This window comes from Vombatus ursinus, unplaced genomic scaffold, assembly GCF_900497805.2.
Source record: "Vombatus ursinus unplaced genomic scaffold, bare-nosed wombat genome assembly UNPS02014959.1, whole genome shotgun sequence".
NCBI classification, from domain to species: domain Eukaryota; kingdom Metazoa; phylum Chordata; class Mammalia; order Diprotodontia; family Vombatidae; genus Vombatus; species Vombatus ursinus.
The window spans coordinates 13,373,469-13,445,557 of record NW_020954737.1 but is presented as its reverse complement, the minus strand read 5'-3'; the positions used below and the strand labels follow the sequence as shown (position 1 = coordinate 13,445,557).

The following is a 72,089-nucleotide window of genomic DNA, read 5'->3' as shown; positions in this document are numbered from 1 at the left end:
AAAATCATATATATGAAAGGAAGGTAATGGGAGACCAGTCAAAGGTAAGGACTATATGGGGGAGGGGGGCAGGTCATGATCTCTTCCTCAAGTCTCACTGGCATCTCAGTTGGCAAGTCCATACTGTCCATAGCTCTCCACTTGGGGTACCCACAATTGACTAGGTCAGGGTCCGTGATTGACCATTTGAGGGAGTAAACACTACCATTTTTTAAAGTGTACAAACAAATCTGAAAACAATAAAAACCTCTGAAATAGGGGGTATGGGAGTTGCAAAGGGAAGTAAGCTGAGAGGGAGAATTAACATATTATACACTCTTATTGAAATATGGGATAAGTATACAGGCTATGGAAACCAAGGGGAAACTGAAAGTTCTGGTCCCTGGGAGAGTAATTGTATCAATGCCTGTAGCCTATACATAGATATGCATTGAGCATGGGTCAACATAGGGGAACACCCAAAGGAAATAATGCTACTTTGGGGTGTGCAAACTACACTGCTCGTGTGCACGATATAGCCCCTATTCAGATACAGATTCAATGTAAATATCTAACTGCTAAAATATCATAAGAATGGTCTTCCATGTCTCACTGACACTTGGGCATTTGGTATAGGAAGGCAAAACACTCTTGCCCAAAAATCTTCAATGGCTCCCTATTGCTTATGGAGTAAGGTTCAAACTCTTTTACTAGAGACACATGTACTACTCTACATTTTTAGTTTTATCTCATACTACTCTCCACATTATGAACTATATTCTAAATTGTCCTCCAAATAAACCCTCTGGCTTCACACCCTCATGTCTTTGTTCATAATTCCTCTTATGCCTGAAATCTCTTTCTCTCCTCCTCTTTGCTGGTTGAATTTCTATTTATCCTTTAATGTTTGTTTCCATTGTTACCTCCTCCATGAAGCCTTCCTTGATAGCCTGTTGATAATGAACTTTGTTTCTTCTGTTCTAGAGCCATTTAGTTTTGTCCCTCTCTCTTGTATTTAGCACGTATTGGAGGAGGCGAGGAGATTATCTTGTATGTGTCACCTCATTACTAACTACATATCCGTGAGAGATCAGGCCATGACTGTTCTCAGCTTTAAAGCTTCCAGCACCTGCCTCAGGTGTTCTGCACACCCTGGTTACTTAAATATCAAACTTTTTTTTTTTTTTGGTGAGGCAATGGCATTAAGTGACTTGCCCAGGGTCACACAGCTAGTAAGTGTTGTTCCTCTGAGGCCAGATTTGAACTCAGGTCCTCCTGAATCCAGGGCTGGTGCTCTATCCACTGCGCCACCTAGCTGCCCCCTAAATATCAAACTTTTAAAAAATCATATGGTTGGGTCCTCCATCAATGGGAAACTGTTACTGGGAGGAAACCATTTTGCTGAATGGAAATAAGGAATTATTTTATTTAATCAATTAATATGTGTTCTATAAAAGAAGTAAGCAGACAAGCAAATGCTCACTCCAAAGACCTGGGGAACAAAATAAAAACAGACAAGTTAAGGAGATTATAATTGGGCTCACCTCTAGCATCCAGAGACCAGTGCATGCACTAGAATGTTAATAAGCCGATACCTGAAGAATGAATGAGAAGGGGCTGACTCTTAAGGATCAGCTTAAGCTTGCTCACAATAAGTTCTGAGACAGTGAAAAAAATTGGTCACACCAAATTCTGGATAAGAAAATCATCACTTAGGGGCAGCTAGGTGGCACAGTAGATACAGCTCTGGCCTTGGAGTCAGGAAGACCTGAGTTCAAATCTGGCCTCAGATGCTTGACACTTACTAGCTATGTGATCCTGGGCAAGTCACTTAACTCCAATTGCCTCACCAAAAAAAAAAAAAAAAAGCAAAAACAAAAAAACTCCATTTAGGGGGCAGCTAGGTGGCACAGTGGATAGAGCACCAGCCCTGAAGTCAGGAGGACCTGAGTTCAAATCCGGTCTCAGACCCAACACTTGACACTTACTAGCTGTGTGACCCTGGGCAAGTCACTTAACCCCAATTGCCTAAAAAAAAAATCATCACTTCTAGCAAAAGGATGTAGGTTAAGAGACAGATGAAATGGAATGGAAATAGCATTAAACTAAGAGTTCAGTTCTGGTTCTTGTCCTGACTTTGACATAAATTCACTGTGAGATCTTGGAAAAGTCTCTTATCCTCATGGGTCCTCAATTTTCTATACCATAAAAGGAAGGGGATGGCAAAACTATAATCAATAGTTTCTTACCTGGGAAGAGCTTCTCAAAATATGATTGAGACAAGCGGAATAAAAAGCACCCTCAAGTCAACTTTTTAAGGCCAATTCTGCATTGTTAAAGGATTTAAAGAGGGCTATTAATGCCCTCTAAATTTGAGAATCCTAGACAAAGTCCTAATCACCCAACTCTTGTTTTGATTCTAGGAAATGATCAGGAGATGACCTAGAAGAAGAACCCTTCCATTTCTAAAAGTTTATGATTCTATCCATATGTGTGGAGATGGGCAGATGGGGAGATCAACAAAGTATTTACTCTATAGATAAATTTTCCATTATGTTTCACTACTATCGTTCTGCGTACGTGTGATGAGCCTTATCTCCACCTAACATAAAACCAGTCTAACTATCTTAGAGCTTCTAGATCAGAGGAAAGGAAGTTTGGGCATAGTCATGAGCTCCAAATTTTAGGAAAGCAGAATTTTTTCAATTTCAGAGACAAGATAGGAATTATCACATGATCAGAAATTCCATTTTCATAGTTAAGCAAAACAATATTCAAGCTTGAAAGGGAAGAAGAAACATTATGAAGAAGGAAGCCCCAGAGAGAAGAAGGAGTTTTAGTTTTTCTATAAAGGAGCTCAAGTCTCCAACGCCAGATGGAAGGAAATATGACTCTCATTGGATAGGAGGCACCCAAAGATGCAACGACTCTCTACAATCACCATTAATTGACATGATGGCAAAAAAGAAGAGGCGAATTTTTTTTTAATCCAAAGTATCTGCATAGAAATGAGATCAAATTACAAGAACATACATGCATAAGATGGAGGGGGAACATAAGCCAGGAAGGATTAAAAAATGATGACAGAGCCTAGAATGATACTGTCAGAAAAGTTAAAGTCCAGAATGGGTTGAGGCTTGCCCCCCCCCAAAAAAATGCTAATAAATAAATAAATAAATTTTAAAAACAACAACCACCAAAATATTTTAATTATGTTCAGAGCAAAAGGAAGAACAAGGAAGGGATATACCCAATGCAGAGGACAGATAAAAATAAGAGGAGGAGGAGGAGGAGGAGGAGGAGGAGGAGAACTAGAATTTATAAAGCACTTTAAGAATATTACCTCATTTTATTCTCACAACAACCTTAGGAGGTCCATTTTACGGATAAGACAACTGAAGCATTCAAAAGTTAAGTGACTTACCCAGGGTCACACAGCTAATAAGTGTCTAAGATCAAATTTGAACTCAGATCTTTCTGACTCAAGGTCTAGCAATCTCTATCCATTGTACCACCATCAGGCAGACAGAAAGTCAAATGACAATTCCTATTTTGCTTCGTTTCATCACCTAGGGAAAAAAATCTTCAAACTGGAAAGCATAGAAGCAACATCATAAAGAAGGAACTGAAGACCAAGAAATAAGAAAGAACAGTCAAATAAATGAGTCCATCTATATTCCCAGATAAAGTGTATTAGGATGCTACAAGCACTGGGAGAGCTGATTACAGAAGCACTGGTGGTAATCTCTGAGAAATTCTAGATGGGTGAATGCTATTCCAGTTTTCCAAGTGGAGAGAAAGAAATGGATTCCAGGAACTGCAAGCTGTAAGTTTTGAAGTCCAACACTCAGAGAGCTCATCAGTGCTGGAAGGGAACTTCAACGTCCTCATTTTACAGATAAGGAAACCAAGGCTCCTAAACGTTCAATGACTTGCTCCAAGTCACATAGCTAATGAGTAGAAAATCCAGGATTCAAACCCAAGCCCTCCAACTTTAGATTCATCATTCATCATGCTGTTCTAGGCTTTCTGTTTGAACGGATGAATTTTGTGCTCTTAAAAAAGGAAGAACCAACATTGGTTCACTGAGGATAAATTATATGAAACTAACCTAATTTACAGTATTGATAGGATGCACAGGGTATCCAAGTCCTATATAGGTCCTTTCTGCTAGGCTTTGATATTCCAGCACAGCGTTTAACACATTGTGTGTCCTCAAAGATTACTAAAGGATAGTTAACACCACTAAAGTGACAGAACAGACAGAAGTGAGAGACGGTGGAATATGCCACTTAAACTTGATGAATGAAACTTTCATTAAGGGAATACAATAAGTATGAACCAGGGCATGGTATTCAGTAAAATGACATTCTACCCATTATGCCTTTGCAGTGTATTATGATGCCCAACATCTATAAACAGTGGCCAGAAAGCCAGACTTGTAGTCAAGAAGATCTGAGGGTTCAAATTCTATGTCAGAAATTGAATTTGTGTGACTCTGGAACAAGTCACTTAAACACTCTTGTTCTCAGTTTCCTAATCTATAAAATAAGAGGGTTGGTGGGGCAGCGAGGTGGCACAATAGATAGAGCTCCGGTCTTGGAGTCAGGAGGACCTGAGTTCAAATCTGGCCTCAGATACTTGAAACTTACTAGCTGTGTGACCCTGGGCAAGTCATTTAATCCCAATTGCCTCACCAAAAATAAATAAATAAATAAATAAGAGAATTGGCTTCAATGGCCCTGTAAGGTCCCATTCAGTTTTACATCTACAATCCTGTGATTCCCTAAGTACTGGTTAATGTTCTCAACAAAACCCTGTAGTTCGAGAAGTGAGCTTTCCCAGAGTTTCTCCAACCATCTCCAGGCTGCAGTTGCCATGTGAGCCATGAGACACTCAATGGCTAAGGGAAGAAACACTACTCCCTCTCCCCAGAATACCTGCATCCCTGTCAAAATCAGGCCTTTTTCTGGGTGCAGAAAGAAAGGAATCCCTGAGTGTTTTCCCTCTCTGTACCTTCCTACCCAACTCCCTAGTTCCTTGCTCCCCATCCTTGCATATCACCTGCAGTCCTCCTCACCTTCCAACCCCCAGCATCCAGGAAGAATTAAGCAATGGCTCTAATTCAGTTTATTATCTGTGCACCTGCTCTCCTACTCCTGCCTTCTCCCCAATTCACATTGTCATCAGTTCTTTCAGATGTAAATGATGTGCAAGGCACTGTTCTCAGCCCATCTGCAGGATTGGGTACAAATGGTATCAGATAAGGGCTGGGACCATGAATTTTTTTAAGTTCCTTCATGGAAAGATCAGGGAATTCTTTCACCTAGGGCAAAAATAGTTGAAAAGAATAAAGGAAGCACAACTCAGACCAGGATGCGGAACCTGCAGCCTGGAGGCCACATGTGGCCCTCTAGGTCCTCAACTGTGGCCCTTTGACTGAAGCCAAACTTCACAGAACAAATTCCCTTAATAAAAGGATTTGTTCTATAAAACTTGGACTCAGTCAAAAGGTTGCACACAAGGACCTAGAAGGCCACATCTGACCTCAAGGTCACAGGTTCCTCACCCCTGGCCTAGATAGTACTCTAAACACAGTTGTTTTTCAGTCATTTTCAGTCACATCTGCCTCTTCGTGACCTCATTTGGGATTTTCTTAGCAAAGATACTAGAGTGGTATCTTTTCTTTTTCTCAAGTTTTCATGAAAAATACCCTTAATACATGTATAAATTGTTTTCTTCAAGTCTTTGAAGAGCTGAGAAAGTAGGCATATGTAATAATAATAATAATAATAATAATAATAACCACCAGTATTTCTACAGTGTTTTAAGGTTTAAAAAGAGAAGTGGGCTTTTGCAAATGATGTTTTATACAGACTACATCTTTAGAGTTAATCAACTAAAAATATAGAGAATGCAAATCTCAATATGTTTCAGTTCAGTTCAGTTGTTTTCAGTCATGTCTGACTCTTTGTGACCCCATTTGGGATGTTCTTGGCAAAGATACTGGAGTGGTTTGCCATTTCCATCTCCAGTTCATTTTACAGATGAGGAAACTGAGGCAAATAGCGTTTAGTGACTTACCCAGGGTCACCCAGCTAGTAAGTGTCTAAGGCCAGATTTGAACTCAGGTGTTGACTCCAGGCCCTGAACTCTATCCAGTGCATCACCTAGCTGGTCTCAATATGTTTATCAAAGCAAAAAGTTAATCCTAAAAATTCTCATCCAACAAAGTGTGTCTCATGCTACTGTTAAAATCTTAACCAATTCCTTTTTGCAACAACAGAAATAACTTGATTTGATGATCCTCTGATTGAATATCCAATGAGACATAAAATAGAAAGATGTATGCTTACCAAATGTGGAGGTTGTCCACCATATAACAACCCCCTAAGGCAGACACTGCAAGTAATATTATTTTTGGCTTACCTCTAAGGAAACTGAGGCTGAAAAAATTAAGCGATTGTAATTGAATTCAACAAAAGAAAAAAGGCCCTTTCTGACATCCCTGCTTAAGAGCACTTAATTGAAATCCAAAGTACTACATATAAGGGGAAATTTGTCTATACCAACTACAAACCAAGTCTTCTGTTCTCTAGATTAAATGATGTATGCCATACTCCCAATTTTGTCTTGCCATGACCTCTTCAACCACTCATATTTTCAACCATCATCTCCATGCAAATATCTTCAAAATCTGGTGCCAGCCTCACCCCTAAGTTCCAATTTCATTCTTCCTACTCTCCACAAAACATCTCTACCTGAAGCTCAAAATGGAAGTTATCATGTTCAACCCTCAACACCTACGCCTCCTCTTCCCTTCCCTATTTCCGTGGATGGCATCCTAATTCTCTCAACCACCCATGTCTGAAACCTTATGTTTCAATTAGGGTACTCTTTGACTCATTCTTTTCCCTCACTACCAATGTCCAGTCCTATCAGTTCTATCTCTACAATATCTCCTGCAACCACTTCCTCCTTGACCTTTCTCCTGCTGCCACCAGAGTTCAGCTCCTCTTTACCTTGTTTGTCTCCTAACTTGGTTCTTTGCCTTCATCCTTTCCCCCTCTCTAATTTGTTCCTCCCACTATCTCCAAAGATATCTCTCTAATGCACTTTTGGGCACTATCCTGCTCAAAAAGGTTCAGTGCCTCCCCATTGCCCAATGGATAATTTATGCACTCTAACTTCATCTTGCCTCCATGCATTTGCATATGCTGTCCCTTAAGCTTGGAATGGATTCTCTTGATACCTCTTATTTAAATCCTTTTCTTCTTTTAAGACCAAACTCAGGTGTCACATGCCTCTTCTTCAAACCTCCAACTAGCTATATCCCCTCTGTCATATTTTCCATGCAAATCTGATCCCTTTCACACTTACTTATTTTAACTTCTTGTGATTCAGTCATTTAGTTGTGTCTGACTCTTCACGACCCTGTGGACCATACTGTCCATGGGGTTTTCTTGGTGAAGATACTGGAATGGTTTGCCATTTTCTTCCTCAATGAATTAAAGTAAACAGAGGTTAAGTGACTTGCCCAAGGTCCCACAGCTAGTAAGTGTCTGAGGCCAGATTTTGAACTTAGGTCTTCCTGACTCCAGGCCCAGCACTCTATCCACTGAGCCACCAAGCTGCCTCCATTTTAAACATTCTAACTTATAATTACTTGTATACACATAACTTTCTCTATTGGAGTATAACCTCCTTGGGGCTGGGAACTTTGAAGTTATACATTATTGTATCCTCTACATCTAGCACAGTGAACCCTATAAGGGAAACAAAATAGAGATTAGCTGAATTGTTGAATTAAACCAGGTCTCTCTGCCACCTGACTTTTTGGGGGGTGTGGAAGGGAGGAGGAAAAGGCTGGCTTATGGGTTAGTGCTCATCTCCATGATAGAGAAGAGCAAGAGACATGTAGGTTTCCAGCCTCACTCCCTGTGCCTCTGGAAGAAAGAGTAAGCTGCTGCCAAGAACAAAATGAGAGCAAATGTCCCAGGTCCATATTGACATGTGTAGGCATTTCAAGCACATTCTGATCACCTCCTCTCTTTCCCAGTCTCCCTATTTGTGTTATAAAGAGACCATCTCTCCTCCAGTAGGCTTCACAATTCATACGGGATTTCACATCAACAGTACTTCCTGACAAGCATCACTTAGCCTACATTACCTCTACATAATAATCTCATATATCAAACTGGGAGAGTGTACAGAGCAGTTGCCATGAGGTATTCTGTTTAGACATTGAATATCATTATTAAAAGTCCCTTGGTCTCTTGGCCTGATATGCAAAAACTCTTGGGCTCCCTAGAGTACTTGCTGGAGAAAATACCCTATACAATGGACATTTGTTATATTCAGGGAGAGGATGCAAACACATGGAGGGGCGGGGGCGGAAGGACGATCGGAGTCGAAATTATACCAGCAGCTTTTTTCAGGACAGGAAGAGCTAGGCTGACACCCAGTGGCCTCCATGAGAAGCCCAGATCTCTCTGGCTGGCTCTGCACCATGGCAGACTCCTAAATGTAAAGAAAATATATGCAGTGACTCCTCTGCAGATTTCCAAATATCCCAGTGTTTGGCACCATGGGCTTCAGACGATTAGCTAGATTTTGTTTGTTTACTTATTGATTTGTTTGCTTCTCAGAGGTTTGAGGGTATACTTATTTTAATTTTTTTTAATCATGAAATTGTGTGTCTGCCACTACTATCAAATGTAGAAATTTTAAAAAACAAAATGCAAAGGATGTTCAAAAGAGGTTCATTTGCTTACCGAGGCCAGACTATCTAAAGAAACTCTGACAGACACACCCTTTCCTCTTTTTTTAGAGTCCCAGGGAAAGACATTCTACCTCCTCCTTCCATAGCTAAATTACTCTAGATTACCGTAGATTACTCCTAATGCCTAACCTGAAGGAACTGTACACTAATGGAGACCCAGGAATAGATCATAAGATCCCAGCTAAACAGGTGGAAGGGACTTCAAAGGTCATCCCCTCCATTTCATAGATGAGGAAACTGAGGTCCAGAGAAAGTGTTAACTTGCCCAAGGTCACACAGGTAGTAAATAGTAGAGATGGCATTTAAAAGTAAGTCCTTCGATTCTAAATTGTACTCTTTCCACTGTACCCCACTGGCTTTCAGGGCTACGGGGCACATGAAAATGTAAGTAGCCTAAGAAAAGAAGGAAACTCTCCGCTAGGACCCAGATTTGCCCACACAGGGCTATGCATGTGAAGCTCCAGTGTGGTTATGATCTATCTCCCTTGTCTAAATTTAATCCCATACATTCTTGATTTGTCCTAGACATTTCCAAACCATGCTGTCTACCCTATTGCCATCCTCCTCCCCATCCCACCCGAATGAAGACCCACCCTCTTCCCCTGGACTCTAAGCTCTGACAGGTGAGCTTTTACCTTATCTTGAACCCAGAACCAGGTTCCTCCAGCCATTTCCAAACCAAATCACCATGTATATAGCCCACACCTTTTCAACACTACTTCTCCCTTCTGTGTTGTCTTTCCCTATTATTAAAATGTAAGCTCCTCCAGACCAGGGACTATCTACTTGTTTTTGTATCCCCAGTACTTAGCACAGTGTCTAGCACATAATTTTTTTTTTAATGTCTTTTCATTCATTCTTAAGTAACAGGAAGAACTGTATTATTTTCATTTACATATTCACTTAGGTCATAGGCTAATGGGATCATAGTTTTTAGGATTGGACGAGATCTTAGAGATCATCTCGTCTAATCCATTCATTTTACAGATGAGGAAACTGAGGCTCTGAGAAGTTAAATGATTTGTCCAAAGTCATCTTTGGACTTTTCTTTTCCAAGTAAGTAATGCCAGCTTCTATCATGTTTCTTTGTAAGTTCATTTGTTCATTTTTTTCTAAACCTACCTTGAGGTTAATATGTTCATCATACCAAGATGAACAGGTCACAGGTCCTTCCCTACAGGAGATGAGATAGGTATTCAAATAACTGTACTACCAGGTACAAGGTGATCGGTGTCATAGGAGAGATATGAGCAGAGTTACACACATTTAGAGAAGGAAATGAATTCTTCAGACAAAAAAGATCAGGGATAACTTCTTGGTGGAAGAAGGAAGCATTTATTAAGTGCCTATTATATGCCATGCACTATACTAAGTGATTTGCAAATATTATCTTATTTTATCCTCACAACAATCCTAGAAGGTAGGCATTATTATTATTCCCTTTCTACAGTTGAGAAAACTAAAGCAGACAACATTTAAGTGGCTTTTCCAAGGTCACACAGATAGTAAGCATCTGAGGTTGGCTTTGAACTGAGGTCTACCTAACCTTAGGCCCAGTGCTCTACCTGCTTTGCCACGTAGCTGCCTCTGGAGATGAGATTTGATCTGGACCTTCAAGGATGAGTATAACTTTCACAATGAAAAACAAGGGAGAGTATAGGGAATGTCATGAGGAATGACACAGAGCTGGGCATGTTGAAGGAACCGTAAGTAATCTGTAGTAGAATAATGAGAGAGAAGCCTGGGAAGGTAAGTTGGGACAGAGCAGGAAGAGCCTTGAATGTCAGAGTCAAGAGTTTATATTTGTTTATTAACAAAGCAAAGTCATTGAAGGTTTTTTGAGCACAAAGTCAACTTGATTGGAACTCTGTTTTACCAAGAATAATAAGCAATGATGTGTAGGGTGGATTGGAAGAGGACAAGAATGCAGTTAAATAATAATAATAATAATTATTATTATTATTATTATTATTAATTAGTTGGTCAGCAAATAAGTACTTGTTAAGTGGCTCCTGTGTTCAAATCTGTGCTCTACTACTTAGTAAGTCATTTAATTTGGATCAGGTCACTTGACCTGTCTGGGTTTCCTCATTTGTAAAATGAAGTTACATTAGGTTAATTAGATTAGATTTAGTTAGATTAGCACTGTGCTAAACTCTGGGAATAAAAGAAACACAAAAGACAGTCCCTGCTCTCAAGGTGATCACAATGCAATGCAATGCTTCATATAGTGCCTTAAGGTTGGCAAAGCACTTTGCATATATTATCTCATTTTGATTAGGGAGACTAATTGGAAAGCTATTGCAATATTCCAGGCAAAGGGAGAGGAGAGCTCAATTCAGTGGTGTTAATAGGAGGGAAACAGTTTGAAAGTATTGATTTTGTGCACAAAAGAGATAGTAAGTTCAGACTTATATATGTTGAGACTGAAATAAAAGTTGAATATCTAGGTAAAACTACCCAGCAGTCAGTAGGAAATATAGGATTAGAGTTCCAGAAAGGGGTCTGATTAGATATAGATTTGGGGTACAGTCACGTAGGAATGATAGCTAAATCCTTAGGAGTACACAATATCACCATGGGAAAGAGAATTAGAGAAAGGGGAAATGGGGCCTGAGGAGAAAAACCTTTTGAATGTCCATATTTAAGAAATGGGAGGACAAAGAATATCTAACACAGGAAAAGTCAAATAGGTAGGAGAGGATTCCAAGAGTTGTGTGCTGGAGCCCATCAGATTGGATCAGTGAGAGCTGGTTGTTAAATTTTCAGTGTGAGCATTTATACCTCAGAAACTGACAAACATTACAAATCCAAGGCTTGATTTATTGTTTTGTTGACTGTCTAGACTTAAGAAAGTAATGGAAAAGAAGTAGATTAAACTTAAAAGTGTGTCCTGCATATTTTTTTTTTCTATAGCTCTGGTTGTTAAAGATTTATCAGCATATCCCTGATGAGGAACCATGAGAAAGTAGTGTTACAGAGTCAAGGGAACAGAGAATTTTAAGAAGGAAAGAGTTATCAAAAATGTCAAATGTTACAGAGAAATCAAGGAGGACAAAGAACAAGAAAAAGGTATTGGATTTAACGCTTAGAAGGGCTTTGTGACCATTAAAAAAACATTTTCAATAAAGTGGTGGTATTGGGCATCAAATTGCAAGTGGTTAAGGAATGAGCAAATGGTAAAGATTTGGAAATGGCAAATTTAATAGGTTCATGGCTGCCATCAGATACCACTGGAACCCTGGATCTAGAGTAAGAGTATCCAGGTTTAAATTTATACTTCAGTCTCCTGTATCTTGAAAAACTTTTTCTCAAACCTACTATGTCTCTAAACTACTATTCTGTCACCTTCTTCTGCTAGTAAATAAAAGGTTCTGAACTTGAATCTAGATCTCTCAATTCCAAAAATCTCTAAAGAGTAGGTTCAAATCTGTGCTCTGCTACTTAGTAACCCATTCAATTTGGGTCAGGTCACTTGACCTCTCTGGGTTTCCTCATTTGTAAAATGAGGAGGTTAGATTAGGTAAATTTGTTTGTTTGTTTGTTTTTTAAGGCAATTGGGGTTAAGTGACTTGCCCAGGGTCACACAGCTAGTAAATGTCATGTGTTTGGTCTGAGACTGTATATTGAACCCAGGTCCCCCTGACTTCAGGGCCAGTGCTCTATCCATTGCGCCACTTTGCTGTACCAGATTAGGAAAATTTTAAGATCCCTTTTAGCTATAAATCTATGATCTTGCAAAGATTATCACTAAGATAATTTTACAAATGAGGAAACTAAGGCCCAAGCAGATGAACTAACGACTAAAGTCACATTTTTAGTAAATAGCAGATCCCAGATTTGAACCTACTTTTTTGAGAAATTTGATGATGAAGGGAAAGAGGGTGATAAAGGTAGCATAAGACAGTAGGAAGAGTGATGGGAAGTTTTTCAGGGTTGGGGTGAAGTGAGGTCATTTGTAGCCCAAGGGAAAGGATCCAATGGAGAGAGAAATATTGAAGATGAAAAGAGGGGAGATTATTGATGGATTATGATTCAAAGAAAGGTAGGAGAGGATGGGATTAAGAATGCAAATACAGCATGTAAAACCTATATCAAATTGCTTTCCATCTCAGAGTGGAGAAGGGGAGAGAGGGAGAGAATTTGGAACACAAAATTTTAAAAAACTAACATTAAAAATTGTCTTTACCTGTAATTGGAAGGGAATAATATATTATTCATTAAAAAAAAAACACAGATGCAGGGATTTAGTAAAAACTTAAGTAATTAGCAGTCTTCTCCTTTAAGATTCACTTGCCATCTTAAAATGGCAAACCACAAGCTGTCCAACCAAACACCTATTATGACTCCCAAAATGAGACTGTCAGGAAGGCTCCCCACTATTCCCTCGTCACCTCACTTGCTCTATAAAATTTGCACTCCCACAGGATCACAAATCAAATTACCAGTACAATTTAAGAAGCAGCACAATATGGAAGGATAAATAGTACTCAAAAAGGAAAAAAGAACAGTTTCCCAACAAATCCCAGGTCTGCCACTTACTAGCTATGTGACCTTGGATAAATCATTTAACCTATCTGAGCTGCAGTTTCCTCATCTACAAAATAAGGATGTTAGACTATATAACCTCTAAGGTCATGTCAAAATCTAAATCTATGATCCTCAGATAATAAACCTCAGGATTTCTTCTTCTGTAAAATGAAGATGATAACACTCAATCCATTTCACAAGGCTGTTATGAGGAAGGTACTTCGTAAAACTTAGGAGAGGCAGCATATAATAGAAGCTAGAGAACCAGCCCTAATACCAGCCTGGAGAGGAAATAGGAAGGACATAAATGTGATCAAAGGGCCCCGACCCGCAAAGGGAGCTTCAAGACCAAAACCTTTCTCATCCTTGCTCAGGTGACTCATTTGTTCATCCAATGCCTGATCTACAGGGATGTTGCTGAAAGAAGAAAGCATTCTGTGAAGGAAGGAGCATGTTATAAAGGGAAGAATAATCACTTTAGAATGAGAAGATATGGGTTTGACTGGGGACAGTGGTGAATGGATAGAGCATCAATCTTGGAGTCAGAAGGACCTAAGTTCAAATCCAGACACTTGACACTTACTAGCTCTGTGACCCTGGGCAAGTCATTTAAGCCCAATTGCCTCATTAAAAAAAAAAAAAGATATGGGTTTAATTTCTTGCTCTGCCACTTACTAGCTGTGTGACTTTGAGCAAATTATTTAATCTCTCTGGGTCTCTGTTTCCCAATAGATAAAATGAGGAGTCTGGACTGGATGACCTCTGAGATCTCTTCCAGCTCTAAATCTATGGTCCTGTGTTACAGAATAGTGTATAATCAAAACATACAAACATTCCAAAATGAACACGCATATACACATATACACATATATGTGTGTATATGTATATATAAATGTTTGATCATAAATACATCTGTAAGGAGACTTCTGATGCCTGCGCTGAGAACAAGCGCTTCACATGGGGGCTACCTTTTTTAAAAATAAAAACCCGAAGATCCATATCGTGAGGGCTGCAACCTCATTACTCCTAAGTGTTCAAAGTGTCCAACTCCAGTTTGTGTAAAAGCCTCTCTGGGCAAGAGCAGCAGCTCCCTAATGGCTTACCCTGCGCTTTCTCCCTTCTGCATTGTTTGGGAGAAAAAAGGTTACTCTGTCAATCGGTCCTATTCTTGGTCAGCTGAGTAAGAGAACTGCTGTCAGAAGAGAGAAAGAACAAAGAAGAGACGGGAGCTGGGAGGGCTCATGACTGCCACCAGCAGATGAAAGAGAGAAATCTCCATTGCTAGGGAAAAAATCCTTTTTCTCCAGACTACCCAAACTGATCTGCCCCAGTGGCCTGCAATTACCCAGGGCAAAGTTTGTAAGTTGCAGGTCTCAGTGAACCCTCTGCTTTCCCTAAGCCATTTTGGCTTCTCCTAAAACCAGTCTAAGTTATTGCTCTGTTCATGGAAATGGAGAGTAAAATTTTTAACTCAAATAACGTTGGCAAAGGAAGAGGACAAGGTACAACTAAAAGCACAATGCTAGATGTCCGTCACACGGCCTCATGAACCAGGCTGACTGGTTTGTACTCCTCTAGACGAAACAGGAAGAAACTTGGAAGTCCTAAGGGGCTAAACTTCCCAGATAGATGGGGAGAGGGACAGGTGGCTTGCAAAGAGAAAGAGAGAAATAAATATTTCACTAGATGGTCTCATTGGTTCCCATGGATTCAATTATCATCTCCTTGCAGATGACTATCATGTCTACTTATCCATCCCTCACCTCTCTGCTGACCTCCAATCTGACATCTCCAACTGACTATTGGACATCTCAAACCGGGTGTTCTGTAAACTTTTAAACTCAACATGTCCAAAACTGAACTCATCCTCTTTACCGGCCCCCCCCCAAACCCTCCTCTCTTCCTAATCTCCCTATTACTGTTAAGAGCACCACCATCCTCCCAGGCACCCAATCTGACAACTAGGAGTCATCTTCAATTCCTTACTCTTCCTCACACCCCATATCCAATCTGTTGCCAAACCCTGCCAATTTTACCTTTTAAACATCTCTGGTATATGTCCCCTTCTCTCTTCTGACCCTGGTGCAGGCCCTCATCACTTCATGCTTGAATTAATGCAATAGTCTGCTGGTTGGTTTCCCTTTCACAAGTCTCTCCCTACTCCAATTCATCCTCCATTCAGGTATGAATGAGGCAGCTAGAAATAGCTTAGAGTCTGGCCTCTGACATTTCATAACTCTATAACCTTGGTCAAGTCATTTAACAACCTCTGTCTGCCTCAGTTTCCTCAACTATAAAATATGGAAAATAACAGCACCTACTTTCTAAGGTTGTTGTGAGGATCAAATGAGATAATATTTGTAAAGTGCTTAACACAGTGCTATACAAATGCTAATTCTCATTAACTGTTAACCATTCAGCTATCAAAGTGAGGCTCCTTAAGCATATATCTTACCAAGTCACCTCTCCTACTCAATCAACTCCAGTGTCTCCCTATAACCTCTAGGATCAAAACCCTTCACAACCTGCTCCCCCTGCCTTTCCAGTCTTCGTACAGCTTATACTCCTCCTCCCCCTTGTACTCTGCAATAAAGTATCATTGGTCTCTTACTCTTCCTTGAAGAAGATACTCCACCTCCCATCTCCAAGCATTCTCTCTGCCTCTTTCCCATGCCTGGAAAGCTCTCTCTCCATCATCTCTACCTCCAAGATAAAATCTCACATTCCAGAAAGCCTTTCCCAAATCTTCCTTAATTCTAGTGCCTAACTGTTGATTATCTCCAATTTATCCTGAATATACCTTCTTTATACATACATATCTCATTTTATTATATTTTGTTTTATTACACTTTGCAAATATTGCATTTTTTACAAATTGAAGGTTTGTGGCCACCCTGCATAAAGCAAGTCTATCAGCACCATTTTTTCCAACAGCATGTGCTCACATTGTGTTTCTGTGTCACATTTTGGCAATTCTCACAATATTTCTAACTTTTTCATTATTATTATATCTGTTATAGTGACTTTTGATGCTCCTATTGTTATTGTTTTGGAACACTACGAACCACACCCATATAATAGAAAACTTAACTGATAAAAGTTGTGTGTGTTCTGACTGCTCCAATGGATAGGTCATCCAGGTCTTTTTTTCTTTCTTTCCCCAGGCCTCTGTATTCCCTGAGACACAATAATGTTGAAATTGTGCAAGTTAATAACCCTGCAATGGTCTCTGAGTGCTCAAGTGAAAGGAAGAGTTAATGAAGCAACCTTCCTTGTTGTCTTATTTTAAGAAATTTCACACAGCCACTCCAGCCTCCAACAACTACCACCCAGATCAGTCAGCAGCCATCACCATCAAGGCAAAACCCTCCACCAGTAAAAAGATTACAACTTACTGATAGCTCAGGTGATGGTTAGTATTTTTTAGCAATAAAATATTCTTAATTCAGGTATATACATTGTTTTTTATATATAATACTATTGCACACTTGATAGACTACAATAGAGTGTAAATATAACTTTTACATGCACCGGAAAACCAAAAAATTCATGTGACATGCTTTATTGTAATATTTGCATTTTTGCAGTGGTCTGGAACCCAATATCTCCAAAGTAGGCTGGTAGTTGTTTACATGTTGTCTCCCCCATTATACTGTGAGCTCTTTGAGAGTAGGGATGGTCTTTCACCTTGCTTTGGATTCTGAGCGCTTAACACTGTGCCTGGAAAAGAGCAGGTGCTTAATATTGACTGATCATAGAATTTTAAAGCTGAAAGGGATTTTCAAGATTCCAAGGATGATTCTACAAATGAACAAACAGAAACCATAGAACATAAGTGTCACCCAGTTAAATAATGACAGAACCAGAATTCAAACAACTTCTTCCCCTCTTTATCTACTCTCCTCCCTTCTTTTGTTTTAATCTTTTTTTATAATTAATTTGTTTTTAGTTTTCAACATTCACTTCCATAAGATTTTGAGTTTTAAATTTTCTCCCCTTCTCTCTCCTCCATCCTCCCCAGGATGGTGTACAATCTGATAGAGACTCTACTTATATATTCATATTGTGCGGTACAGCTACTCTAACACAATTAAATTCAGAGACTTTTCAAGGTGGAAGCAAAAAGTTACTCTTTATCACAATCTCCCGAGAAGAGGCTTCTACTCCTCCAGTACACTACCAGCAGGAGAGAGTCGAAGTACAAAGGACAAAGTAAGGTTATATATCTTAACGCAAACAAGAAACTCCCACCCCCTACTATCCCTTACTCCCATTGGCTGGGAGGCAGGCTTACATTCTAGGTGCGGAAAATCTTTCCCAAAGAACAAGGAAACGGGATAGCCAATCCAAACATACAGGTCCTTATTTAGTATACCTAATGCTGATGTGGCAGTGGCAATCAGCAGAGGGTTTAGGGCCAAATTAAACTTATGGCCTGTTGGTTCTCTCAGAGCTTATCTCTAGTTTCAAGACAGTCTTTTCATCACCACCCTGAGAAGTCTTCACAGAGGTTATATCTCATTCGATATTAAATACATGTTCACCTTAGTCACGATGTAAAGAAGAATTAGAACTAATGGCATGTCCTCCCTTTTCTTTCAGGGTCAAAACCTGTTTTCTCAGCACCCACACCTGCAATTCTGGGTCTAGGCCCTCTGTCAAAATTGTTCTCTGGAAGGTCCCTAGTGGCCTTACCAAATCTAATGTCTTTTTTTTCTCTTCATTCTCCTCCTTAAGCATATGATACTATTAACGCTCATCTTTTTTAAAATTTTCTCTCTCTTTGGCCTATGTGACACCATAACTTTCCTGGGATAAGGGGCCAGTGACTTAGATGTACCAGAGGAATGCAGGGAAACGGTCCACGTTACCATGGAGCTCAGCAAAGCTCCAGGATCAGTGCTTTAGGCCTGACAATAGCTTCCAAGCCAAGTGGGGAAATGAAAGAAACCCTAACCTAACTACTGAATAGCCTTCAGAAGTTCCTACTTAAGGAAAGTGTTTATTTTAAAAATCAATTGATAAACATTTCTTAATTTATCCTAGGTATTGGTGATGGGGTTGGGATCTGGGCCCCAGAAAGGAAAAACCCTGGACTTTCCCACACTGCCAAATCAGGCTATAACCCCATCAACTGGCCTTTCATTGTGGCTACACCCTCCCTATGGCCCCTGGCCATTTCCCACACTTAATCCTAGCTAGGCTCCATTGGCCAGGTCCCAGGAGTTCTGTTCACCCCAGCTTACTGGCCACTTCCATCCAGATCTCCTTAGACCCCTCCTCCAGTCACCCCAAACTACTTGGCCACTCCTAGATCCCTCCCACAGTCTTTCTGTATATAAGGTCCATCTTGCCTCCATTAAGATGCTGGGATTCATATAATCTAGCTGATTGGGTTGGAATCTGAGCCCCAGAAAGGAAAAACCCTGGACTTTCCTACATGGCCAAATCTCTGGCATTCCCCTGAGGCTATAGTCCCATCAACTGGTGCCTCCCTATGGCCCCAGACCACTTCCCACTCTTGGTCCCACCTAGGCTCCATTTCCCACCCTTGGGAATTCTATTACCTCATGGACTACTTGGCCACTCTCCCACATTCTTTCTGTATATAAGGTCCATCTTGTCTCCATTAAGATGCTCAGATCTTTACAATCTAGCCAATAGCCCATAGATGCTCAGACTCCCTAAGAGTCTAGCTAATATAGCGAATCTTCAATAAACTTTGTTTTTGGCTGCAAGAAGGCTTGGGTCGAATTCTTTCAGGCAGGACCCGCATGTCATGATTTTGGGATTCCAGGACCCCTAACCTCTAGACCTCATCGTTGGGAAGACAAAACTAAAACAGTCCTCCTCTTAAGGACATCATGTTCTAGGAGAAGAGGGGAAGAATAATTTGTTTACTATATCAAAGAAAATACAAAAAGTATACAAGGTAAATTCAGGTAGGGAGCAGAAAGATTTCATAACAGGTTGTAATATTTGAACTAAGTCTTACAGGAAGCCAAGGTCTTTAGAAGGCAGAAGTGAGGATGAAGTGCATTCCAGACAGTGGCAGGCGTGCAGAGAAGGGAGAGCCTTAAGGCAGGGAGTCCAATTGGGAGGTTAGTGCAATAGTCCAAGTAAGAATTCATAAGGTCCCTAGAGGCTGTGCCATTGGAGAGAAGAGATAAATACAGGAGATGTTGTGAAGGTAGAATTATAAAATTTATCAGCTCATTGATATGGATAGTGAGTGAGACTGAGGTGTTAAGAATGATTCTGAGATTGCAAAACAAGGTGACCAGAAAGATGGTAGTGCCTTGGACAAAAATAGAAATGTTAGAAAAAGGAGTGAATGGGGTGGGGGGTGCAGGGGATAGAGAATAATGAAGGAGTCTTTTCTATGCTAGCTGACTGTAGCTGTAGACTTAATTTTTAAAAACTTGAACTATTCCTTAAGCATAAACAGTGTCACAAAAGAAAGATAAATGCATCTGAGGAAGAAGCCTCAACAGCTTCAGCAGATGAGAGCAGTCCAATCAAACAAGCCCAGCTGAAAATGGTCATAACTGAGCACAGATGCCCAGAAGCAGATTCAGATGCAATGGAGCAGTAGTGAATTGTATATCCCCAGCAGTGATTAACAAGTTGCTAATCAATGAAACCATGAGAAGTATTCCAACCAGGACACAACCTGAGTTGTTCATAGGAACAGGAGTTGTTCTATGATAGCTCTCTCCTATGTTTGCAGTTTGGGATTCTGTATAAGTTGCATCCCTTTGCACACACATATGGGGGAATTTTAAAATCCCTTATTTGCCTTTCTGTTCTTTTAATTAAATGCTTTTTGCTTTGAATTAATGTGTCATGCAGCTTAATCTGGTATAAGGAAATATTCTGCTGGGAGCTCAGAGTGGTGGTTTGTAATGAACAGTTACTCCCAAGAGCACCATGAACCAAGGTGGTATAACTGAGTAAAATCCCTTGTGAAGAAAGCCCTAGACTACATTGGTTTTCCTCCAACTTCTATTATTTCTTCTCTAGCCATTTTGCTGCCTTCTTTTCCTTCCCCTGACCTAAAATCATAGGCATTTCTCTAAGACTTAGTATCCAACTATATCACAGTTGCCAACTCCAGATTATAAACCCTCCAAAGTTCTCATGTAGTGGCCTAATGCCAAGACCAATACATTGTCTTAATAAGGTATTTAATAAAGTTGTTTTTTTTAATTTCCTATACTTAACACTGCCTTATCTTTATCAGTTCTTTTCACTAAGTCAAAAGACTTAGTGTCCAAACTTTTGCATTTCTCTCTCTATTCTTATTTCCCTTTGATAGGTCATCCACTCTCACAATTTCAGCTATTACTTCTATCTAATGATCTTGAAATCTCCACTTACTCTGGGCCTGTCTCTTCAGGTCCAGTTCAGTATTTCCAATTGCCTTCTGGACAATTCCATTTAAATGTCAAAGTAGTGCTTAATTCTTCTGTCAACAGCCTCATTATTCTTCTGCTTACTCATGCTCAAAACCACCCATAACTTCTCCCTTTAAAATATCTCTTGTTACCATCCTTTCCTTTCCATTTTTAGGAATTCATACTTTTATCAATTCATACTTGTGATGGGGCTGGGATCTGAACCCCTAAAAGGAAAAGACCATGTCTTTGGGATCTGGACCCCAAAAGGGAAAAAGCCCTGGACTTTCCCACGTGGCCAAATCTCTAGGGTTTGCCCAAGGCTATAAACCTATCAACTGGCCTTTCCTTATTTCCTAACCCCAATCTCCCAAATTTTCTGTTACCCTTAACCTAGCCTAGCCCTCCATTGTCTTGCCTCCTTATGCCCCAGTCACTTCCCACCCTTAATCCTATCTAGCCTCCATTCTCTCTTGGCCATGTGGTCCAGCTCCCTGGTATTCTGTTGCCTCACAGTCACCTTGGCTTACTGACCACTCCCATCCAAAGCCACCCTAGACCCCTCCTCCAGTCACCCAGACTTCTTGGCCACTTCTAGATCCCTCCCGCAGTCTTTCGGTATATAAGGTCCATCTGGCCTCCACTAAGGGGCTCAGATTCTTAAGATCTGGCCCACTTGCCTTAGCTATACAAATGCTTAGATTCCTTAAGAGTCTGGCCAGTATGGCAGATTCTTTAAATCTCACCCACCAGCCTCGTTGTTCTAATAAACCTTGGCTTTGGCTGAAAGAAGGCTTGGGTCGAATTCATTTGGGCAGGACCCACATGTCATGATTTTGGGGTCCCAGCACTCCTAAACCTCTAAACCTCAAAACTTTATTGCTACAAGATGTTTCAAATTGACCTCCCTTCCTTCATTCTCTCTACTTCCAATCCCATCTCTTCTATAAAGACTTGTCTTCTTGCTTTAAAATCAATTCCTACAGCATTTAAGGTCTATGCCAGTGGTATCAAACTCAAATAGAAACAGGGACCACTAAACAATACATGAGGATCCCTGTGGGATGCATATTGACTTAGAACAACACATGTTAACATTATCTATATTCTATTGTATTTTTACTTATTTTGGTAAATATTTTGTAGTTATATTTTAATCTGGTTCAGTCCTTAAGTAGTGTTACCAGCTGCAAATGTGGCTCTTGGGCACTTTGACATCTCTGGTCTATGCCATACAATTTAGCACATATGCAACCTTACATTGTTTGCTAATTGTGTCATAAATGTTAGTCTTGTCTCCTTGGCTGAATTGTAAATTCCCTTGAAGACCTGTTTTTTATTCCTTGTGTATTCCCTAGTACAGTGATGGAGAGAAAGGCTTTTCTTCAGAGGCAAGTCCAGAGCTTGGTTAATTGGAGAATGTACTCCAAACCCTGGAGAGTGTTTGTTTTGCCTGAATGGCCAAGCAAAGATCAGTGTAGTCCTTTTTCTTAGGAGGGTGGAATAACACAAGAGATAATCCATAATAATGAGTGAAACACCCCTTTCTGCAGCTGAATTAGAGTCTTTTTATCCTTTATAACTTGCTGCCTTCTTGATTTACCAAAAAGTCAGACTCTATCTTGAATGCTTAGGAACCCACAGGTTCCCCAATAGGACTAGGAGCAGCTTTATTAAGGAATCTTCTCCACAACAGTGGACAGATAGTTTATAGGAGGCTATGGTAGTAATCAGGCAAGTTAAAGAGCTTAGGACTGAAGGAATATATCTTAAAGAAAGACACACATTAGACCCTAAAGAGAGAATATAAGTCCCAAATATGAAAGATTCGATAGCCCATCTAAAGAATATTTCATATGGGTATAAGGAACAGATGGATATATTTAAATATATATGAGTATGTGTATATAGATTTTTTTTCAATTATCAAGCATTATTTTTTTCTTACTCCTACCACCTCCTGATCCCCACCAATGGAAAAAATGAAAAACAAAAACAAAACCTTTGTAACAAAAAAGTATAATTAAGTAAAATCAATCCCCATGTTGAACCATGTCCAAAAATATGTGTCTTGTTCTGCATATCAGTCTATTACTTCTCTGTCAGGTGATGGTTAGCATGACTTCTCATAGTTACTCTAGTATAAATAGTTCTCCTAGTTCTGCTCACTCCACTCCACATCAATCCATCCAAGTCTTCCCAAGTTTGTCTGAAATTATAGATGGATATCCTTCAAAAGCCTAGGGACAGCCAGCATATCTTACCCTCAGAGGAACAAATGAAAAAGCATTTATCAAGTATAAGTACTTAAGGTGCATTGAGAAAGTGAGCTAAGAGCTGGGAATTCAAATGTAAGCAAACAAGACAATCTCTACCCTCTAGGACCCTACATTTAAAAGGCAGATGGTAAATATAAGGAAATGGTGAGCTGAGAGGAGTGTTTTAGACTACAAAGTCCACAGAAATGGTGATTTGAATCAGCAAATGACTTATATGTTCTTTTTAAGGATGGTAATGTTCAAATTACTGTTCTTAGTGCTAGAGTTGGAAGGGGATGAGGATTGGGATAAGGCATAAATGGGGGGAGGGTGAGGGGTGCATGATGACATGGCAGTGAGATAGCTGAGAATGGGTCTGAGACCTGAAAGAGATAAAGTGGAAGTTTACCTCTCAAGGCCCAAGGTCACTGGGGTTGGAGCTTGAGTTCTAATAGGGAGGTTGTGACTGTGATGAGGTCCAGAGGTTTAAAGGTACTAGGACCCCAAAATCACAACACCTGGGTCTTGCCCGAATGAATTCGACTCAAGCCTTCTTTCAGCCAGAGACAAGGTTTATTAAAGATCTGCCATATCGGCCAGACTCTTAAGGACACTGAACATTTGTGAGCTATTAGCTAAATTCTTTTTTTAATTAATTTAATTTCTTGATTTAATTTATTTAATTATTATTTAATTAATTTATTTATCAACAATCACTTCATATGCTTTTGAGTTTAAAATTTTTCTCCCCCTTCCTCCCCACCACCTTCCCCAAGATGGCACACAATCTGATATAGGCTATATATATACATTTCTATTAAGCATATTTTCACATTAGTGATGTTGAAAGTAAGAATTAGAACCAGTAGGAGGAACCACCAGAAAGAGGAAACAAAACTCAACAGAAGAAAAAAAATAGCAAATAGTATTGTGTGGGGTGTTTGTGACCCCCAAAATAATCAAATCAGAGACTTTTTCTTAAGAAAGGCAAAAAGGAGTTTTATTGCTTTCTCATGAGAAAGGACACACCCAGCATTCGCTCAAGATGGCTCCAGCCAGGGTGTGCTTCAGAGTGTCTTATAAAGAAGAATATATAGACCCTATCCGCAATGTCCCCGCCCTTCCCCTCAACCCATTGACTGGGTATATTAGGGGCACAATCTAGTTGCGGAATTCTAACTTCTACTGAAGGAAGTTCGAAACAAGTTAGAGGGGAGTGGTCTCTTTGCACAACCAGAACATCCAGTTTAGCCACGTGGAACATCGGGTTTAGCCAGAATGTGCTGCAAGGCATCTGGGTGCAGTCTCCCAACAGTCATAAGTATGAAAAGTAACTGAGGTTGGGGTTAGTTCATTCCCCTGAGGGGGCTTCACCCTATATTATCCCATTCACTCCCTTATCTTGTTTACATATTTATGTAAACCAATAAACCAAGAAATCAATTAATCAATAACCTAATCTCCCCCTGTCCTGTTTTCTTATTAATTCTGTGGGAACCAAACTGTTAGCATTCTTCACAGTATGCTTCAATCTGCTTTCAAACTCCATAGTTCTTTCTTCGGATGTGGATAGTATTTTCCATCACAAGGCCTTTGGAGATGTCTCAGATCCTTATATTGCTGGGAAGGGTTAAGTTTATCAATATTAGTCATCTCACAATGTGGCTGTTACTATGTACAATGTTCTCCTGGTTCTGCTCACTTCACTCAGCATCAGACCATACAAGTCTTTCCAGGTTTTTGTGAAGTCAGCCTGCTCATCATTTCTTATAGCACAATAGTATTCCATTACATTCATATACCACAACTTGTTCAGCCATTCCCCAATTGATGGGCATTCTCTCAATTTCCAATTCTTTGCCACCACAAAAAGAGCTGCTATAAATATTTTTGTACATGTGGGTCCTTTTCCCATTTGTATGATCTCTTTGTAATATAGCCCTAGAAGTGCTACTGCTGGGTCAAAGGGTATGCACATTTTGATAGCCCTTTGGGCATAGTTCCAAATTGCTCTCCAAAATGGTTGGATCATTTTACAACTCCACCAATAATACATTAATATTCCAATTTTCCCACATCTTCTCCAACATTTATCATTTTCTTGTTTTGTCATCTTGACCAATCTGATAGGTGTGATGTGGTACCTCAGAGTTGTTTTGATTTGCATTTCTCTAATTAATAGTAATTTAGAGCACTTTTTCATATGACTACAGATGGCTTTAATTTCTTCATCTGAGAACTGCCTGTTCATATCCTTTGACCATTTATCAATTGGGGAATGACTTGTATTTTTATAAATTTGACTTAATTCTCTATATATTTTAGAAATGAGGCCCTTATCAGAGAGACTGGTTGTAAAAATTCTTTCCCAATTTTCTACCTTCCTTCTAATCTTAGTTGCATTGGTTTCATTTGTGCAAAAACTTTTCAGTTTAATGTAATCAAAGTTATCCATTTTGCTTTTCGTAATGTTCTCTGTCTCTTGTTTGGTCATGAATTCTTCTGTTTTCTGTAAATCTGATAGGTAAACTATTCCTTGCTCTCCCAGTTTGCTTACAGTATCAGCTTTTATATCTAAATCATGAACCCATTTTGACTTTATTTTGGTATATGGTGTGAGATTCTGATCAATGCCTAGTTTCTGCCATACTCTTTTCCAGTTTTCCCAGTAATTTCTTTCAAAGAGTGGGTTCTTATCCCAGAAGTGGGGGTCTTTGGGTTTATCAAATAATAGATTACTATAGTCATTGACTACTGTGTCTTGCATACTTAACCTATTCCACTGATCCACCACTCTATTTTTTAACCAGTACCAAGCAGTTTTGATGATTGCTGCTTTATAATACAATTTAAAATCTGGAATGGCTAGGCCACCTTCTGCATTTCTTTTCATTAGTTCCCTTGATATTCTGAACCTTTTGTTCTTCCAAATGAATCTTGTTATTATTTTTTCTAACTCAATAAAGTAATTTTTTGGAAGTTTGGTTGGTGTGGCACTGAATAAGTAAATTAGCTTAGGTAGAATGTCATTTTTATTATATTAGCTCAGCCTACCCATGAGCAACTGATGTTTTTCCAATTATTTAGATCTGACTTTATTTGTGTGAAAAGTGTTTTGTAATTGTGTTCATATAGTTCCTAGGTTTATTTCGGGAGGTAGACTCCTAAATATTTTATAATGTCTTCAGTAAGTTTAAGTGGAATTTCTCTTTCTATCTCTTGCTGTTGGGCTTTGTTGGTAATATATATATATTGGCTAAGTTCTTAAGGAATCTGAGCACCTTAATAGAGACAAGATGAATCTTATATACAGAAAGACTGTGGGAAGGATCTAAGAGTAGTTTGGAGTGACTTGAGGAGGGGCTTAATGAGGATCTGGACGGGAGTGGCCAGTAAGCTAGGGTAAACAGAATGCCAAGGACCTGGACCATGTGGCCAAGGGAAAATGGAGTCTAGATAGGATTATAGCCTCAGAGAAATGCCAGAGTCCTCCTTGTTCAAATGGCAGAATTCAAGGAGAATCCCTTAGACAAATGTGACCCAAATTCTTTTTTGGGGTAAGGGGCAAAGGTCTTAGCTTGGGCCCATACCTCATCATTCCCCCCACAAATAAATGGGACCTAAATTCTTTTGGGGTAAAGAGTGAAGGTCTTGGCTTCTAAAACTGCTTCCTGCTGGCAAGGGGCATAGAGCTGTCCCTGCCTCTCTGGGTCCCATTCAAGGGGTCAGACTTCAGGTCCAGTGGGCTAGAAAACCTTGGACTCAGTTGAAGGTTGCCTGAGCAATCATCTGGAAGTTGATGGCTAGGACCCTGGAGGAGAGAAACCTGGCAAGGAGGTTAACAATGGCTGGGGTGGCATGAGTAATTTACCCAGGTATTCCCTGATCCCAAACAATTAGCTCAACTTTCTCCCACACTTCTGAGGGAACATGGGGAGGTCTGGTGCACAGAAGGAAAAGGGAGGTATAACTAGAGAAGATTGGCTCCCCAACTTCACCACCAGGTCCCTTCCAACAAAGGGGCAGGGCAAGAGGGAAACATAAGAAAGGAATATTCAAACAACAGATCCTCAAATAGGCAGGGGAGGGGGTATGTCTAGAGACATCCTTAGTTTTCCCTTCAATGCCCATGACCAGACAGGTTGAGGGGTAGGTAGGGCCAGAGTAATCAGTTAAAACAGAGAAAGTAGCCATGATAAAGTGGGTAACCTTACCTTTGGTTTCGATTTTGCCCAGGGCTCGGTGAGAGAGATGGAAAAAAGTGGGAGTGCTCCCAAGTCCCAGGCTCCTCTGTCCTTCCCAGTCTTAAGAAAACTGGAGAACAGGGTACTGGGGGGCGACTCCACCACTTTTCCAACCTCAGGGACAATCCTTCTTCCAATGTCCCTTCTGGTCACATCTTGAGCTCAGTCCCAGAGGTGTCGGTCTCAGGGGCTCCTTCTGGGGAGGGGGGTGCCCTGGAGAGGAATTCCTTAAACCAGTGACCCTCCTGGTGGCATCAAAAGCAGGTTTCCCCACTGCCAGAGTTGCCAGGAGCACGCTTGGGTCTTTTCCTGGCCATGGCAGGAGACAAGAATTGAGCACGTTCTCTGTCTCTAGCCCTTTCCCTTCTTTTTCTTTCCTCTGCTGCTACTAAGTCTCTGTTGTTAAAAACTCCAAAAGTCATCTCCAGTAATTGGGCCTGAGGTGTTTGGGGTCCCATTGCCAATTTCTGCAGTTTCCTCCTATTATCTGGGGCAGACTGATTAATGAAATACATACTAAGGATTGTTGCCCCTTCTATAGAGTCAGGATCTAAATTTGTATACTTTTTAATAGTTTCTAGTAGCCTGTCTTGGAAAAGGGCAGGGTTTTCCTTTTTTTTCCCTGAGTAATTTTCTTTATTTTTTGGAAATTTACTTGCTTTTGAAATGCAGTTCTTAGGCCTTCTCACCAGCAAATTACCATATAGTCTCTCTTTCCCCTATCCTCACTCTTCTGATAATCCCATCCTGGGTCAGTAGCTGTTCCTGAGGGGTATTATGTGGGGTTGTTGCTATAGGCCCCAGATTTTTGGGGTTGTTCCCAGATTCTCCTCTTCTCCTCAGTGGTACAACAGGTGGAGGAGGAGATATACAACTCTCCCCAAGAAAGCTCAAATTGTAGGGACATGTTCCTAATTGTCCCATTAGCAGAGGCAGGAGCTTCCCTTAGGGGAAAAAGCCCTGAAAGTGCTGTGGGAACAGGGGCTAGGGAGGAAGGGAGATGGGAAGTCCCATCTTGTAAGCAAGGGACTGGGGAATGTCGGCTGCAAGAGGAAAAATCATCTGGCACTGGAAGAGGGGAAAGGGTCAGGGGAGGAGATACCACAGAGATTGGGGCTCAGGCCAGGATCTGGGTGGTCCTGGCCTCAGGGTGAAGGACTTGGGGAGGAGGTGCCAAGGCAAGGCCCTTGTCCAAAGCCTGAGTAGGGGTCGCCTCCAGAGTAGGGGCCTGGGGAGAAAATGCAGGGTGGGAGATATGGAAGAGGAAGGAAATGAGGTGGGGTGGCTGGAGGAAAAGGGGAGGAATACCAAGGAAAAGAGGGGGTGGGCAAGGAGGAAGGGGCATTGGAAACTGGGGGAGCCAAGGGAAAATGGTGAGAGGCAGGAGGGCCAAAGGAGAATAGGGAGGGGGTAGGAACTGGGGAGGTGCTATAGCCCTGGGGGTCATTAAAAAAAAGGTCATCCAAAAAGTTTAGTTGATCCCCATTCCCCATTTGTGGGGCAGCCCTAGCTATGAGCATCCTACAATCTTTTCTGAGAATGGGGTCATGAGAAAGTTCAACAAAAGTTATTATGTAAGGAATCTCCACCCATTTTCCTTCCCTGCTACAATATTATTCTAACTTTGAAAGAGTATGTTGCTGTAATGTCCCAAAAACAGGCCATGCCTTGCAATTTTCCAGGTGATACTGAGGCCAAACAGTGTTGCAAAAGAACACCAGCCTTTTCTTTTTAAGTTCTTCAGAGAAACTAAGTTTTTCCCAATTTTGTAAAAGACAGCCCAAAGGTGAATCATCAGGAATTGAAGAGGATTGACCCTTTGCAGGCATGGGGGCTGGAAGTCCCTCTCTCCTTAAAGGAGGATTTGGGAATAAGCCTTGGGAAACAAGCAAAAAAACCAAAAGCCCAAAAAGAGTACCTGAAGTTTTCCCAATTCCCCAGCATCAAGACAGTTGAGAGAATTGGGCCTACGCTTCCAGATATGGAGTCTGAAGGTGTGCCCAGGTCCGTGGTCTTGAACAGAACTGATGTGGTCTAGAGGTTAGGGGTCCTGGAATCTCAAAATCACAACACCCAGGTCCTGCCTAAAAGAATTCGACCCAAGCCTTCTTGCAGCCAAAAACAAGGTTTATTGAAGATTCACCGTATTAGCTAGACTCTTAGGGAATCTGAGCATCTATGGCCTATTGGCTAGATTCTAAGAATCAGAGCATCTTAATGGAGACAAGATGGACCTTATATACAGAAAGACTGTGGGAGGGATCTAGGAGTGGCCAAGTAGTTTGGGGTGACGGGAGGATGGGCCTAAGGAGGTCTGGATGGAAGTGGGTAGTTAACTGGGGTAAAAAGGACTCCTGGGACCTGGACCTAGTGGCCAAGGGAGAATGGAGTTTAGCTGGGATTAAGGGTGGGAAATGGCCTGGGGCCATAGGGAGGTAAGACAGTGGAGGGGATATTGGGTGTAGCCACAATGAAAGGCCAGTTGAGGGGATTATAGCCTCAGGGAATCCCCAGAGATTTGGTCATATGGGAAAGTCCAGGGTTTTTCCTATCTGGGGCCCAGATTCCAACCCCATCAGAACCACTGGACCCAGAGACCGGGAACATCAGGCTCTCATAACTGTCTGACCTAATGGGACCTGAGAGGTCACACCCAAAAAGCACTTCCAAGCCAAGCCTTCCTAGTTTCTTGGAAATCCATCAACTGCAGGGCAAGAAAGGGCTGAGAGGGAGACAGGAGGCTTACTTACCTTCCAGTGTTAACTGGTGAAGAGCTTGGGATTAGGCAATTCTTCCCAGTGCAGGGAACCATATGATGAGGTCTAGATGTTTAAGGGTACTGGGACCCCAAAATCATGACACCCAGGTCCTGCCAGAGTGAATTTGACCCAAGCCTTCTTTCAGCCAGAGATAAAGTTTATTAAAGATCTGCCATATTGGCCAGACTCTTAAGGAAACTGAACATTTGTGAGCTATTGGCTGGGTTCTTAAGGAATCTGAGCACCCTAATGGAGACAAGATGAATCTTATATACAGAAAGACTGTAAGAGGGATCTAGGAGTATTTTGGGGTGACTGGAGGAGGAGCCTAACGAGGATCTGAATGGGCGTGGCCAGTAAGCTGGGGTAAACACACAACCCAGTTGCTGCCAAAGGTGTCTGGCCCTTCCCAGCCTACTTGAATACTCAATAATCCTTTTAACGGCCCTTTCACTGTGGCTTTTCCTACCACTTAACTCCTTTCGTTGTCTGCACTTGGCCCACCCCAGGCTACTTACCACTCCTTAAGCCTATCAAAATCTTTTCACTGACCCTTTTTCCCTTTTTCTCTACAAAAGCATCATTCTCACCTCCATTAAGCTGAAGATTCTTTAGGAATCTAACTCACCTCTATTGGCATTACAATAAACCTCACTACTTTTGACTGAAAGAAAGCTTGAGTGTTTGAATTGCTTCCAGGCAAACTCTCCCTGTACTCTTACATTTTGGGATTCCCAGCAACCTCAAACCAAATCATTAACCAGAGAGAAAATCATGCCTAAAAAGGAGACTCTGGGAGAGTGGCACTGCCACATAAGGGTACAGGCTAGCCAAGAGGGAATAGCTCTGCTAGCCAACCAAGCACCTTTGACCCCAAATACTGTTGCATTATGTAATCATGAAAAGGTGACTAAACCTTCCAGGGCCTCCATTTCTTCATCAATAAAATGGAGATAATAATGCCTGTATGTTATAGAGCAATTGGGCAATAAGGGCCCAGTCTTGACAACAGACAGAGCCCCTCCCAAGACTGGGCTTTCATTGGCCAATCACCTGTTACATGTAATACCTACAGCAGAGGACTGAGGATAACCCCATAGCCTCATTTTCACAGGGTTGTTATTTGGCTCAAATGCAATATTGCCTGCAAAGTACCTTGAAAACATCAAAGCACTAGATAAATGTCAGTTATTAGAGGTCTCCTGGCCTTGTGGATAGAGAGCCAGAACCGAAGTCAAGAAGAGCTGGGTCTGAGTCCTACCTCTGACACAGATGGCTGTAGGACCTTAGATATATCACTTAACCTCTTAATTCCACCAGGCAGCTTTCTAAGCCTAGAAGTGGCAGGAAATGCTATCTTTTCCCTTTGTTAACTATTTATCATTTATCCTATATATAGCTTACTTAATATACATTTATTTGCCTGTTGTCTACTCCATTAGACTGTAAACTCCTTGAGGGCAGAGACTGTCTTTTGTCTCTTTTTGTATCCCCAGTGCTTAGCACAGTACCTGGCACATAGTAGGTGTTTAATTAATGTTTATCAATTGATTGATAGAGAATTGATTGGTTGAGTTCCTTTCCTGGGAGCTCAATACACAGATGAAATCACAGGCCCAGTAAAAATAATAATAATAATAGTCACCAGCAGATATAATTGAGTGTGGAAAAATAAGCCCTCCACCCTAACCCTTCTTTTGGGCCCATAACATAATGGGAAACAGTCAAGAAGTTGAAAGAAATGAATACTTTCTATCCCTTTTTTCTTTCTGTTTCTGTTGGACTTCTATGGGATATGGCCTATGGAAACATTCTTAATGTGTTTGTTGCAGGTAGGTGCTTGTTTATCCCTTTTCTTAGTGACCTGTGGAGCAAGAAAGGAGGGGAGGAACCAGAGTCACACAGTGAGAAACAGGCATGTGGAGAAAGAAGGAATAAAGTCAAGCAGAGAGATTTGACAAAGTTGAAATCAGAATGCATACAGCATGAATAAGAACTTTGGGGAGAATGAATAGAGAATGAAGCTTTGCAAACAGTCAATCCAAGAAAACTGGGTTGTGATTTTCTTTTTCCTTTTAAAAGAGGGTCAAGGAAGCAAGCCTCAGAAATTTCATACTCCTCACCACCACCACCACCACCACCACCCCCCACACACACACTCAAAAATCTATTACAGATAGGAAAAATTTTCATAATTCACCACAAGGTGGTGCCAAATCTTTATTAACAACACAATATTTAATAGCCAAACAACAGTTTCAATACTGAATGAGATGGAGGAGATACCAAAAATAAGTTGGGGGAAAAAAAAAGAATTAATAGAAACCTCTTATTCCAGACCTGTGCCTCAAACTTTAGTGTCATCAATGACAAGGCCATAGAGCCATTTTTTACCATTTTTTACCATTTTTTACCTAGTTACTCCAAGAAGTTGGTTTGCTCCAGCTAGTCCAAAAAAATGTTCGATAAAATTAACTTTCCATATTGGAAGGATTCTCTACCTTGAGTGCCTTGAGGATATTCACTAGTGCAGAGGAATGCTTAATTTTGTCTTTTAAAATGCTTCCCACTGGACAGATAATTTCCTGGTTGAAATGCAATGTGCTGAAAGGTCACCAAGGGCAAGGCCTGTATGGCATTAAGGGATGCTCTTCAAGGAAAGTAATAGGAATGTCTCAACCATTCCAAATTGTTCCTTGATATATATTCCTTGCCACTTTTTTCAAAAGGTCCGTGATTTTACCAGTATGAGTCTTCCCTTCACTAATGAAGATCCCAACCCTCTATGTTTTAACCGACAGTTGCATGTGTTGCTATAAGCAAAAGAATTTATAACTTGGTGACCAATCTTCTAGGAATGAGCTATTCAGAACTTGGCTAGTCTCATTCCTTGAGAAACAGTTCTACGATACATCACTAGGCTGTGGGTTTCAAAGTCTCATCAACTTAATAGAGGCTGCCAAAGCTTACTTTCAATTGCCACTCAATTGTTTCAAAAAACTTGGTTCATCTTCATGCTGCACTGAGACATTAGAGTAGAATTCCAATATCCATAGGCCAACCTTTTAAATTATTTGGGAAAGCTTAAACCCACAATTCCCTTGCTGTAGATTTAGGCATCTGGTGCTGATGACCATTTACTACTGAATATAAATCCCACTAGGCTAAGCATTATGCTGAATACACACACATAAGTACTGGCCCTTTACACTTTATACCCTATTACAGTTCCCTTCTTCATAAGACCCAAACTGAAATTAAATCCAGTAATGGAGACAAGAAAAATGCCAAGAATTCAATTGAGTATTGCCGTGATTGTTTTGAAACCTAGGCTTCAACGATATCTTCAAAGCAAACTATTAGCCAGAAGACACTGAATGACTTGGAAACCAAAATAAGGGCAAAGTGCCAAGTCATTGATTCAGCCGTTGTTTCAAGCACATAATTCTAACTTGTTCATCTATCCATTCAATAAACATTTATTGAGTACCCACTATGTGCAAGGCCTTGGGGGTACAAAGAGGAATAAACCTTGTTCTCTGTCCTCTGGAAACATAAGTTAGCAGGAGGATATTTTCAAAGCATAAGTAATCATACTATAAAATAAATCCCAATAGATATATAGGAGAAAGGCAAAGTGCCATCACAGTTGCAAAAAGGAGACACCATAGAAAACAGCACAGACCAGCCCGACTCCTCAAAGATTCTATACCCCAAACCCTACTTTTATTCCTACTGATTCCAGACAGAAAAGAGAAGCATAAAACACAGCCCCTCATTCCCAGGGTCACCACTACAACTAAATGGGAATCAAGGAGAAACTCTGGGGTAGACCAAAGCAGTTTCTCATCTTTCCTTTCCTCTTTCAGAATGCCAAGAGAGATCATTATCACTCTAAAACTATAACGCCTATTTCAGAAGCACCCTCCTGACATGAATGCCCTTGGACATTTGGGGGATTTATCATGTTTCTGCCTCATTGTCTTAATCCAGATACTGTAGAAACTTGAGTACCTGACACTCCTCTAAGGGGAGTCACTAGATCCTCTTATAAGCACTTTGCTTTACAAGGCTCAAAACATGAAGAGATGTCTTTGCATTTCTTTATAATGTTCTTATTGGTTGTCCTTCACTGCTCTGCTGCAGCTCCCATTAGCTCCTAAAAGGTGGTACCATTGTCTCATCACTAGCACTGTCCTCTCTACTCTCTACATCCTGCTACTCAGCTCTCATTCATCAAGTCTTCATTCCCAGCTCCTGTCACTGCCCCCCATGTTTTGTTGGAGTTTTCCTTCAGTAGGTGACGCTCATCACCTTCTGCTTTCTGTTCATTAGTTCTTACTCTGCTCAGGGTTCTCCACAATTTGGCTCTCCTCCAGCAGGTGGTTCTTGCCCTCTTTCTCAAAGGACAAGCTCTAACCTGATCTGTATGGGGACAAGTTTCCTAAATTTCTTTTTTTAAGATAAAAATAAAATACATTTCCATTATTCTTGCATTATTCTCCCAATCCCCAAAACTCATGTGGTTCTTATAGGACTATGGGAACCCATCTGTCTTTCCATAAGAGAAACCTCTGTCTCCAATCCAGTGGAAGCTTATGATAAGTCAGTGTCATTTGTATCCTCTCTCACTCAGTAATGGAGTTGTTCACCTCGTACGTGCACACGTACTTCCTGATGGGTTTCAGTTTTCAGGAGATTTGGAGTCAAGGGACCTGAGTTCAAAACCTAGCTTTGCCATTCACTTACTACCTCTATCATCTTGGAAAAGTCACTTCACTACCCTGATCCTCATTATTAGTAGGATGTGCCAAATTCATGCAAAATTACATATATGTATGTGTGTGTGTATATACACACATATACATATATATACACATACATATCAGTATATATATATATATATTGTCAATCAATATCACATTGTCAGTTTACTAGAAAAGCACTAGAAAATGTGTGAATATCTATGTTGGAAATGCATACAATTACTACATCATGCAAAAATTTGTCCAGAATTTTATAGAACAGATGCACATTTATAGAGGCAAGACAAACCCTCTTATGGACAAATGTAAAGACACTATCAAGAAACAATTCCCAAGATTACAAATAGTAAGCAAACATTTGAAATGTTCACCTTTATCAATAGTTTTATAAATGCAAAGTAAAATAAGTATGAGAAACCACTTATATACATTAAACTAGCAAACCAGGGGTCAGGAAGAGGATCAAAGTTAATGCTCAGAGGAGTTAGAACAGAAATGGAATCAGAGGACTCCTAATTTAGGCTCACATCCTGACTCTGCCCTCTACTACCTGTGTGACCTTGGGCAAACCCCTTCACCTCTGTAAGTAAGGGTGTTGTGCCAGATGAATTCTAAGCTCCCTTGCAGCTCTAAATCTGAGACTATGATTCTATAATGCATTGTGCATTGAAAAATAGGGCCATCTCTCCGGGAAATAATCTGCATATACCCAACAAGAACCATAAGATAGATCATACCATCAACACGCTATTCTCAGTTTTGGAAAAATAGCATAACGAAGCAATTAAAAAGAAAAAAATCATTTCTGCAAAAATCTGAATGGATGTAGATAATAGGGGGAAACTAGAAAACACCTCAGCATCCATTTGGCCAGATAGTTTAGCTTTCTATGGACTTCAGTACATCAATGTCATGGAAGGTTCTGTTACCATAAAGGATGATAATGTGAAGAACATGTAGAAATATGAAAAAATACATAGAAAAACATAGAAAATTGAGAAAGTAAAACTATGCTAATTGCATACACTGATTACAACTATATAAAATGTTCGTATACATATATGCATATGATTTAATAATAAGTATAAAAGACTATAAAGGGAATTATTGATAAATTACCATTGATACCTATATATATTTGAATGTATTTAATTTATTGATTAAACACTAAAATAAAAATTTTTTAATTGTTGGAGAAAAATGTAGTAAACCTATAAACTATAGGGGGCAGTCATGTCACATCAGTTCCAAACTGAGTCAGATTACGACCTTTCTACAACTCAGCAGAGAAGTCTTCTAAAGCTGTGTGAGGCTTAGAGAGGTAGTGATTTGCACGTGGTCATACAACTAATAATAATTCAAGTCTTCCCAACTACAATTCCAGTACCTTTATCTTCCACACAATGCTATCTTTCTCATCTTTGTCAATAGAGAAAATAGGAAAACAAAACAAACAAAAAACAAAACACCGCAGGAGTCATTGATTCTTAGCTAAAACAACCAAACTTTATTGTTTTCTTATGTAATTCACTGTTTTAATTTTTTATTATGAAAAACTGTGAGTTCTGTTTTACAATACAAAAATAACACTGGGTCTGATTAACAGGTTCTGAAGGAAATACATCTTTAAAGAGTTTGTTTAAATTATTCCCAAAACAAGTACAGACAAGAATCGATTCAGGAAATACCATCAGTTTTAAGAAAAACAAAACAGGAGAATGATGATTCAGTTGGAGCATTATAAGCTTGGCCTCGGTTTGGTTTTTATTAAAAGAAACTACAGAAGATAGAAAGTGCTACCTGCCACTGTTCCTTCATTAACTTATCATAGTTCACTAAAAATACTTTCTTATAGAATAAAATAATGGACTTCAAATTTTGATGTCGTCCTCAACTCCTCACTCTCATTCACCCCACATATGCAATCAGTTGCCAAATCTCATCTGTAACACCTCACACATACACATTCCCTCCTCCCTACTGACACCATCACCACCCTAATTTAGACCCTCCACGAGTCTCTGTTGGATTATTCCAAGTCTTTCCCCACTCCAATCCATCTTCCATGCAGTCACCAAAGTGATTTTCCTAAAGTACAGATCTTGACAATGTCACCACCCTACTCAATAAACTCCAGTGGCTCCCTATTACTTTTGGGATCAGTTATAAAGTCCTTAGCTTGGCATTTAAATTTCTTCACAACTGCCACTCCCCACCCCCCACCCCAGTCTTCTTACACGTTTCTGCCCTCTGGGCACTCTGAAATCTAGTCACCCTAGCCTGTTCACTGCTCCAAAGATGCAACATTTCATCTCCTATCCCGATTCATCATCTCCTATGCCCATCCACGCTTTTGCAATGGCTATCCCTCATGCCTGGAATACATTTCCTGCACATCTCTGCCTCTTGGAATCCCTGCAATACTCAGCTCAAGTTCCACCTTCTATAGGAAGTCTTTTCTGATCCCCCAGCTTCTAGTGCCCTCTCTCCCAAAATTACCAAGTATTTATTTTGTATGTATGTGTGTTTATATGTTTATATATGAAATTATATAAATCTTTATTGCATATATGTATGCATATATACATATGCATATACCTATGTAACCTCATGTAAAGATGTGGTCTGGAATTGAACAGGGTATGAAACAAAAATATCCTTCTTGCTTCTGGTCAATCACAAGTGCTGACTCACACTGGGGCATGTTAGGGATGAGGAGACCCCAGGCAGCTCTGTCCATGACTGAGCACTGCTGGAACTCCAGGATTCAGCCAAATGTCATTCATTAGAGTCTCTAGGGAATGAATCCTTCTCTCTGAAATCTACAGTGGACAACCTCCATATGTGGTAAGCATACATCTCTCTATTTTATGTTTCATTGGATATTCATCAGAGCATCATCAAATTAAAGTTATTTCTGTTGTTGCAAAAAGGAATTTTAAAAGATTTTAACAGTAGCATGAGAGACATTTTGTTGGATGAGAATTTTGGGGATTAACTTTTTGCTTTGATAAACACATTGAGGCCAGCTAGGTGATGCACTGGATAGATTGCAGGGCCTGGAGTCAAGACCTAATTTCAAATCTGGTCTTAGACACTTACTAGCTGGGTGACCCTGGGTAAGTCACTAAACCCTGTTTGCCTTAGTTTCCTCATCTGTAAAATGAGCTGGAGAAGGAAATGGCAAACCATTCAAGTATCTTTGCCCAGAAAACCCCAAATAGGGTCACAAAGAGTCAAACATGACTGAAAAACAACTGAACTGAACTGAAACGTATTGAGATTTGCATTCTCTATATTTTTAATTGATTAACTCTAAAGATGTAGTCAGTATAAAATATCATTTGCAAAAGCCTGCTTCTCTTTTTCTCAAGTTTTCATGAAAAATGTCCTTAATATGTGTATAAATTATTTTCTTCAAGTCTTTGAAGAGCTGAGAAAGTAGGCATATGTATTAATAATAATAATAACCAGCATTTCTACAGTGTTTTAAGGTTTGCAAAGCATTTCATAAATATCATATCATTCAGATTCTCACAGTAACCCTGGAAGATAGGTGCTATTCTTATCCTCATTTTACAGATGGGGAAACTAAGGCAGACAGAGAATAAATGACTTGCCCAGGGTCACATGGCTATTAAGTATGAGACCAGATTTAAACTCGGGTCTTTCTGACTCCAAGGCTCTATCCTAGCTGAAGTTTTCCTAATATCTTCTTCTTTCCCCATCCCTTTCCAATGCCAAATTTACATGTTAAGTAATATGATTTTCCCTGTCTGGAATCATAGAATGTCATGGCTCAAAATGACCTTAAACATTATCTAGTCCAGCTCCCAAGATTTGCAAATAAGGAAGATGAGGCCCAAAGAATTCCAGTAGTTCTGGTTCCAGAGACACACAATGAGCAAGTAGCAGAACTAGACCCAAAACTTAGGTCTTCTGCTTCCTAGTGCAGTGATCTTTCTTGTACCTGTCAGATTTGTTATAAGGATATTGTGAGGTTAGCATAAATTGATTTAAAAGCTATAAATTGCTGTGCGCATTTAAGATAATAAATCAATTCAACAAGTATTGAGTATCTTAAAGGTTGCATGGTTGAGTATTGGAAAGGTTGAGGAAACAAGACTGGGGTCTAATCCTCTGCCTCTTACTAGCTGTGTGATCTGTAAGGGATAACAAGTCACTTAATCTCTCTGAGCCTTAGACAACTCTCTAAAACCCTAAAATATATATTGCAATCTGCTTTGATGAAAGGCACTCCCACACCCAGGAAATCACAGATTAACAGCTCAAAATAATAGAAGGGATGCTACAAAGCCACCTATCATCATTAAATAAACTATGAGCATAATAACTAACTGCCATATAAATTCAGAGGATGGCAAGCACTCCAGAATGGCATGGTCAAATAAAGCTTTAAGAAAGAGATAAGCATTAATCAGGGCCTTGAAGAATGGGTAGGGTTTGGGGAGTAAGTGGATGAAGGTAGTATGAGCAAAATGGGAAAGCACACGGGTGTGTGCATGTGTGTGTGCATGTGTGTGTGTGTGTGTGTGTGTACTGAGGGGAGAGGGGATTATAGAGTGAATAAGTATTGCAGAAGCTAAGAAATTTGATGTGAGTAACCAATGACAGGTTGGAGGTAGAGAACAAGAGAGCCTTAGATCCAAGGCTAAGAAGTTTGCACTGTATCCTGTTGACAGTAGATAGTGATTGAGGGGTTTTGAGCAGGGAAAAAAATCAAAGTTGTACTTTAGGAAGGTTCATTTAGCAGTTCGCAAATCAGTTCTTCCAAATCTTTTCTTCTTTCCTCAAACTTCCAACTCTTCTCCTCCTTCTTCCATCTCTCCACAAATGGCCTTGTCTCCAAATCTACTAAAACTGTGGTGATTTGATTGTGAGCATCTTCAAGTCCCCTCCGTGACATTAAACCTCTCCCTTTCCACACCTGTTCTTTTCTTCTTCCCTTTGTTCTCAAAAAATAAGGTGGCGTTTTTCTTTATAAAGACTAACTGCCCCTCCCCCCACTTATGCCCTTATTCTTCTTATCCCATCATTGTGTCTTTGATGCCTTGCAGAATGCACTGTGCACAGTAGACCCTTAATAAATGTTTTTTGCTTATTTTCCATTTGTTTGTTTGTTTTACACAGCACAGGCATCTCAGCAATGCGATGATTTCAAAAATACAAATGGAGTTCACTTTAAATTTTCTGCACCTAATACATTTTTTCAACAAATACTCCCCATTCATTCCCAAAAACAGTAATATCAATAGTAGTACTTTTAAATAGCAAGATAATTCACAGTATTTTCGCCATTCCTCTTGGGCAGAGTGGTTCAGAGCCTGAGTTTTCATTCAGAGCAATACCAGCTGAACTGTAATAAATTATATTAAAATAAATACGATTAAGCTTAAAATGAATTGAATTGATCTGGGGGCAACAAGCCAACAGCATTAGGGGGAGAGAAATATGAGAGGCCTGTAAGGAAGCTATTGCAATGCTCCTAAGGAGCAAATGTCCCATCCCTGAAACCTCAACAGGGGTTCCCCGGAGTTGAGGACCAACGCATGTCCTTCTGCCCTCTCAAACCCAATGCCAGAAAACTCAAAGAGCTTTACCTTCCCCCTTTTCTGTCCTTCATTTGTCACAGGGACTGAGCTCTATAATGGTTCATACAGGAAGCTGAGGGAAACTTTGTAGGGATAGATACAGAATTAACTACGTACCCCAAAAGAGGTGCGTGGGAGTGAATTTCACACCACGCTCAGTCATGCACCTTAGCAGGAACTTAGGCTGGCAGTACAGAAAGAGGGTGATGGTGAGGGTCCTGTGAAGTGAATGGTTTCTGCCATAATCCCAGCACGTACCACCATGTCTGGCACTTAATAAGTACTTAATAAGTGTTTATTGATTGACTGACTGATTGATTGATTGTACTCAAGATCACACAACAGCATGGGAGGCTGCCAAAATTCAGGGAACCCAAAGATCACCAATTGTTTGGGGGTATTTCCCTTGCTTGAGTAAGCACTTGTCAGTGCAGTTAAACCACAACACCTGCGCTGGGGTTAACAAGTAGAGTGCTAAACTCACAGAGGTTGGCCATCATTTCCTAATGTAGAAATGCGCTGTTCCAGGACACAGCAGAAATTAACTGATTGAGCTAGCTGGAAGAGGGCCTTCAGGGTCCTCTAGACCAATTCAAACTTGAATAAGAAACCTGTCTACAGGGGGCAGCTAGGTAGCATAGTGGATAGAGCTCTAGTCTTGGAGTCTGGAGGACCTGAGTTCAAATCCAACCACACACACATAACACTAATTGTGTGACCCTGAGCAAGTCACTTAACCCCATTGTCTCATTCAAAAAAAAAAAAAAAAAGAATCCTGTCTACGACATATCCTCTTACATGTTACTGCTCTGGGGGAGGGAGTTCCCACACCAAGGAAATCATAATTGCTCAAGGTAACAGAGGGGATGTCAAAAGGCCTATCACTATACTGTGGTGTGTTAAGCCATCTAGAGTCAACTGTTAAATTGTTGTTGTTGTTGTTACGTCATTTCAGTTGTGTCTGACTCATCCTGACCCCATTTGGAGTTTTCTTGGCAAATATACTGGAGTGGTTTGCCATTTCCTTCTCCAGCTCATTTTACAGATGAGGAAACTGAGGCAAACAGAATTAAATGACTTGCCCAGGGTCACAAAGACAGTAAATATCTGAGGTCAGATTTGAACTCATAAGGATGAGTCTACCTGATTCCAAGCGCTTTGCTTTATCCAATTCACCACCTAGCGGCCCATTAAGTTTTTCACATGCACATTTATACCTCAGAAATCAAGCTACAAATCTGGGCTCAATCTATTATTTTGTTGATTGTCCATAGGTTCCCAAAGTGGATGATACTGCTTCCAGGGACACTGGAAAAATCCAGAGGGGCAGTAGTAGAGGGGAATGGTGGAACCATAAGGAAAAAAGAGGAGAAAATTTTGAAAAACCATTCATACATGTTTAATCTGTTGTGCAACAGAGTTAAAGTTGTAGTGATTACATTATTTTCCAAATAAATACACAAAACACAAGCTATAACTGATCAGTGGTCAAGTCTGCCAATGGGTCTTAACAGGCAAATATTGGCAGGTGAGCATGCCGTACATGCATCAGCAAGAATATGTGCATGTAATGACTTGTTTATAAAATGATACTGTATGGTTACATGACCCAACATTGAGTCATCAAAATTTCAATGCAGGAAAAAAAACCCACAAATTTACAATAAATTATTAAATTTAACATGTGTCATTTTTTTAAATTATATTTTTGAAATGATGGAAATTTCAAAAAACCATTAAAGGGTTAAAAATTTTTGGGTTTTTTTTTAAAGGGGGCAGTAGGCCAAATAAGTTTGGAAACCTCTGTTAAGAAAGTGTTAATAATTTCTATTAAATTTAAAAGTGGAGGCAGCTAGGTGGCGCAGTGGATAGAGCGCCGGTCCTGGATTCAGGAGGACCTGAGTTCAAATCTGCCCTCAGACACATAACACTTACTAGCTGTGTGACCCTGAGCAAGTCACTTAACCCCATTGCCTATCCTAAAAAAAAAAAAAAGTATGCACATACATTACTTTCCCTCTCTTCTGGTTATTAAACATTTACCAGCATACCTCAGAGCTGTTCAAGGAATGAAGTCATCACCGGACTGGAGGCCTGGTGACTATAGGACAATAACAATAACAACTGGCATTTATATAGCATTTTAAGATTTGCAAAGAGCTTTACAGTCACCATTTCATTTGAGCCTCACGACATCCCCGCCACTATCTCCAATACACCCTAAAGGCCTACAATAAGAAAGTTCTATTGTCTCCCAAAGCAGCCCATTCTACTTTTAGATAACTCCAATAGTTAGGAAATTTTTTCCTTACACCAAGATTTTAGTGGGTTTCCCCCCATTGTTTGTTGTTGTTGTTTGTCCTTCAGTTCTGGAAGAGGACCATTACATCAGTGAGGTGATGCCATGACTTGCAAGTGAATTGGATTTAAGTGAGGGAGGGCAGTGCAAAGTCATCAGCCTCACTTTCTCCTCCAGGGCCATCTGAGTCCAATGGCAAGATATAGATCAGGACGACTGGGAGATAGCCCAGCTTCCTCACTGTACGTCTTCAAGCAAAAAACTGGATGACCTTTTATCAGGTACATTGTAGAAAAGATTATTATCCAACTTGTCCCCAAATGGTGACTGAAATCTCTTCCACGTCAGAGACTCTGTGATTCTGTGAAGACTAAATTTGCCTCTTGAAAACTACACTCTTAGTTTGTCCCTCTGGAACCAAACAAAAAGGATTCTAACCCTTCTTTTATTGGACAACCATCCAATACTTGAAGACCATCATCATGCACTATTAACTCTCCCCTCCCTTTCCATCTTTTTTTCTTCCAGGATGAACATTCCCAATTCTTTCAACTAGTCCTTATATGGCATAACGTCAAGGCTCTTTGTCATCATGGCTGCCCTCTTCTGGACACTTTGAGCTTAGAGGCTTTAGCTGAGGAGGCCTGAACCATTGACTATAAGGAATTAAACTCCTTACGCTTTCATCTAAGATATTTTTTTTTTCTGTTTCTAAGTGCAATCCTAAAACAATTTGTTTAAAAGTTGTCATTTCATTTGTACAAATTTAATTTTAAATGTTTTATTGGTACCTGTATGTTTGCTAGGCTTCCCAGAAAGTAACACTGCCTTTGGTACATGTTTTTCTCTGTAATAAAAATAGGACAGAGCTTGGATCTGTGATTTCATTAGTATAGGGAGCTTGCAGGAGAAGGAGCTCCCTCTTACCAATGAAGACTGTCACCTTCTCTGCAACTTATAGGCTTAGAGAGTTAATGATGCAGTGGTGTCAAACTCAAGTAGAAATTTATCATGAGGAGCACGTATTGATTTAGAAAATTGCACCACCCTGCCTCTCTCATAATAGAATATGTTATTTTCCACTTTTGTAATTATATGGATCCCTGATTTCATCAATGTGATGAATTATACAGATTTCAATCCCTCCACCTCTTCCATGTCTTTCCACAAATCCTTCATTGGGGGAGTTCCACCCGATACAGTGGAGGTCTTGATCTGTTTCTCTAATTATCTCTGGGATACTAGCATGGCACTCAGATTATCGATGTATTGGCTTTCATTCTTGCTACCACCTGGCCAGCCCACCTCCATTTCTCGTATAATAATAACAACAACAACAATTATGCAGCTAGCAACTACTATGTGCCAGGCAATGGGCAAAGAGTTTTACAAATACTATCTCATTTGATCCTCACAACAACCATAGAGCATAGGTGCTATTTTGATCCTCAGTTTACAGCTGAGGAAACTGAGGCAAACAGAAGTTAAGTGTCCAAGGTCACATAGCTAGTGTGTGTCTGAGGCTGAATTTAAAGTCAAGCCTTCCTGATTCTAGTCCTCAATGATGAAATTTAAGCCACTTTTCACACGGAAGCCTTGCACCATTACTGATAATATGTTGCAACTTGCTTATATCTACTTACATATGCATCTAGGTGGGTTTTTTTTTTCTTCATTACCTGTTGGGTTACTTCTATATGTCATTCTTTCAGAGTTGTGGTGTTCTGTGAGCCTCAGCAGCATAGCGTCACGAGAAGAATATTAGTGTTAGAAGAGATGAGAGCTTTTGTACTTGCAAACAGTTTGGCATCCTTAAGAGCCACACAGCTTCCCAAATGTGATCCAGCCTAATTTTTGCCTAGTACTACACTTGCCAACAAGTTGTACCACTCGGCAGAGCAAAAACTCCCTAATTTCAGCAACATCACAGTGTGTACAAAATGGTTTGCAAAGCAGTGCAAGAAATAAATAATTAAAGTACTTATTAACGTATCCAGCTGTTGGGGACTCTCCACGTACCATAAATGCTTAAAAGCTATGAAAAGTAAATAAACTACCTATTAAAAGTTCTTCAAAGAAGAGAAAATATAATGCAAGCAAACATTGAGAAAGGAAATAATTCAGACTTTCATCCATCCAACAAACATTTATTAAATGCATTCTGTGTGCAGATCCTTGCTCTGGGTGTTGAAAAATATAAAAATGTAAACAAGATGTTATTCCTGCCCTCAAAGAGCTTACAGTCTGGTCAGAAAGAGGCACCTTGATGGATGGAAGAACAAGAATATAAGCTGCTATCCTGAACCATTTAACCCTTTACTGGACACTTCTCAAGGTCCCACCATCACCAGGACCTGTTCCAAGTCCTCATAGCATTTCATTTCAAAAAGGTCCTTCAAAAGGTTCTCTCAGTTTTTATGTACCCACAATAGTGGCAATCACCATTCCCTTTTCAATGAAAAGAAGTTTTAAAGATAATACCAATGACTGGAAATTAATAAATTGTGACCAATATATTTCAATACCTGAAAAGACCAAATGGATGTCAATATATCCATAGCTACCATTCAAGCAGCTCCTGTATTGGTCGAGGGTAGGGGATGTCTATGAAAGGACACAACTCTCCAGAGTTCATGGTAAGAGCATTTATGAACGTAGTTAAGTAGAAGAAGATCCCTTTGCCAGCTTTTGCTTGGCTAGCATGAAAGTCAACGTATCACTAGCATGTCAGAATGCTGTTTCATAAAATCATATGGTCATATAGTCCAATCCCATCTTTTCACAGATGAGAAAACTGAGGCCCAGGGAATGAAAGTAACTTGCCCATATTCACATAGTTTCTTAGCAGCAGAATCAAGACTACAGCCCAGATCTTCTGATCTCTAGTCCAACGAACCTCCCATGATACCAGGATATCTCTGGTAAGAGTCTTCCTGAAGCTATTTCTGCCTACCAACTAGTTCCAGGACCACAGGTTATCTATCCTTGGTTCTCTTGTTTACTTTTCAAATAGTGAAGTCCTCTTCTCTGGGTGCTCCTGGTGTGCTGCTGATCTGAATTTCAGCCAGAGTCCTCTATAAAGCTTCTTGGATCCATGAACGGAATAGCTCTTCTGGATAGATCACCCGTGCAACAATGTCACAAGGTTCAATGTCTTCCTTTTTACAGCTTATTAACTTCTGAGGTGAATCTGTTATTTTCTGGAAGGGAAAACATTTTAAAGTGAACATTCATTAACATTAATGAATTTTCATCCAGGATAAAGTCACAACTGTGTCCTTAGTTATGGTTCTCAATCTGAGAGAGACCTAAAGCAGGGGTCCCCGAGAAGGTCCATCTTGATCTACTAATTAATCTTCATGACTTACCTGGTTAATCTTTAAACTGCTTCCTGCTATCATGCCTCCTTTCCCACTTCTGCACAGATTGGTGTTACCCAAATCATGCCCTTGTACCTAGAGTATCAATCACACTGCAGCTACTCAGATCAGAAACCAAGAGTCAAACACCATCTGGCTCTGCTTCAGTTGTCAGCCAAATGGAACTAGATGCTGATAAAGAGTGCTCAGTACTGATTCACTCAAAATCAGTGAGTCAGTCCATCAATAAACATTTATTAAGCACTTACTATGTACCAGCTACTGTGCTAAACAAAATGGATACACGCAAAAGATAGCCCCTGCTCTCAAGAAGCTCACTTCTAATGGGAGAAACCATGGGCAAACAGCTATGCACAAACAAGAGAGAGACAGGGTAAGCTGGAGATAAATTTCAGTGGGAAGGCAATTAAAGGAAAGCATTAAAGGGGAATTGGGAAAGTCTTCTTACACAAGGTAGACTTTTACCTGGAACCTGAAAAAAGGCAGGGAAACTAGGAGATGGAAATGAGAAAGGAGAGCATTGAAGGATAGTCAGTGAAAATAGATAGTCAGGAGATAGAGTGTTTTGTTCTAGCCTCAGCAAGAAGGCCAGTGCCACTAGGTAGCAGATTACATGGAGAAGGGGGAGATGATTGAGTAAGGTATAAAAAGCCTGGAAAGGTGGAAGGAGAGAAGAAGCAGGTTGTGATATAACAAGATGTTACTATTAGAAAGGACCTTAGAAAACTGCCTCCTTAGAAAAACAACCTCCATTTTACAGATGAGGGAACTGAGATACAGAAAGATGAAGAAACATCCAAAGGTAGTAAGTGGAAGAACAGGATTTGAATACAGGACCCTTTCTGCTATACCCCACGTTCTCCTACTCTTGCTAGTCAATTAAAACAATGGAAAGAACACTTAGGTAAGTCTTTAAAGACCTGTTTCTTCATTTGTAAAATGAGAAGTTTTAGACTAGATGTTCCCCAAGTTCCTTTCTAACCCCAGCAATCTTAACCTGAATCAAAATTTCAGCTCACCAGCAGTTACCTAGATACTTGAATTATTACTCTCTGATTACTTCACATCCTAGGGAGAGAGTGAAATAAAAGAAAAGGGAGCTTCTTTATAAACTACAATCTTCTATTCATCCAAGTTCCGAGTAATTTGCAATCATTCAAACAAAGCAAGGCAAGAGGGAATAATTTGGGGCCCACAGGCTCACCACCCACAATCAAACAGGAGAAAATCATGACCAATAACCAAATAATTCTCTATGTGAAAGAAAAGAAACATAAGAAATAGTACTGATGCGCTTTAGGGGTTTAGGGGCTCTGGGACCCCAAAATCACATCACGCAGGTCCTGCCCGAAAGAATTCAACCCAAGCCTTCTTTCAGCCAAAGACAAGGTTTATTTGAACATCTGTCGTATTGGGCAGACTCTTAAGGAGTCTGAACATGGGTAAGCAGTGGCTAGATTATAAGAATCTGAGCAGTGGCTAGATTTTAAGAATCTAAGTAGTGGCTAGATTTTAAGAATTAGAGCCATGGCTAGATTATAAGAATCAAAGCCTCTTAATGGAGACAAGATGAACCTTATATACAGAAAGACTGTGGGAGAGACCTAGGAGTGGTCAGTAAGCTGGGGTGAACAGAACTCCTGGCACCTGGACCTCTTGGCCAAGGGAGAATGGAGTCTAGCTAGGATTAAGGGTGGGAAATGGCCAGGGGCCATACATGGGGAGGTAAAAGGAAGGAAGGCCAGGCTAGGTTAAAGGTAACAGAATTAGGAGATTGGGTATAGCCACAACAAAAGGCCAGTTGATGGGATTATAGCCTCAGGCTAATGCCAGAGATTTGGCCTTGTGGGAAAGGCCAGGGTTTTTCCTTTCTGGGGCCCAGATCCCAACCCCATCAGTACCATGGCATCATGTCATTATCTAGCATCAGATAACACAGAGTCCCACAAACATCTTTTTTCCCCTACTGTGCCCCAAACCTATGTTTCAGATGAAACCTAGTCCCCGCCCCATTGTAAAGAAAAAAAAATGAATAAATACCAATGTGTCTGGAAGGACAACAACAGGACAGCAAGAGTACCGCAGCAACTGGCTTGTTTTCCAGATGAATAGAGGCAGACCTACTAGAAACAGTACAAAACCAGCAGAGGAGACCAGGACAATAGTCAGCAGAGGGGATTCGTCTAGAAACAAAGAAATAAAAGACAGGTTTTTTTTTCATCAGAGCTTACTGAAGACATTTTTTGTTCCAAGCCTGGAACATTCTACAATTTAAGCAGGAACAGTAGCAACTAAGACTGCTGGCAAAAGCCAACTTCATCATGGGTGTGGCAGACAGATGATTACCTATACAGAATAAATTGAGATGTCTCCAAGACTGAAATTCCACTTCAAATCTTTCCTTTGACCTAAGGAATAGCTTATAGGGGGCAGCTAGGTGGCAAAAGAGAGTGCCAAACTCAATCAAATCAACTAATCGAAACTTTAAGTTAGGAAGACTCCTCTTCCTGAGTTCAAATCTGGTCTCAGACACTTACTACCTGTGTGACCCTGGGCAAGTCACTTTATTTTGCCTCAGTTTCCCCATCTGTCAAATGAGCTGGAGAAGGAAATGGCAAACCACTCCAGTATCTTTGCCAAGAAAACCCCAAGGAGGTCACAGAGAGTTGGACAGGACTGAACGACACTGAATAGTTTACAAAAAGTCTTATTGAAATTCAAAGGATGTTAAAGGGGAGGGATAACATAAGCTACCAAGGATCATCAATATTTGTGTGTGGGCTGGCTTTTCATTTTAACAGAGAGTCTGATAAAAAGGTAACATGGGATAGAAGCTCCATTAGAAGGAAAGGGAGAGGTGCTAGGTGCTGCCAGCAAGAACAGAGCTAAGTGGTGTGACAGTGTAGGTGTCCTGGTCATCCAGGGAAGGCAACCAAAGAGTTGCCCTTTATCAGATGTCTTCAAACAATGGAGTATCATGTGATAGGGAATTTTTTTTTCAAGAATAGGTTGGATGGAATGGTTCCTTCCAACTTTCAAATTCTGTGAAAGCCACTAGAAACTTTGTAAGGTCGTTGATTCATATTATAGAAAAACAAATTTCTGAATTCAGAGCAAAAGAAAAAAAATGAAGATCTGTATGAACCTTGCAAATCAACGCAATGCAAAGAACACAAATGATCTGAGTGCCTTGAGCTCTTTTCTGTTACTACCACTAACTAGCTTTATATAATGTGGGGCTTATCATTTCCCCTTCAGGAGCTCAGTTTCCTCCTATAGAAAATGGGGAGGCTCGACTAGATGAGTTAGACCTAAGATAATAGCTTAGAGGAACCAACTAGGTGGTGCAATGAACACCAGCCCTGGAGTTAGGGGGACCTGAGTTCAAATTTGGCCTCAGACACTTACTAGCTGTGTCACCCCTGTGCAAGCCACTTAATAGCTGTGTGGCCTTAGGCAAGTTATTTAACCCCAATTGCCTAAAAAAAAAAAGATTTTTTAGAAAGATAATAGATTTAGAGCTGGGCGCTCTAAGTAGTGTGCTGGAGCTAGGTCAAATGAGCTCTCAAGAGCCAATCATTAAAATTTTCATGTTAGAATTTATACCTCAGAAGTTGGCAAATTATAAATCAGGTCTTAATTTATTGTTTTATTGATTGTCTAGATAGACTTGAGAAAGGGTTGGAGAAAATGTTAATAATGCAGATTAAATGTAAAAGTAAAAAAAAAAAAAAGTTTTTTTGAGAGTCAGATGTTAAACATTTGCCAGCACAGCCCTAGCTGGAAGGGACAATAAATGTCATCTAGTTCAGTCCCCTCATTTTACTGATGAAGAATCTGGGGCCCATACATTTGTCCAAAATCCTACAGGCACCTAACTGGCAGAGCTAGGATTCAAACCCAAGTGCTCTGACTCCAATTCCAGAATTCTCTCTACTGCATCATTTTGCCTCTGCTCCTTCCAGCTCTGAACTTTTGTGAAATAAACCAACATGGAGAGTGTCACCATGTAGCTAAATACATTCAGTCACTCTTTCCACTGATTGGCATTTGTCCAAAAGTTTGAGCAATAAAACTGGTGGCATCTGCTTCCTTAAATGTCACAGGATCTCATTGAGATGAAATTGCTGGAGAGATCCTTTCAAATAATGACCAACCCAATACCTACTCTACAACCTGGTTTTTAACCAGGTCACCTCACAAAGACTACATTAGACAAGCATGAAGCCAGACTACAGAGCCAGTCACGGAGAGTAACCATGGCCAGCTGCTTAGTGCTGCCTCATCCTGAAAGTTCCACCCAATCATTTGGCATAATGGGAAAGTCTTCTCTGGCTTTCCCAAACAAAATGAAATGAATTTTCCTCCTCAAAGTTTCCTAGGACACTTTGTCAAAATCTCTCCTTTGCCCTCATCACAACCTACCTTGAATTATAATCTTCTGAATACATGTCATAACCTTCCTATTAGAATATAAGTTCCTTGAGAGCAGGAACTGCTTCATTTTTTTTTAATCTTCATATCCCTAGCATCTAACACAGTGACTTGGACATAGTTGGAACCTTAGAAATAGTGAATTTGAATTTGATCAGCAAAATTAGTCTGACCTTGGATATGGAAAGAGAAAAATAAATGTGGTTAGATTATTCCTAAAACACACATTCAAAAAAGATAGCCACTCTTCCCAGTTAAGTGGTGACATTTTTTACCTTGTGCTCTGATACATTCCACTTGGTTGAAGGTACTGCTTCTCTCAATAACTTCCACGATGGTCTGAGCTTTCACGCAGTACTCAGCTCCTGCCTCCATAGTCTCCAGATGTACTAGATTGCCACCTTCCCTCACAATCTTGTAGAGTTCCTTCTAGAAATTTGTAGTGAATATAGTTATATTCTGAGAATGATGAATGGGGGGAGAAATGGCCTCATTTTTATTCTAGGAATATTGGGGAAAAGGAAAGATTTTATTGACTTGCTTTCCAAGGACCCACTAAATAACATTCTAACTCTATCAGAGAATGGGCTTAGCCAAAAGACTTATTTTTAGTGGTTATAAAGCCATGAGAAGATATTTGTGTGCCCTGGTCAATAAGCTTCCATGTGTATTTTAATGGAAAGTACTGGGCTTGAAGTCAGAATACCTGCATTCAGGTCCTGACTTTATTGCTAACAGGGCTAGGTGAGCATGAGTGACTCACGTTGACTTGGCAGCTCCAGTTTCCTAATCTGTAAAATGAGAGGCTGGACTAGATCACTTACCAGATACCTAATTGTCTCTAATATTTGGATTTTAACAACAACAATGTAAAGGAAAACAAACTTTGAAAGACTTAAGAGTTCTTTTTTTTTTTTTAGGGCAATTGGGGTTAAGTGACTTGCCCAGGGTCGCACAGCTAGTAAATGTCAAGTGTTTGATCTGAGGCTGAATTTGAACTCAGGTCCTCCTGACTTCAGGGCCAGTGCTCTATCCACTGCACCATGACTTAAGAATTCTGATCAATGTATATATATGTTATAGGCTGTTCATTTCATTTTCACAATGGAGGAAAAGAAGAAAGAATGGCTAGGAATGGGGTTCTAAAACAACGAGAAGAGAACAAAAAGAAAGCCAGAAGGAATCACCAACCAATAGAATGGCTTTGAAAGTTGCATATCGAATTTACTGTATATGTTGAAGGACAAGCAAACTGTACATAATATCCATTCACAGTTTCACATATATATATAAATGCATATTATAAAGTGTCCCTCCTTGTTCTCTCCCTACCTCCACTCCTGCCAATTGTACTCTGAGCAATTGTCTACTTTGCCTACCCCTAGCCTCAGCTCAGATGGCTACTGGTAGGAAAGATTCTGACAAAAAGCTGCTGCTCGAAGTCAGCTAAGTGTCACAGTGGATAGGGCACTGGAGCTGGAGTCAGGAAGACCTGAGTCCAAATCTGGCCTCAGGTATTTACGAGCTGTGTGATCCTAGACAAGTCAATTAAACTGTGTGCCTAAGTTTCCTCACCTATAAATATATAATACAAATATAACAGCACCTACTTCACAGGGTTGTTCTGAGGATCAAATGAGACAGTATTTGTAAAGTGCTTAGCACAATGCCTGGCACAAAGTAGGCCTTCAATAAATGTTTGTTTTCTCTTCCCATCCCCTCCATTACCCCTTAAGATTGTAAACTCGTTGAGGGTAGGGACTGTCTTTTGCCTCTTTTTGTATACCTAGAGTTTAGCATAGCACCTGGCACATGGTAGACACAATAAATGCTTACTGATAAATAGATCACGTAAAAAAGAGAGCCAATGGAAGGAAGGTGACTGAGAAGATGCTAGATTTCAAGGTGAAAAGGACCTAAGAGACCATCTAATATAACCCTCTCATTTTATACAAAAGCTAAGAGTCTTGCCATGAGTCATAGAGGTGGAAAGTATCTGAGACAAGACTGAAACACAAACCTTCCTGACCTGAAGTCCAATGTTCTATCTATCACACTAGGCTGAGGAAGAAAGAGTTATGGGACTTCCCATCCAGGAAGAGCTCTATTCCAAAGAAATGTAGATTGCTTGCATGTGTTCTCATCGCATATTTCCTGAAACATGTAATTCACATTACCAGTACCCTCATGGGGTTCTGACCAACTCATTCACATGCCAGATTGTAACAGCGAGTACTTAAGACCAGCCATTTTCAGTAAGCTAGGTTTTCTCTTCATTTTTTGGCTCCATCCCTCCTACAGGGGCTTCTCCTGGACTGGCTTACTGGTTCCCCTAGTCAGTGTCTGACCCTATCAAGTCAGAACCCGCCCCAATACACACATTTAGGACTTATCTCAGAGTTGGTAATCTGTAACGCAATTTTAGCACTCTAGTAGACAGTCAAGTTGCAATACTAAGCTTCTCTCCCTTTAGTATCTTAATTATCATAATAAGATCTGTTTTTCAAAGGCCTGCTCCTTTTCCCACCCTTTTCTCCAGCATACGCCCTATATCAGTTTTCACCTGTGGGTATAGATGCCCCACCTCCAGGTGCAGGTTGGCAGATCGAGACATTTATAAGCCAATTTCAACAAGATGAAAAAGATTGGGAAGTATTTTGCCATGTACACAACTTGTTAGGGCACAGTCACTGCAAAGTAAAACTAATGAATAATAAAAAACTTGATCAAGGAATGGCACGGTTCAACAGCAGCTGGTAGTTAAGGATGAGGCAGTGTCATTCCTCCCCTCTCCACAATCCCAAGAGATTTTGTGCTGACTCTATTGACCAAAACTAGATCCCTAATTGAAAGGCTAGACCACTCCAGTAATAAATGCTACACTTCAATTCTACAAATATTAATTTCATTCATTTTTTTTTTTTGCAAGGCATGCTGCCAGCTAGGCAAAGGAGACCTCACAAAAATATACCTCACAGAAGGGGTCAGCCTAAGGTCCTGGCAAACCAAGCAGTAGCATAGATCAAGGTACACTGTGTCAGAGAGTACCAGTAATATCCTGCCTTAAAGAAATGATATGCTCAAAAGTTCATTCTTCTGGCCAATGACCAACCTCTCCAGCAGCCCTTCACAGGGTAATGGATTTCAAAACTTTTAATACAGAGGCATATTCAGTCTCTAAGCCAATATACCCTTTTGTCTTCAGCTTTTTTCATTTTGAATGATTTGAGATTTCATTGATTTGGTCGTCTCTACATCTTGCCATCCTACATAAACTCTGTCCATGTTTTACTATGAATGATCAGTAAGAGCTACCTAGCATACTGAAGGCCTGGTTTGCAGTTTGTTGTTTATTATTATTGCTGCTGGGTTGTTGGGTTTGTTTTTTTTATACCTGGGGTCATCTATCAGAGTCTACCTTATCACGTTGGATTAGCACCATCCCCAGCCCATTGCAAATGATGATGGTGGTAACAATAATAATAATAATAATAATAATAGCATTTATATAGTACTTTGAGCTTTGTTTGCAAAGCACTTTACAAATATTATGCCATTTTATCCTCAAAACAATTCTGAGCAGGTGCTATTATTTGGGCTACTAGGTGGCACAGTAGATACAGTGCTGGGCCTGAAGTCAGGAACACTCATCTGGCCTCAGATACTTACTAGCTATATGACCTTGACCCTAGACAAGTCAGTTAACCCTGTTTGCCTCAGTTTCCTCATCCGTAAAATGAGCAGGATAAGGAAATGGCAAACCACTCCAGTATCTTTGCCAAGAAAAACCCAAATGGGGTCATGAAGTGTTGGACATGACTAAATAAGTGTTATCATGATCCTCATTTTACAGAGGAGGAAATTGAAGCAAACAGAAGTGGTAAGGTCACAAAACTAGTAAGAGTTTGAGGCCACATCTTGGACTCAGCTCTGAGTGATTCCGCAGACTTTAGGACTCAAAGTCAAGAAGACTATCGAGTATCCTGCTGAGCTGCATGGATTAGGTCAAATGCTCCAGAACAGCTCTTGTTCCAGACCTGCTCCTCTTAGAACAGGATCAATTTCTCAAGACATTGGTAGAAACAAAGGACATCAAAGTGAGCAGAATGGCAAAGGCCTTCCTTGGGTCAAATGTAATAAGTCTTACCTGAGAATTGGGGCTCTTCTTCCAATAAGTAACATTGAATTCAAAATATGGCCCCATGTCCTCAAATTCTACTATTAAATGATATCCATCCTTGCTAATTTTCATTCTGGGAGAGGTGAGGACAGCTGTGAGAAAGATAAAACAAAGAGTGAGTGATAGTTTTCCCTCCTACAGGAACAATTTTAAGTTCTTTGGAAGGGTGGGAGAAAAGGAATGAATCCAGACAGGTTTAATTTCCCAGGAAATGTCAGTGTACAATGTCCTTAGCGGTAATAGTGAGGGTTATGTAGAGCATGTGCCTGGGAGGAGTGTCTTCATACCTCTTGTATCTTAACAAAATTAGCTTGTTAGTAAAGTACAAACTCACAGAATGCAGTGTAGATCCCTTGACCCTTTAATATTATATTGATAGTGACTGATTGATTGCTAGCCAATTCAAATAACTGGGCTATATATATTTTGTTTTGCCTGAATACCCATATTTGTTATGAGTTTCTCTCTCTCTCTGTCTCTCTGTCTCTCCTCTCTTTCTCTCTCTCTGTCTCTCTCTGTCTCTCTCTTTCTCTCTCTCTCTTTTCTCTCTCTCTAGTTTGAGAAAGAGGAGAGGAGAAGAGGCTTGTTAATTGAAAAAAAATTTAAGGGACAGCAGAAACAGATGGAGAGAATTAGAGCTGGTAGAGATGCAAAGACAGAAAAGCTGCTTAGAGAGATGATGACCGAGTTCCCTGGGGGGGGAAGCCTGTGCATGTCTGAGACCCCAGAGATGGTGATAAGAAGGCCGCAGTGCAGTAGCCAGAAGTAGACCAGTAGCAGAAGTAGACCAGCAGAGAAATTCCTAAAGCCATTGGCAAACTTCTAGGGCAACAGAGGAATTCCTAGATCAAGCTGGCTAGACATCACAGGAGAGCCAAGGAGCACCAAGGGACAGAGCTATCTATGAAGAAGAGCCAACCAAGGCTTTGCCTTTTACAAGTCTTAGGAGTTATACAGACTGTGCAGGTCCATATTGACCCCAAGTCTCGATCAACCCCAAGAAATCCCAGGATAGGTACCTAGGGGAGGTGGATGCCTAACAGAAGGGAAAAGGGGTTGGCTAGATGGTTTGGGTGTGAATACGCAATAGTCTCCATCCTAAATATGTTCTATTTACCTTTGCAGTAAAGAAAAACAAAGCTTATTGGTCTTAAAGGCTTTCTCGGAGGACAGGCATTTTTAATGACTCTAATTATGTGGAGTTTTTGTTTTGTTTTTGCTAACAGACATTAAAACACTTCCCCCAGCTACACAAAAAAAGGTTTAGTCTAGCTTCCTTGGGTTGCCTCTTGGCCCTTCTTTAGTTCTTCTTTCCAGAATGAATAGCCTACATTCTTATAATAATTTAAGGTAATTCAAAATTGTATCTGTTGCCCAATTCAGGTCACTGTGACCGGCTCACCTTCTTGAAATCTCTGCTCCCTTTCTCCACCCCATCCGTCTCTGGTTGAGAAGGAGGTGCAGGAAAAGGCCCTGGCACAAAGTTTGGAAATAATATTAATTTCAGAGGGTTTTAGTCTGCAGAGGAGGTCCCAGTTCTAAGGGCCTTCCTCTCTCCACAGAACTTAAAAAAAAACAACAACTTTAAAATGCAAATAGGATTCATAAGATTCTTCAAGCCCTCAGGCAATCTGTGATTGCCAAACCTGGATGCTGATCCCTGAATTGAATTTAGCAATCTAACGCACACAGGTTTTCTTTCTCTCTCACAATTTTTCTAGCAAAACACAAATTCAAGAAGCTAGTAAACTTATCTTTTATCTGACTTTTGGATTTTTTTGAAAAAGAAAAGAACTAGTAGGCAAAAGTTTGAACGTAAAAGCAACTCAGAAAATAATCTTATCACTTATTGTTCTGAGTAATAAAACAGTAGGAAAAAAGGAGAGCAGAGTAGATTCATAGAGAAGCAGCTGGGACAGTGGTTTCTCCTTCAAGTCAAGAATCAGTCACTCTGCTCAATTCTCCTAATAAATTTAGCTGCAAACAGTGGTATGCTAGTACGTATTTAACGATGGCTTTCCAGAATTTAAAAAAAAGTATAAGGAAAGACTTTTAAGTTTAATATGCATTATTAACATTTTCTCTGTCACTTTCTTAAGTCTAGGCAATCTACAAAATAATTTTTAAAAATGATTTGTAGAATTCGCTCATTTATGAAGGTGGTAAATGAAAAATTTGACAATAAAGAGAGCCCATCAGAGGGGCTCCAGCACACCCCAGGGAGAGGCCCCAGATGCTAAGGGGATTCAGTATCCCAACAGTTAACCAGCTGCCACTACCTGTAACCTAACAGCTATATACCTAACATCTCTCTCTCCCAACTCTCCTTCCCTCCCTCCCCAGACAACTTTTTCAAACATCTACTGTACTGGAAGCTTTGCAATCCAATTCAACTTTCTCTCCATCTGTCTGTAGTTCTCTCTTTCTCTCAGCAATTGGGGTTAAGTGACTTGTGTAGGGTCACACAGCTATTAAGTGTCTGAGGCTGAATTTGAACTCTGGTCCTCCTGACTCCAGGGCCAGTTCTCTATCCATTCCACCACCTAACTGCCTCCAGTCCAGATCCTCTTGATGAGAGTCCTCTCTTCTCAATTGAAACAAGTACATCCAGGGGCAGCTGGGTGGTGTAGTGGATAGAGCACCTGCCCTGGAGTCAGGAGGATGTGAGTTCAATTCTGGCCTCAGACACATGATACTCACTAGCTGTATGACTCTGGGCAAATCACTTAACCCCAACTGCCTCCCAAAAAAAAAAAAAAAAAAGGAAACAAGTACATCTTCCCAGGTCTTAAACCACTTAAGCTCCCTAAGAGTCAGACAGTCCAGCCTTGCCAGAAGAGCCATTATATATCTATTATCTCATTTCAGTCAATTGACAAACATGTATTAAGCATCTAGTCCTTGCCAGGATGAGGAGAGTTCCAGTAACTCTTCAGAAGTGGTTTCAGAAGTTGTTACATATTAATGAGAAAGGGTGAGAGGAATACAGTTGAATGAATGAATTTGTAAATGAATGAATGAACTTATTATATGCCATGCACTGTGCTAAGCACAGAGGGTTCAAATCCAAAGTATAAAAATAAGATAGCTCTTAAGCTCAAGAGGCTTAGATTTTAATAAGAGACAATCCCAATAAGAGAAGGGTGGTAAGGGAAGGGTACTTTGGTTTATAAAGAATGCCACAGAGATAGTGAGAGGAGCCATAAGGGAGAAAAATGATGCAGCCTTGCCAGTAATGGCATCATTAATTAGATTATGGTTCCAGAGCCTGAAGAAGAGAGGAGGGAGCTAGTGGAAGCCGGTGAGAATATGGAGGAGAGAGAGAGATATAGAGATGCATAGATGGATATATTTCACTAGGTAAGGCACTCATCAACCAGGATTGCATGGGCTCCAGGGCAGGGATTAGCAATATAAAATACATGTATAAAGATATTTTTATTTTACTACCCCCAAGCTCTGGAAGCTATGACTAGAGAATCTGTGGGCACCATTCCTGAAGCTCCAAGGTGAAATAAATGGATAGATTAGGCTACATCTATCATAGATGGATAACCATGATGATGATGATGATGATCAAGATAAATGATAAATAAATAGATGAAAGATGGAACAAATGAATGAAAAGAATTTACTTACTTGAGTTGCGATTGAAAAGTTCTTTCAGGGTGCTCCAGGATGAACTCTGAGAGCCCAGTGTTGCCTTGACTCGAAAATTATAAGCCACAGTGGCTGTGATGTCATCTGTAACATTACATTCTGGGGTACTAATAGAAGAACACCAACTGCTGGGGATCCAGGTGGAGCTAGTATAATATCTTTCATATTCTCTGAATAAAAGATAGAAAAGCATGCAGTAAGATTTATTAATAAGACACAACATGTTATCTGAAATCTGGGGAAAAAATCTTCAGAACCCACCATTTTCTTTTTTTTTTAATTAGTTTATTTTGAATTATCAACAATCATTTCCATAAGCTTTTGAGTTTTAAGTTTTTCTCCCTCTCCCTCTCCCTCCCCAAGACAGCACACAATCTGATATAGGCTCTACATATACATTCCTATTAAGCATATTTTCACATTAGTGATGTTGTAAGTAAGAATTAGAACTAATAAGAGGAACCACCAGAAAGAGGAAACAAAACAAAACAGAAGAAAAAAAATAGCAAATAGTATCCTTCAATCTGCATTCAAACTCCACAGCTCTTTCTTTGGATGTGAATAGCATTTTCCATCATGAGGCCTTTGGAGATGTCTTAGATCCTTGTATTACTGAGAAGGGTTAAGTCTATCAATATTAGTCATCTCACAACGTGGCTGTTACTGTGTACAACATTCTCCTGCTTCTGCTCACTTCACTCAGCATCAGACCATACAAGTTTTTCCAGGTTTTTCTAAAGTCTACCTGTTCATCATTTCTTATAGCACAATAGTATTCCATTACATTCATATACCACAACTTGTTCAGTCATTTCCCAATTGATGGGCATCCTCTCAATTTCCAGTTCTTTGCCACCACAAAAAGAGTTGCTATAAATATTTTTGTACATGTGGGTTCTTTTCCCATTCATATGATCTCTTTGGGATATAGCCCTAGAAGTGCTATTGCTAAATCAAAGGGTATGCACATTTTTATATCCCTGTGGGCATAGGTCCAAATTGCTCTCCAAAATGGTTGGATCATTTCACAACTCCACCAATAATGCATTAGTGTTCCAATTTTCCCACATTTTCTCCAACATTTATCACTTTCTTGTTTTGTCATCTTGGCCAATCTGATAGGTGTGATATAAGAACTCACCATTTTCACTAATCTATGCAGTTTTCATAAGACCTGTCTTTCTTAGTCCTTCCAGATACTAATGTCTTTTTCCTTTCTGATTACTTTCTGTCTCCTCTCTACATATCTTATCACAGTACCTGGTACATAATAAGTGCTGTGTAAATGCTAGTTATTATCATTAGTATTACTGATTATTATCTTGTTAATTGCAATTGACTCCTACATTAGATCAGGAGAGCTCCTTAATGGAGGAGACTGCTATGCCTTTGTCTTCATTGTAATCCAAGTACTTAGTACAGTGCTTGGCATATTGTAGGCATTTAATAAATGTTTTTTAATAAATGAAATGCCCATAACTGACCAGGGGCATCACCCCTCCTCAGCTATTTCTACTTTCTCCTTTGATATCCGTATCACTATATCAACAGAGGGAGAACTAGTTGACCCAGTGGATACAGAGCTGGGTCTGGAGTCAGGAAGACCTGAGTTCAAATCCAACCTCCGCTATTTACTAGTTGTGTGACCCTGGGCAAGTCACTTAACCTTGTTTGCCTCAATTTCCTCATCTGTAAAATGAGCTGGAGAAGGAAATGGCAAATCACTTCAGTATCTTTGCCAAGAAAACTCTAAATGGGGTCATGAAGATTTGGACCCACCTGAAAAATGAACAACAAATACCAAGAGAATATTCACAAATCAGCCAATCACTGAATGAATGCCCAGTACGCACCTAGAACTCCCTGAAAGGCATAAATTGCAACAAAAAGCCAAATAAAGCATCAGAGAAGGCAGAGATAAGATTTATCTCTATCTGTTATCAGGCTATCCAGGTGCCTTCAAACTAACATTTTTCAGCCAATGTGCCCAAACTAAATCTGAAACCTCGTATTTACACAGAGTAGATTTATCATCCCTTCCCTCTCTCTACTGATGTCATTCTGGCAATGTTCAAAAGCTACAGGCCTAAGGCTGCCCATACTGAGCCAAGATTATAGAACAAGGTAGACTGCAAATGCCAAAGAATCATGGATCTAAAAACTTGAGGGACTTTGCTGTCATTCTTGTTCAGTCATGTCTGACTCTTCATGACCCCATTCTGGGTTTTCTTAGCAAAGATAACGAAGCAGTTTGCCATTTCCTTCTCCAGGTCATTTTACAGGTAAGGAAACTGAGGCAAACAAGGTTAAGTGACTTGCCTAGGGTCACACAGCTAGTAAGTATTTAAGGCTGGATTCGAACTCAGGTCTTTCTGACTCCAGGACCAGCACTCTATCCACTCTGCCACCTAGTCCCTTAGGTACTTCAGAGGCTATCTAATCTAGCTCCTCATTTTACCATTGAGGAAACTAAGACCCAGTATAGTTAAGTGACTTGCACATGTAGTGAGTTACAGAGGCAAGATTAAAACTTACATCTTCTAAGTATAAATTCAATGTTTTATGGGGGGTTTTCTCACTATGTCCAAAACTCCAGGAGAGACTGTGGGGTCTAATGTGTTGCAAAGGACTGCATAGGGAGAAAGATATCATCTAAGTGATTTTTTTTTTGGTCAGGCAATCGGGGTTAAGTGACTTGCCTAGGGTCACACAGCTAGTGTCAAGTGTCTGAGGCCAGGCCCTCCTGACTCCAGGGTTGATGCTCTATTCACTGCACCATTTAGCTGCCCCTCATCTAAGTGATTTCTAAAGGAAAAACATCTGTCAAAAAACAACAACAACAACTTACCCCTGGTACTCAACTGAATAATTCACTGTTTCTCCAGGGATCGTCACTGGGCTCCAAGTCAAGATGTGCTTCATGTTAGTAGAATGAACAGAAAGGTCTGGAGGGGCTGGCAGATTGACAACTTCATCTAGGATTGGCAGACAGACAGAGATATGTTTAGAGCACTTGATTTAATGTCAGATGACCTGGATTCAGATACTGACTTTGCTTCTTGCTAGATGACTTTGGGTGAGCCTCTTTTAGCCTCAGTTTCCATATTTGTAAAATGAGAGGTTTGGATTACATCATCTCAAAGAACCCTTGAGGTTCTACATCCTATGATTTACTAGGATTTAACTAAATGTGAACAATTCAAAGTATGTCTAAACATAGAGTCACAGACTCTCTGGTCCAGAAACAATCTCTAAAGCACATTTAAATCATCTCCTTATCTTCTTGTTCAGACGTGTCTGACTCTTCGTGACCCCATTTGGAGTTTTCTTGGCAAAGACACTGGAGTGATTTGCCATTTCCTTCTCCAGCTCATTCTACAGATGAGGAAACTGGGGCAAACAGGTTTAAGTGATTTGCCCAGGGACACACAGCTAGTAAGTGTCTGAGGCCAGAGGAAGATGAGTCTTCCTGACTTCAGGCCCGGCACTCTATCCAATGCATCACCTGCCCCTACAACAATCTGTAGACAATGAATGAAATGGTAATGAGTGACCTGAACCAAGAGGCCAGGATTTCTAAAAAAAAAAAAAAAAAAAAGGCTCTACTCCATAATTTGTGTTCCTGCTATATGCTCTAAGTCATTCTTTTCTCTTTCTAATAAGAGTGACTCATGGCTTCATGCACTCCATACTTAAAACCAAAGCGTATTGGTCAATCTGTAGCTTGTATAATAACATATTTCCTTTATTCCTCAATCCCTTTAACTTTTCCTTTTCATCCTCCCCATCTCCCCCACCCCTTTTCTGGACTAATATCAACAACAAGAAGAAAAAGCTTCTTTGGATTTTTCATCTCTTTTGTTTGCATTCTCAGTACCTAGTAAAGTGCTTGCACATTGCAGGTGCTTAATACTGCTTATTGATTGACTGATTTAACTTGATAATGGAGAATGATAAGAGTGAGAGTCAGAATATGAATTCCTTAAAGAAGGCTGAATGTGACATAAACAACAGCAGGGATCAGGTACAATCACACAGAGGAAGAAGCCTGATTCTTACACTCAGACTGAAGAGAGTACTAAGGTGAAAATTTGTATATGTAACAAGAGTTAGAAAGGTGTACATGCTGATTTGTGTATGCCACATGAGCTGTGAAATTTTAAGATATCATGAATGTAAGATAAATTTTCAGCTAAGGAAAAAGTAGTATAGTGTAAAAGACATTACATACAAACCCATATTACATAAGGCTTTACTTTCACCAGAATATTTATTACACCATCTTCAACTTCTTTCATTAAAATTATATTTAATTTTTTTAATAAGCAGTTATCTATTTTCCTTTTCTCCCACCCTCCCCCAATAGAAAAAAGAAAAAGAAAACCTCTGTAACCGATTTGTTAAACCAAATAGACTGACAAATTAGCAATTCTCTAAAAGGATGTCTAATCTCTGTCAGCCCCTCAACTTCTTCAAAATTACCCATTCTTTTGCCTATATAGCTTTGCCCTTGTTTTCTTCAACTCTTACTCCAGCTAGGTTATGCAGTAGATTGAGCAGTAGGTCCATAAAATGGGGACAGTAAAAGCTCCTACCTCCTAGGGTGGTTGTGAGGATCATATGAGATAATATTTGTAAAGCAACTGGAATAAAGTAGTGCTTAATAATTACTTATTTCCTTTCTTACTCTTTCACACCTTCAATCAAGTTCAAAAAAACCATTAAGCAACGAATTAACAAAAATGTCAAAAGACAGGCTGTCTGGAAGACAGGCACACAAATATTCTGTTGACAGAACTACATATTAGGTCCAGCCATTCTGGAAAGCAATTTGGAATTGTGTGTGTGTGTGAGTGTGTGTGTGTGTGTGTGTGTGTGAGAGAGAGAGAGAGAGAGAGAGAGAGAGTGTTTTAAATTTATTTTCCCCAAATTACATGTTAAAACAATTTTTAACATTAGGGTTTTTTTAAGTTTTGAGTTCCAAATTCTATCCCTCCTTCCTTCCATCCCTACCCCCTGCCTGAGATAGTAAGCAATCAGATATAGGTTATACATGTGCAATCATGTAAAACATTTCCATATTAGTCATTTTGTACAAGACAACTCGAATAAAAAAAAAGAATAAAAGAAAGTGAAAATAGCCTGCATCAGTCTGTAATTCAAATAATAGCAGTTCTTTCTCTGGAGGCAGATAGAATGCTTTATCATTAATCCTTTGGGATTGTCTTGGATCATTGTATTGCTGAGAATGGCTAAATCATTCACAATTCCTCATCATACAATATTGCCATTACTGTGTACACTGTTCTCCTGGTTCTGCTCACTTTGCTTTGCATCAGTTCACGTAAGTCTTTCCAGGTTTTTTGAAAGTCATCCTGCTTGTCATTTCTTATAGCACAATGATTTTCCATCACAATCATATACCACAGCTTGTTTAGCCATTCCCCAATTGATGAGCACCCCTTAGATGTCTAATTCTTAGCCACCACAAAAAGAGTTGCTATAAACATTTTTGTTTAAATAGGTCCTTTTCCTTATTTGCATTTCTCTAATCCATAGTGATTTAGAGCATTTTTTCATATGACTATAGATAGCTTTGGTTTTTTTGTCTGAAAACTGCCTGCTTACATCCTTTGACCATTTTTCAATTGGGGAATGACTTGTATATTTATAAATTTGGTTAGCTCTCTATATATTTCAGGAATGAGGTCTTTATCAAAAATACTTGTTGCAAAAAAAAAAGTTCCTGTTTTCTGCTTTCCTTTTAATTTTGGTTGCATTGATTATGTTTGTGCAAAACATGTTTGTTTGGTTGGGGTTTTTTTTGTAATCATAATTATCTATTTTACATTTTGTAATGCTCTCTGTATTTTTTTGGTCCTAAATTATTCCCTTATCCATAGATCTGACAAATAATGTGTGTATATTTTTAAATAACTAAAATGTACGTACCCTTTGACCCAGAGATGCCGCTGCTAGGCATTTACCCCAGGAAGGTCAAAGACAGAGATAAAAGTCCCATATACACCAATATTTATACCAGCATTTTTGTAATAGCAAAGTCCTAGAAATAAAGTTAGGTACCCATTGGTTTGGGAATTACTAAATAAATTGTTTCAATTGAATGTAATTGACTATTACTGTGTTATGAGAAATGACAACTATAAAGAATTCAGAAAAGCATATGAAGATTAATATGAATTCATGAAGAGTGAATCCACAGAACCAAGAAATTGCTACATACAATAACTACAATTGTAAACAGAACAACAAAAAAAAAACTGAATGCTGACCAAACTTGACTCCAGAAAAGAGCTAAGATAGTGTAATTCCCTTCCTTTTTTGCAAAAGTGGAAGATTATGCTTGTGAGATATTGTATATATTGTCAGACACAATTAAGATTGTTTGGTATTGCTGAATTGCTTTTCTTCTTTGTCCTTTTTATTTGTAATAAAGAGGACTTCACTGGGTAGGACTAGAGGAGACATTCAGAAATGGAAATGATGGAAAAAATAAAATACATAAATAATTTTTTTAATTTTAAAGGTCTAGAATTTTGCCAGGAATCAAAGTCCAGCTCATTGTTCTATAGTTCATAGACTCTGCTCTTTTCCTTTTTATTTTTTTTAAACAGGACATTTGACTTTTTCTAGTCCTCTGACTTCTTTCCCATTATCTGCAGTCTTTTCAAGACTATAGACAGTGGCTTAGTAATGACATCAGCCAATTCTTTCAGTACTTAGGATGTAATTAATCCAGGATTGGAGATGTGATCACACATCAATGGTAGCTAGGTCCTCTCTCACTTTCTCATTTGTCTTGAATTCCAACTCTGTGCTAGTATTTTTGTTCTATCTCTCCCAATTCAAGATCATGCTTCCTGGCAGAGGAAAAGGGAATAAAAATAGGAATAGAGAAGTTCAGTCTTTTCAACATTATTTGTCATTATCATGTCATATGTTCCCAAAGAGTAGCCTTATCACTTCTTACCCCTAGAACAGCTTTTTTCAAAATCCTTTTGGATCACGCGTACCCAAAGTAGCCATCACCATTAACCTAAGTTCATTCTGAGCTCTAGGGACCCTGACAGGAGCAGGTCACCTTTCTGCATTCATACTTGGTTCCCTGCCCTTACTTCCAACTTCTGTCAATTCAGTTTTTAAATCTGAGTTGGTCAGTGATTTCTAGTAACTCTCCCTATTCTTTCTCATTGGAGTTGTTTCTATTTGTATCTTCAGAATTTCCTTCTTGAGAACTACACTTTCCTCAAAATGAGAAAGACCAGTATCTTGGGATTTAGGAGATTTCAGTTCTAGTACAGGTTCTGTTATTTCTCCTCTATGGAACTCAGTCTTTTCTAGTCCTAACATTCTGCCACCATATCTATCCAAATAAGTAGCCTTTGATCCTTTATGCTGACAAACATTCCAATAATTTGACTTCACAGATCATTTTCTTCTAGCTTAATACCCCTTTCATGAAATGCTACTGAAACCCTCTCCCACTCCAAGAACCACGTGTCATAACAAAAAAAAAAAAAGAAAAAAGTACTACATTTGGAATCAAAAGCTCTAAGTTCAAATCCTGAATCTGGCAATAACAATATCTGTTGCCTTATGCAAGTTGTTGGGGTTTTTTTCCCTTTCTAGGCCTCAATTTCCTCTGTAAAAATCAGTAAAAATCTGCCTAGAATCATCTAGATGGCACAGTAGATAGGAGCACCAGGGCTGGAGTCAGGAAAACCTGAGTTCAAATCAGGCCTCAAACATTTAATAGCTGTGGCCCTGGGCAAAGCATTTCACTTCTGTTTTCCTCAATTTCCTCATCTATAAAATGGAATAATAATAGCACCTACCTCCCAGAGTTGTGACGAGAATAAAATGAGATATTTGTAAAGAATAAACCTTAAAGAGCTATGTAAATGCCAGCTATTACTATTCTTAATTAACAGATATTAATAAATTTCATTTAATAAAATTATGTATATTATTAAAAACAGCAGTTAATAATAATGAGATTGGACTAAATGATTTCCAGTGTCTCTTCTAGTTCTAAACTTTATGGCTACCTTTTGCTATGCATTAAAGTCACCAAGTCTTTACTTTCACTTTCAGGTTTCTTTTGGGTGAATATTCATTTATAAACCTGATCTTTGCCCCTCCATAGTTTACAATGCAAGCAATAAATCATCCCAGCCCAATGTCTAATATTTCAACTGCCCAAATTTTGGTTGTTTAAAAAAATCCCATTCCAACATGATTCACTTTCCTTATTAATAGGAAGGTCTTTCAATTGGTTCCTTCATATGTACAAAATGTAGTCCAGCTCATTTTACAGATGAGGAAACTGAGACAAACAAGTGACTTGTCCAAGGTCACACAACTAGTAAGTGAGTTCAGATTTGAACTTAGAAAGATGAGTCTTCCTGAAGCCAGGCCTAGCATTCTATTCACTGTGCCACCTAGCTGCCCAGAACACAATGCAAGAACAAGTCATTCCCAGTCAGGGGCCATGCTGAGCAGATTGCCACAGCTATGCCAAGAAAGTGTTGGAGCAAGGTTGGGCACAGACCAGATCCAAGGAACCCATGGCATATTGAAAAACACAAACGAGTATGGGAGCAGCTAGTGACTGACCAGGGTCATACAGACCCAACAGAAGTTGAGAAGAGGCATAAAACAGAATGCCGCCTTATCTTAAGATCTATGATTTCCCTCATGACGCAAGAACCAAATTAAGTGACTCTGTGAGTTTGTACTAACTTCAAACCAAACCTGCGGGGAGGTACTTCCCAGCAAGGACTTGCCCAATTGCTTTGCAAAGTACTCAAAGAGGAGTCCTTTCTGTGTTCCTTGCTGTCTGAAATGACCCTTTTCTATTATATTGAATGCTTTTATTAGCTTGAGTGCTTGCAGGGAAACCAAAAACCCTTTCAGAGACACAAGTCATAGTATGATGTTCCCTGACATGAGCCATTGAGATTATTATTAGAGAGATCAAGCAGGAATGTGCTGGCGCCATCTCCTAAGGACTTGAACTGATTGCTAAATTTTTCAACGTGAGCATTTACACCTCAGAAATCAGTAAACTACAAATCAGGTCTTGATTTTTGTTGCGGTTGATTATCTAGACTCAATAAAATGATGGAGAAAATTATATAAGCAGATTAAATTTAAAAGTGTGTCATATGTACATTTTTTTCAGAGAGCCAGTTGTTAAACATTTACCACTACTGTCCCCCAAGACTAAACTCAATCTGTCATTTCAGAGGAAAGGTCTAAACACAAATTAAACTGAAAATCATTATAACTTTTATTTATACAGTGCTAAAGGTTTAGAAACAATTTCCTCACAAAAAAAGCCTGTGATATACATATATAGGTAGTAAAAATATTATCCCCATTTTATACATGAGAAAATAGATTTAGAAAGGCAATTTACCTATAGTCTTACAACTAATAAATATTACATTTGCATTTTAAACTCAAGTCTGCTGATTTCAAATCCAATGGCCTTTCCTCTATACCACACTGTTTCCCAAAACCCCACTGCCACTTTACTCTGAACAGGTAGCTCCCTGCATTCAATTAGGCAGGTTTTATTATGACTACACCAACCATTCCAAGTCTCCTTTGAAGTTGACTTAGATCTTCTTATTTCACTCTTATTATGACTTTCCTGGGTAATTTTATTTTGTACTCATATTTCTTAATCAAACTCTAAACTAATCTATCATTTTTATCAATACTGTGAATAAATATATCACAATTTCTCTTTAAACAAATTGCAATATTCCCTATATTAACTACCTGATTCTTAAAGAAATGGATGTAGCCTGTGGTCTTGGTTCTGAAGGAATAACCTCCACAAAGATGCCCTAACACTAATAATTCTTTTTCTTCTCATCCTAAACAATAACAGCAACAGTAGATAGAGCACTGGGCCTTCAGTCAGGAAGACCTGAGTTCAAATCCAGCTTCAGACACTTATTGGCTGCGTGACCCTGGCCAAGTCTCTTGACCTCTGTCTGCCTCAATTTTATCCACTGTAAAATGGGGGTCCTAATAGCACCTACCTCCCAAGTTTGTTATGAAGATCAAATGAGATAACATTTGTAAAGCTCTTAGCACAGGATCTGACATATAATGGGCATTTTAAAATGCTTGTTTCCTTCCTGTTTTCCTTACTTCCTTCTTTTTAATTCTTCCAAAATAAACTCATTTTTCTCTGCTGAACGAAAGCTGATGATAAATTATGTACTTTCTAGGTTTTAGGGTCCTAGATTTAGAAGTGGAAAGGAATTTAGAAGTCATCAAATTCAACCTCTTCATTTTATACATGAAGGTCAGAGATGTAAAGTGACATCCTCTCTGTCACACAGGTAGTAAAGTGACAAAGCCAACTCCTCCAATTCCAAATCACAGCACCATTCTGCCTCCCTTGGATTATTACAAACGCATGCTTAGTCATTCACTGTGAATGAATTGATAATAAAATATATTTACTATGTATTTCCTTTGTCCTTGGATAAAGAATACTATGGCAATTCAGTGTTAGTAGAATCATTGAGGCCCCTAGTGGACAGATATGAAAGCATATAGCCACAGCATCAGTGATTCTCTTCAGCCAAGAAGCTTCATAGCATCTATGTAACACCCCAAAGTGTGACACTTCAGGGGCAGACAGATCAGGAAAGATCTTGAAAGCAAAAGTTTTGTTCAAATTTAAGTTCAATGGTTAAGTTCAATTGCACGTCAATGGGTCAGAGGAAACGGACCAACTAGAATGTAATTGATTTCTCCAAAAGACCAATTATAGTGTCAGTGGGCAGCCGATAATATGAGTGATCGAAACACCAAATATGATGACAACACTGAGGTACAATGCTGCATAGGATCTCTAATGCCAGACAAAATAATTTGTTAATGTTTTTAAAGGACTAAGCATTGTGGGACATTTAAAGGAATGGAAGATGGAGCATTTGCCTTCAGGGAATTTGTACTTCATTTGGGAAGAGAAAACATTGATTCATGAAAAGTTGAATGAGGTGAGAGAGTTCACAGAACGGGATGTAGATATAGATGATTAAGTGTTACAAAGTCTTATCCCTGGTAGGAAACATGGTATCACAGAAAAAGCCGAAACACCTGAGTTCTGGTCCATCTCTACCGTTAATTAGCTGCATTACCTTGGGCATCCATTTCCTTATCTTAAAAAATGAGGGATTGGACTAGATGACCTCCAAGTGCCCTTTCCAGATTTATGAGCCTTAGGTTCCATGGCTTATATATTGTCATATGCTTAAAGGGAAGGTTTATTACAGTTTCAGAAATTATAAACTTTCTAATTGAAGAAGTTGATAATACTTAAATATATATGTATATACATACATACACACACATGTATATATATATATATATGTGTGTGTGTGTGTGTGTGTATGGAATTCCTACCTCCCACTAATGCTATATTTCCTGACTCCTCCTTCACAAAATCAACCAACCAAGAAATACGTATTGAACATACATTCTGTGAAAAATACCAAAGAAGTAAGGATGTTCCCAGAAGGAGTTTATAATCTGGGTAGACAAATACATGAAACTTTGTCTGTAATAAAGGAAAAGGCACTGAATTTAGTCAGAGTAAGGAAACTAGGGTTTGAATCTTCATTTTAGCATTTATTAGATGTATGAACCTACTGACAGCATGGTCCATGGGATCACAAAGAATTGAACGTGACTGAACAACTGAGCAATAGTATGCAATACAATGTAATTTATATTATATTGCATATAATATGTATGAATTTAACATTATTCATATAGCTCAGAACTGCTATAGAAGTTTAGAAGACAGAGAATTTGTGAAGACTGAAGCAGTCAGAGAAAACTTCATGGAGAAGAATGCACTTGAACCACGCAATGAAGGATTCAGAGGGTAAAAAGAAAGTGAGGAAACATTCTAGGCAATGAGTGATACAAGCAGAGAGAAGAAAGGGGAAATAACACTCCATGTGCTCAGAGCTGTGAGGAGTCTGCTTTAACATTTCATTTGGAGAAGTAAGGTTGACAAGATATAGCACTGGGCCAGATTGTGGATGATCCTGGAGAGTTTAGACTGGATGTCACAGTCAACGAAGAACCACTGTCCATTTTGAATAAGGATGTAGCAGGATAAAATGATATTTAAATTCTCAGGAAAAAAGGAACATGGTCTAAAGTTACAAATGGTACCATTTCTGAACTATTGTCCCATACAAACCCTGACTGTCCTTATTTCAAAAGAAATAAACATATACTGTTATAGGTTCAAGTCAACACTTAAAAGGCAGATTTAGAGAAAGAAACCCCTCTTAAGCAAGTTGTGACATGAAAACGAATCTAAGGCAATTGAGGCTAGGATTTTGGAATGATGAAACAAGCAGTAACAAGCAAACTGGAACATGGCAAGAAAGTCTGTAGTAAACTCTGTTGACTAAGAAAATTTCTGTCATCTAAAAGTGTTTTTTTTCCTAAAGTGTTATATTCTTTCCTCTTGCTTTTTATGAAAAAGATTAGAATTTATATAAGAAATAATTTCTTACTAGTTGTGGAACTAGTTTCATGCTAATTAGTTGTTGCTCCCCATGCACGGTTATATTGAAGTGAGAATTTATAAACCCATAACATACTATTCTTCTTGAAGCACACATGGAAGGAAGCCTCCAGAGCATATACATTTTAAGATTTAGAAACTGGAAAACAAGAAGGAAAAAAGAAGCAAAATTTGATAGGATTCCTTCAGCCTTTGGAGCTCCTGATGTATGTCACAAGCATCTTCTTTGATCACTCTTACCTTTCCAGTTTGCTAGCTGGAAGTTGGAAGATGGACAGAATTCTAAATTAAACTCATTTACCTTTTTGGGTATTTTGTGTTATTGTTATTTTTAAAACATAGACACAAGATGTTTTTGGATACCTCCATATCAAGCATTCAAACCCAAGGAAAGGTATTTTTGCCTGTTTCTCCCCACCTCCCACCCCACCCCCAATCTCAAGCCTCAAATAACTACTAAGTTTACCTGTGAACAAAGTTGGAATCAAGGTACAGAGAAGCCATACAACAAGGTTAGCCGATGTTTCTTTCAGAACCATTCTGTTGGGTCCAGGCTTAGCTTGGCGCTGAATGGTCTTTTCTCAAATAAACTGTCTTTTCTTGCTTAGCCATTATTGGTACAGTGTACAGATTTCTGGAATAAAGCTCGGAATTTTGGTGGTGTCCAAACTGTTCTGTAAAGAAAGATCAGACTGGTGTAACAAGACAACGCACTTCCCCTCCTACTTGTTAGTCATCCAGTCACATTTCATTAAGGGGAGTGGCTAGAAGGAGTTCCAGACCAACTCCGCTCAAGCCTGTTTGATGAATTCCATACCTGCAGTTCAGCCAGAGACTCTTCAGGCTGTAACTTTTATACATAAAGGCTTTTTTATAGTAGGAATTTCCCCTGAGAGATATTGTCTCGAGCAATTTCCAACACTACACCTGGCATGCTTTTTCCTTTCCAGTTGCATGTAATGGAAATAGATCATACTTTCTCATTTATTCTAATAACCACAACCAATCATATTTAAAGTCAAAAAACCGGAGTTCAAATCCCAAGTCTGCCACTTACAAGTTATGTGATCATAAGCAAGTCACTTAATTCTCTGGCCTCAGTTTCCTCTTTTGTAAAATGAGTTAGACTAAGATGACCTTTCAAAGTCACTTCGAGCTCTAAATCTATCATCTAAGATTCCATGATCCTTCTCAATGCCACCTCACGTTCATTT

The 72,089-nt window shown here is 39.6% G+C and overlaps 1 protein-coding gene across 1 annotated transcript; it reads right to left on the bottom strand.

Annotated features, from left to right (window-relative positions):
- Positions 1 to 44,763: 44,763 nt before the first annotated feature.
- Positions 44,764 to 71,559, bottom strand: IL20RB (interleukin 20 receptor subunit beta). The gene is made up of 7 exons (XM_027845283.1): positions 71,342 to 71,559; positions 61,129 to 61,255; positions 58,260 to 58,450; positions 54,588 to 54,712; positions 50,716 to 50,869; positions 48,047 to 48,189; positions 44,764 to 45,826 (listed from the first exon to the last, which is right to left on the bottom strand). Exons 1-7 carry the CDS (start codon positions 71,412 to 71,414, stop codon positions 45,701 to 45,703), a joined length of 939 nt encoding a protein of 312 aa, XP_027701084.1. The 5' UTR covers positions 71,415 to 71,559; the 3' UTR covers positions 44,764 to 45,700.
- Between the last annotated feature and the right edge of the window lie 530 nt (positions 71,560 to 72,089).

Excerpts from the sequence above, each read along its gene's own strand:
- IL20RB (XM_027845283.1), bottom strand. The coding sequence starts at position 71,414 with ATGGTTCTGAAAGAAACATCGGCTAACCTTGTTGTATGGCTTCTCTGT. Across the intron at positions 58,451-61,128 it reads TATTCAGTTGAGTACCAGGG|AGAATATGAAAGATATTATA; the intron begins GTAAGTTGTTGT and ends TCTTTTATTCAG. Across the intron at positions 54,713-58,259 it reads ACTTTTCAATCGCAACTCAA|CTGTCCTCACCTCTCCCAGA; the intron begins GTAAGTAAATTC and ends TCTTTCTCACAG.